A 72089-nucleotide genomic window follows, 5' to 3' on the forward strand; every position below is an offset into this window, starting at 1 on the left:
GGACTCAACAGAGGAATTATGTAACTTGCTGGGGGGTGCTATGGTGTGGTTATTGACTATTATGATGTAATGAGAGTACAGTGTTTGATGGTATGCTGAGGAATAAAGACGCCTATGACAGAGCTCTGTGTGTGGCGTATTCATTTGCATGCTCCCGGACTGGGGAGGACGCTACACATGGAACATGTAGTCTTTCTTGGCATAACGCCAGTATTTCGTGTAAAGCATCTATCAGATATGCCAGGCGGCACCTATGCTCTAAGCACACCACGCGCCTCTTCTGCTTCCGAAAGCGCGTACATTCGGGAAGTTCAGTGTCCAGCAGGACCCGCGTGGCGAGTTAAGCTCTTGCCACCAATCATGGCAACCATTGCCACCTGAACAATATATTACCGGCCTGACTGGTATTTTCATAGAAAGACATATAAAAAAACACAGGGAAACCAATGAAATGCGGTAGTTTCTCCACTTTGAAATATAAAGTGGCTTATATAAGAGGAAAACAGGCAAAAATAATGTTAAGGCTGCTTAGAATATCCCTAAATGATGTTCAAAGCACATGCAGGCAGAATGGTTGTTGTATGAGGGGTGTTACCACTCACGCTTGTTCGTGTGTACGCTTCTGGCCCCCCCATCAAACCAAAACTCGCACACACTCTGAGAAAGTGACACCCCTGTTTGCCATTTCTTGGTATTACTTTTTTCAATGTCTGCATACAACATACAAATCCAGACGATGCACTCAGATCTTAAAACTCTGCTCCTCCAAAGGCACTTCCAGGAATAAGTCAACCCATTCCGTGGCCCTCACGGCCGCCTGGCACTCGCATGAGGTCAACTTTGTAAATAACTTAAGACTCAATCCTAAACTTACTACTATTTTGGTATTCACAGATTGAATTTACTACTTTTGGCATTCACAGAAGTTAGGATTTTGTCTTGTCTGTCGTAAGTCTGTCTTAAATCTGTCTTAAATTTGTCTTAAGACAAACTTAAGACAAAATCCTAACTTCTGTGAATACCAAAAGTAGTAAGTTCATTCTGTGAATGCCAAAAGTAGTAAGTCTTAAATTCATTCTGTGAATCGGGCCCAATATTTTTACGAACCTGATTGTATATGTAACTTGTTATTTTGTAAATTTTATCACGTGTACCTTTTGTAACTTAACTGGTTCTTTTGTAAAGCGCTCTGACACCTTTGGGTAAAGTTCGCGCTATATAGAACTGCATTAAATAAATAAAAATAAATAAAATAAATTCGCACCAAGGAGAGGAAGGTCGAAAAACAGAAAATGAGCAGCTGTCTTATATTTACAATTTTTAGACCTATAAAATATACCTAACAGTCGGTGGCTGACTTCCGGCAGTCCTAAAAAGTTTCAAAACTTTCAAATTGAAAGTTCCTTTTAATTCCTGGTTAATCACAGACGGCCCTGGCCCGGCCCACCCCCACGTTTCTTCTGCCTCGGAGTCCTCGTGATGTGCAAGCATCCGCCTTTCACAATCAGACCCTTGTGCAGGGAGGGGGGGCGACGGTGCCCGGGCAGCCAATCACAGGGCGCGGCCTGGCTGCCACCCTCCCTGCCCGCCCCTCAGGGGCCTGGCGGAGGCGGGGCTCGCAGCACAACCTGGGGACGTTTAAAAGACTGCTGAGGTGGAAGTTCCGGCCTGTTTCGCCTGCAAGAGACAAGACAGCAAGATCTGACTCAACCCAAGCCCAGGAATCCGCCCCAGCCCAACCGTGAGTGTCTTTATTCATGCATTAATGGTGTATTTCACGCAGCGCTGTGCTATCGTGCATGCACTATTGAACTATACAAGTTGTGCAACTTTTATCATTGGGTATTTAAACACACAGGGTGCTTCCCAGTGGGTGAGAATGTACTAACAGAACTTTTCAAGTAGGGAGCAAAGTTCACATACGTTACCTCTGCAACTGGTCAGCCAGCTGAGCTATGCCCCTGCCCCCGGACGTGCCTCGTGCTCCCAGACCACAGAGGAGCTGAACACTTTTCTGCCTTCTTGCTGGATCTTGCTCTAGCGCGGTGCACGGAGCGCTCACTGCAGCCGCTGAACCCCCGGAGCTATCTCGCGAGGGCTGACGCCGCTGGGGCCAGGGTTTGCATGGATCTGTGCAGCGGGGACTCCATCGCCGGACAGCTGGCACACCCCAGTTTCCAGCACCTTTATAGGGGGGTGGGAATTGGTATCGGAGGAATGCACGAATGCGCCTGGAAGTTGGTTCAGTTGCGCTATGCAGAAATGAACTCCGACTAAAGATTAATCGTATGCAGATTGTGACAACAAAAAACTCTCAATTTGCCGCGTGCACAGACAATTGTGTCCATTTTCCCAGCCCAGGTGGCCGATTTTAGAACACGAGCTCCGCTTAGGAGGCAACTTGGAGCCCGGGGTCCATCTGAATAAGTGTGTCCAGTTGTGTTGAGGTGTGCCAAGGGCAGATGGGCACATGTGGGGTTATATGGGTGGGTACATGTTGGGCATTTTGTTTATTTGGGGGTAGAATATGAATTATTGCCACCAGTTTGGAAGGCCTCCTGGTGAGCGCTCCTTCCGGATTACGAGGCAACATATCAAATATGAGAATGCGTTCATTTTTCCACATCTGGAGAGAACACATGATGACTGTGCCAGAGGCCTCTTCTGGACCATTAGATCAGCGCACGTCTGAACACATCTGGAGTTTGGTGTCACTTGTAGAGACCCTCTCAGGGGTGAGTTGTACAGTTGAAGTATTGTGTTCAGTTCTGGAGGCCTGCTATGGCCAGTGTGTCCATGTCTGCCGGCCACATATGTATGGTGTCTCTCCTGGAGAATCGTACCCAGTCATTGAGGCCTCTTATATATATTGTGTCCAGTTCTGGGGGCCTCTTCTGGACCATCAGATCTGCGGTTGAGGGCACCTCTGGACACATCTGCAGTTTGGTGTACAGTTGAAGCATTGTGTCCAGTTCTGCGGGCCTCTTCTGGGGCAGTGTATACAGTTCTGCAGTTTGGAGGCCCTATCTTGAGTAGTGGGTCCTCCTTTTGCAGGCCACAGATGTATGGTGTCTCTCCTGGAGCAGCGTACCCAGTTCTTGGGGCCTCTTACATATATTGTGTCCAGTCCTGCAGGCCCTATCTTATGTACTGTGTCCAGTTCAGGGGGCCTCTGCTGGACCATTAGATCTGCTCTTGAGGGCACGTCTGGACACATCTGGAGTTTGGTGTCATTTCTAGAGGTCTCCTCTGGGTGTAATGTACAGTTGGAGTATCGTGTCCACTTCTGGATGTCACATCTGGAGTAGAGTGTCTGGTTCTGGAGGTATTGAGAGGGAATGAATAATACGTGAGGCTGGCTGGGACTTCACGAACTCTAGGCCCCCCCCATCCTCCCAGAAATCCGAAGCTACATCGCCTAGCGTTCCGGCAGGAGCGGCGTAACCTCGGTAGCGATGCTTCACCGAAAGAGCAGTATTAGGTATAGATATATGTATATTCTTCCGGGAGGCACGGACAGACAACGTATGTCTCCAAGAAGTATAACTGTATGGTACTCTACTGAGATGCTCATGAAACTGGGTTGGAGGTGCTCGGAGTTAGATTAGCCTGCGCCTCTGACGACAAGTGGGACAGCAGCACCACCGTTTATGGACCTTTTAGTATAACTCTGTGATGCTGTACTAAGAGATGCTTATGATACATGTTTGGGGTGATGGGAGTTACCTTACCAGGGCCTTTCAAAACAAGTCGGACACCAGAGCCCTAGCTTGTGCCTGTGAAGCCTAGCGTTGTGATGCTGTATCGAGAGATGCTTATAAAGCAGGTTTGGGGGTGCTGGCAGCTATTTTAGCCAAAGCCTCTGATGCCCGCAGGACAGCAGCGTTCCAGATTAAAGGGCTGTACATCCTGGGGGTGGGGTTCAGGTTGCCTTATTCAACCCGTTCATGCTTGAAATGGACGTTGGTGGTAGGAGGCAGGGCCCTAGGGACTGAGTTGCATATGTTGGGTGGGGTCTACTGGTTTGGGAATATCGGATTTGGCTTGATCAAAATAACACATGATCCGCCGAGAATGGGTGTTTATTTTGGTGTCTTAAACGGATGTAGTGAAAACGTGTAAAAATGTACATTGGCACATAAACACACATGCTTGATATGTTATATAATGACTTAACTTTGGACTAGAATGCAGAAGCTTAGCTCCACAATTACGTTGTTCATCTATTTCCTCAGACATTAATAAATGTTAATCTAATAATTACATTTTCTCATCTGCTTTCTGTTTCTCCCCCAGATAGAATTCTGGTGCTCATTGAAGCGGGGCAGAGTAGTTATAGCAAATAAACTAGAATTCTGGATATATTTTCACAGTAAACTAGACCGATGATAAACAGAAACACAGGGCCCGCATTCCGGCTTATTACGTCGAAGGATGCATAAGACTTATTGGGAGGTGTCAATAGCTGACCTGAAAATCAGCTCCACCCATTCCTTTCCATTGGTCTTTTGTTCTGTCACTCTCATTTCTTGCTTCCTAGTTGATCGTTTTATTTGTTTTAGCCCATTTATCTAGTCTGAATCTTTGTCCCTCCCCTGGATCATAGCCTGTATAGTGTATACCATCTCTCCGACTGCCTCCTAGTATCCATCAACAAGTGTCTGCTTTCTAGGAAAAAAAATATGTTTCTAATGAGTGCCTATGTTTTCCCTATTCTCAGTGTTTTCGCACTCCTTCCGGCACATTTCTTTTCATAATATTGTAAAAGTCCTACTTTCAACAGCTTTTTTCTTCAAGCCACTCAGTGCTTTTACAGTTTTATACAGATTTGCACTTTTTCTTGTTCTCACATCCCTTTCCACTAGGGTCATTTGCCTATTTTAGGTGCACATATAATTTCTTATTATTAACACTACCATAATTTCAAACCATTAAATCACACATTTCTTAAACATTCCATGAGAGTGTATGTGTTTTCAACTTTGCCCTTCGTTCCGCGCTTACGCAAGCTTCCACTTTTAACAATGTTAATAAACTTGTAGAGCGCGCATATACAAGAAGAGGCGTCTTGGCGCTGTGTCTGAATGGTATCTAACAGAAAAAAGAAATAAAAGAAAGAACCTACTAGGTGGTCGCGAGAAACAGCCAGGTCTTGAGTTGCTTTCTAAATCTAAACAGATTGGTCCGAGCGCTAAGGTGGTCACACAACGCATTCCACCTTTTACAAGCAGTGTGGGAGGAACTTCTCCCTCCCAGGGGGCCTTCTTGATCTTGGGGACCGCTATCTTGTTTGCAGTCGCAGATCGAAGATTACGAATGGGTATATACCACTTGAAAGTCATTTGGAGGGAGAGGGGGCCTATCTCGTGATGGGCCCAGCACCGGGCCTTGAATTGAATCAGCTCCCCAATGGGCAGCAGTGCAAATCGCGAATGCTCTGAGAGATGGAATTGAATTTTGAGAGATTCAACGGACTCAGGCTGCAGCATTTTGGAGAATTTGCAATTTACTGAGTATGCACGGCTGAGAGCCCACAAACAGAGAATTGCAGCAATCAAGCCGCGAAATCACCAGAGTCGAGATTACAGTTTTCTTTAGCTCAAGGGCCCTCCGAGCCGCCTTCCCATGAGCTCCAACTCCACACAGCGCTCTCTTGTTCGTTTGCTTCCTTTAACTTTGCTCTGCCTCCATTTTCTTCCCCACACACCCATACCCTCCATGTTGCTTTCCGTGCACACCCTGGGTTGCTTCCACCCACCCCCTGTGGCTTCCCTGCTCTTTGTGACTCTCACCTCTGTGTTGCTTCCCCAGTTATGCTCCTTCCCCACCCACGTCCATTAGATGTGCTTACTGATTCAACTCTGATCAACAAACGAAAAGAAAAACCATTTGCGTCATTCTGTAGGTGCTCTGCATGCTTGGTGTGTGCATCTTCAAAGTAATGGAGGCAGCTGCCTTTTTCCCCTTGTTTATTAGCCCTGTTGCGCAGCATCACGAATGCGGTGCAGTATGGCTAAAAGCATTGGCAAAGCCAAAAGATCCCTAAGGTGAGACCTATTGTATTTGCCAATTCTTCTTTTTAAGTAATGGGAATACCTGGGAGTATGGCTGTTCAAAGCCCTTGTACTCACCCATAGAGCACTGCATCATACTGATCCTAGTTACCTGGTATTTAGAATTCGATCATATCTCCCAGTTAGGAAACTACGCTTTTCAAATAGGGCGTTAGCTAAGAATCCCAAGATCGCCGCTCCTTCTTAATTGGTCCATCCTGCTTGGACAATCTCCCTCTTGACCTTTCAATCAATCAGGACTCCTATCGATCGCAGCTAATCTCCTTTGAGGGTCTTCAGGCGCTGGGGGTGGGTTCTGCAGTTCAGTCGAAGATCAGTCAGTTCAGTCGAAGAGCCAGGTATTGAGGTCCTTCCTGAATTGAGGCAGCGAGGGTGATTGCCTGAGTGTAGAGGAAGAGAGTTCCCGGTCTTTGCAGCGAGGTAGGAGAAGGATCTTCTCTGGCTGTGGTCTTGCAGATCTGTGGTATGGTGGCCAGGACCAGGTTGGCGGAGCGGAGGTGTCTGGTGGGAGTGTAGAAGTAGAGGCAGTGGTGAGGTATGCAGGTCCGATGTTGTGGAGGGCCTTCTAGGCGTGCGTGAAGAGCTTGAAGGTGATTCTTTTGTTGATCGGGACCCAGTGGAGGTTTCTCAGGTGATCGGCGATGTGGCTGCGGCGGAGGATGTCCAGGATAAGTTTGCAAGTTCTTTTGGAGCTTCTGGGTGGTGCCGGCGTAGAGTGCGTTGCTATAGTCGAGTTTGCTGCAGACGAGTGACTGAGTGACCGTTCTTCTGGACTCTGTGGCGATCCATTTAAAAATCTTTCATAGCAGGCGAGGCATGTGGAAGCAGAAGGATGAGACGTGTTGATTTGGCAGTTCATTGAGAGAGAGGAGTCAAAGATGATGCCGAGTTACGTGCCTGGTCAGGAGTTGTCCCAGGCGGATGGATTGGTTCCCAGGATTAGAGCTTCCGTTTTGTCTGAGTTGAGATTGAGGCAGCTGTCCTTCATCCAGGTGATGACTGTCTTCATACCATTGTGGAAGTTGTTCTTTGCGTCAATAGGTTTGTCTGTGAGGGAGAGAATCCGCTCGGTGTTGTCGGCGTAGGAGACGATGTTTAACCCGTGGTTTCTGACGATGGCTGCCAGCGGGCCGTGTAGGTGTCTGAGAGGGTGGGGCTCAGGGAGGAGCCATGAAGGACTCCACTGCTCATCTCCGTAGGTTCTGAGGAGCTCAGTGGGAGCTTGAGTCTCCGGGACCGCCCATGAGGAAGGAGGGGATCCACTTCAAGGCTTTGCCGCCGATGCCGGCGTCGTGCAGTCTTGCGTAGAGGGTGTGGTGGGAAACGATGTCGGTCTTTGTTGAGTCGAATCTGAATCTGCGTTCAAAACGAGTTTCTCAAAGCTGAATGCCCTTACCTGTCAGTGTAGTGCCTGGACACTCTGTTGAGTAGCTGGGCGCTTTATAAACCACATAACATCATCTGTGTTACATCAGGTACTGTGAGGCCGCAATGTTTTTATCTGTTTGCTCCTTGTTTTCCTGTTTGTTTACAGGAGCTCTGTTGTAAAGCACGGTGGCCTCTTTGGACCAAGTTCCCGATGTATAACCCCCACACACATACACAAATACAATAAATAAGGGGTTTGGCATGCTGGGAATGATGGCCGGAGGGCAGGCTGGGCTCCTTGCCTTACCACCAGGGCTGACGCATCACACCCCCAGTGCCTGCTCACGTGGAACCGGTTCTTACTGGGGTCGAAGGTCTAATGTACCAGCGGCAAACAGGACAGCAGCCCCGCGGTTTATGGCCCTGCTACGTGCCTGGCTGGACGCCACGCCTGCCCAGGATCACAGCAGCAGCAACAATGCGAGCCCCAAACTGCTGACCTGAGCGTTTCCGGCTTAATCCGGCCCGGCGGGTTTCTCTTATCTGAGGCCGAGTTCTCTGGGGGAGGGGCGGGCCTGAGCGCAGACTGACCATTGACCTCTTGTTTTTATCATTCCTCACCCCTGCTGAGGCGGGGTGGGGGTCGGAGGGAGTCCATTGGATAGCAGAGATGCGCGCTCCATTGGCCGCCCTTCCCCCACTCTCCAGCTCACCCATGCACCCTCTTAGTGTCACTCACCCGCTTTCCGTGTCTCCATCACCCCATCTCCCTTTATTTATTTATTTTTATTTTATTTAATGCGATTTTCTATAGCGCGAACATTACCCGAAGGTGTCAGAGCGCTTTACATAAGAACCAGGTGCGATACATAAGGATTTAGGATTACATAAATTACATAAAAAGATACAAACAGAAAAAATTGCAAATGTACAAAATGTAAAGTCACACAAGGATGAGAGAAACATAAAAAAATTGTAAATGTACAAGTTGTAGAGTCACAGAAGGAAGAGATACAAATTTGTTTGTTTGTCTTTGCAACCGCTCAAACCGTGTCTCTTCTTCCACCTACTTTTTGCCTCCTTTAGTTTGTGTCACCACTGCGGGCTCCCTCGCGCTCTTCTGTTGTAAAGCGCTCTTACACCTGTGCATTAAATAAAATAAAATAAAAAATGTCTCCCCTCGTCGCTTTCCATCTCCCCTTTGCGGTCTGTCCGACCACTTTACTGTGTCCTTCGTTGTCTCTCTTTCTCTCTGACACTATTCTTATCCAATCTTTCTCTCGCCGTGCCCCCTCATCTCAGCGTCTCCTTCGCCCCTACTCGCCCTGCTCTCTTCCCCCTCACCCTATCCTTAATTTTACTTTTAACTCCTCTCCACCCATCGTCTCCTCTTGCCGTGTCCCTCGTGCATGTCTCCCTCGCCGCCCGTCTCCAGGGCGCTCTTGTCTCCCTCGACTCCTCCTTTCTACCGCCCTCTCTCTTTCACTCTCTGTAACCCGTCATCTTTTCTCGCAGGCTGCATCTCTCTTAACCCCCTTGCTCTCATCTTCCCTCCTTCCCAGATGTGTCTCCCCCTCCCATGTCTCTCTTTCTGTTGCCCTCTGTCTCACTCAGCCCTTCCATCATCCTTCCTGTCGCGCGCGCCCTAATTTCGTTATGCCCCCTCTCTCTCCCTTATGCCACCTCTCATCTCCGCTATGCATGAGCCTCAGCGCGCGCCCTCGGCCTCTTTCCAGCTCAGATGCATGCACAGCGGGGATGGGTGCAGTGCAGGCGTCTCCGCTACTGGCAAACGCTGGAGGCCGCATTCCAGTCCATCGTTTTTCGTCCACTATCTCACTGGACAGACCCCAGCACGTGCACAGCAGTTTTGGAGCTTCCCAAGCAGGAACCGTCCTGCACCCGCAGGCAGGACCTCTCTGGATGGGAGACAAGCCACTGCTGACCGTTCCAGCTGACATCTGCCTGGCCAGGGGGTGGAGCTGGGGGAGTTCTGTGGCTAGAGGCCCCCTAGCCAGCCCAGAGCTCGCCACCGGTGCCATGCTCGCATGCAGGGGCGGCATGCCAGGCTCTTCCCTCTCTGAGATTTGTGCGCAATCCTTGGGTTTCCTTTTGTGATGAGTGCACACATGAGGCGCTCAAAAAATATACTACGCAGCACGCCTTCAGACTCCAGTGACCCGCAGATGGCATGCAGTGCCACCACCATTATACCCTTCGTGCATGCCAACATCCGGGAGTCTCCCATGGTTTCTACGTAACGCCCTGGGCACGCCAGTATTACAGAAGAGAAGGATTCCTGGAAGGGTGTATGAGAAGAGAGCAGTCTGAGAGAGCGTGGGTGATGGTGACGGAACGTGAAAGTACAAGTAGGGCACAATCATGGTGCAGCCACTCATACGGCAGCACTGAAGGTGCAGCCACTCACACGGCAGCGCTGAAGGTGCAGCCACTCACACGGAAGTACGAGGCACTGAAGGTGCAGCCACTCACACAGCAGCGCTGAAGGTACAGCCACTCACACGGCGGCGCTGAAGGTGCAGCCACTCACACGGCGGCGCTGAAGGTGCAGCCACTCACACGGCACCGCTGAAGGTGCAGCCACTCACACGGCACCGCTGAAGGTGCAACCACTCACACGGAAGCCCTGAAGGTGCAACCACTCACACGGAAGCCCTGAAGGTGCAGCCACTCACACAGAAGCACTGAAGGTGCAGCCACTCACACAGCAGCGCTGAAGGTGCAGCCACTCACACGGAAGCACGAGGCACTGAAGGTGCAGCCACTCACACGGCAGCGCTGAAGGTGCAGCCACTCACACAGCAGCCCTGAAGGTGCAGCCACTCACACGGCAGCCCTGAAGGTGCAGCCACTCACACGGAAGCCCTGAAGGTGCAGCCACTCACACGGAAGCCCTGAAGGTGCAGCCAATCACTCGGAAGCCCTGAAGTTGCAGCCACTCCCACAGAAGCCCTGAAGGTGCAACCACTCACACGGCAGCGCTGAAGGTGCAGCCACTCACACGGCAGCGCTGAAGGTGCAGCCACTCACACGGCAGCGCTGAAGGTGCAGCCACTCACACGGAAGCCCTGAAGGTGCAGCCACTCACACGGAAGCCCTGAAGGTGCAGCCACTCGCACAGCAGCGCTGAAGGTGCAGCCACTCACACGGAAGCATGAGGCACTGAAGGTGCAGCCACTCACACGGCAGCGCTGAAGGTGCAGCCACTCACACGGAAGCCCTGAAGGTGCAGCCACTCACACGGCAGCGCTGAAGGTGCAGCCACTCTCACGGAAGCCCTAAAGGTGCAGCCACTCACACAGAAGCACTGAAGGTACAGCCACTCACACAGCAGCGCTGAAGGTGCAGCCACTCACACAGCAGCGCTGAAGGTGCAGCCACTCACATGGAAGCACTGAAGGTGCTGCCTCTCACATGGAAGCACGGAAGGTGCAGCCACTCACACGGAAGCTCTTGAAGCACTGAAGGTGCAGCCATTCACATTGAAGCACTGAAGATGCTGCCACTCACACAGAAGCTCTTGAAGCACTGAAGGTGCAGCCACTCGCACGGAAGCTCTTGAAACACTGAAGGTGCAGCCACCCACACGGAAGCTCTTGAAGCACTGAAGGTGCAGCCACTCACACGGAAGCTCTTGAAACACTGAAGGTGCGCCACTCACACGGAAGCACTGAAGTTGCTGCCACTCACACGGAAGCTCTTGAAACACTGAAGGTGCGCCACTCACATGGAAGCACTGAAGGTGCAGCCATTTACACGGAAGCACTTGAAGCACTGAAGGTGCAGCCACTCGCACGGAAGCACAAAGCACTGAAGGTGCAGCCACTCACTCGGAAGCACTGAAGGTGCAGCCACTTACACGGAAGCACTTGAAGCACTGAAGGTGCAGCCACTCGCACAGAAGCAAGAAGCACTGAAGGTGCAGCCACTCGCACGGAAGCACAAAGCACTGAAGGTGCAGCCACTCGCTCGGAAGCACTGAAGGTGCAGCCACTTACACGGAAGCACTTGAAGCACTGAAGGTGCAGCCACTCGCACAGAAGCAAGAAGCACTGAAGGTGCAGCCACTCGCACGGAAGCACTAAAGGTGCAGCCACTCGCACGGAATCACTGAAGGTGCAGCCATTCTCACGGAAGCACTGAAGGTGCTGCCACTCACACGGAAGCACAAAGCACTGAAGGTGCTGCCACTCACACGGAAACATGAAGCACTGAAGGTGCAGCCACTCCCACGGAAGCACTGAAGGTGCGGCCACTCGCACAGAAGCACTGAAGGTGCAGCCACTCCCAGGGAAGCACTGAAGGTGCAGCCACTCCCAGGGAAGCACTGAAGGTGCAGCCACTCGCACAAGTACTGAAGGTGCAGCCACTCGCACAAGTACTGAAGGTGCAGCCACCCTCACAAAAGCACTGGAAGTGCAGCCACTCGCACAGAAGTACTGAAGGTGCAGCCACTCGCACAGAAGTACTGAAGGTGCAGCCACTCGCACAGAAGTACTGAAGGTGCAGCCACTCGCACAGAAGTACTGAAGGTGCAGCCACTCGCACAGAAGTACTGAAGGTGCAGCCACTCGCACAGAAGTACTGAAGGTGCAGCCACTCGCACAGAAGTACTGAAGGTGCAGCCACTCGCACAGAAGTACTGGAGGTGCAGCCACTCACACGGAAGCACTGAAGGTGCAACAACTGATTCAGAAAGAAGTGAAGGTGCAGCCACTCGCATAAAAAGCACTGAAGTTGCAGCTACTCACACGGATGCACTTCAAAGTGAAAGAACACAGCGAAAGCATTACAAATGCAACCACTCACAAGGAGAGCTGTAAAGGTGTCACCACTAGGAAGCATTGAATGTGCAACAACTGTTGTGGAAGCTTTCAAAGTGCAACAACTCATGGAAGAAATGAAGGTGCAATCACACTCACTGAAGCACTGAAACCACTGCTTGAGGTGAAACCACTCTCACAGGAAGCACTGCAGGTGTGAGCACTCGCATGGAAAGCAGTAAAGGTGCAACCGCTGAAACACAAAGAACTGAAGGTGAAACCTCTCACGTGGAAGCACTGAAGGTGCGAGGACTTGCACAGAAGCACTGAAGGTGCTACCTCTGATACAGGAAGAACTGAAAGTAAAACCGCTCACTGAAGGTGCAGCTTCTCACACAAATGCAATTCAAAGTGCAGGAACTCACAGCGAAAGCATTACAAATGCAACCACTCACAAGGAGAGTTGTAAAGGTGTCACTACTAGGAATCATTGAATGTGCAACCACTCTCATGGAAGCTTTGCAGGTGCAACAACTCACTGAAGGTGCAACCGCTCTCTCTCACACTGAAGGTACAAGCTCTCCCGTGGAAAGCAGAAAAGGTGTTACCACTAGGAAGCATTGAATGTGCAACTACACTCACGGAAGCACTAAAGGTGCAACCACTGATACTGTACTCCTTATTACAGGTGCCATAGGATATAATGGTCTTATAACAAAATGGATGGTATATCTTTTACATTTGATTGATTAACTTATCCGGCCATGTGTACCTCAGGCCCTTAGTATTTAAGTGCAAAATACAAGCCTTAATCTTCCGCTCCTGAGGAGTGCGGTTGAAACAGAGGCTGCTTTCTTTGTCTCGTGTTCTGCTTCCAGTTACAGTTGCAGGACTAGAAGGACTAGACTGCAGAAGTGGGTGCCATTTCTTTCTCCTTCTCTTTCATCCTGCCTTCTTTCAATTTCCATGAACCCTATTTCTCATTTCACTTTTCTTGCTACTCATATCTAGGGGTGACTCTACATGAAGATGATGCCATACTGCTGCAAATGACTTCAATAGTAGTATTACATCAGTGCCAGGAACTTACCAGAGGCAGATAGTGTTGGGCCACTGTGTGAAGGCCTGGCGTCTCTGGTTTCTGCGATCGGTGTGTGGTGGGGTAGCTGGTCTCTGGTCTCCAGGCTCAGTGGATGAGAAGTCGTCCCTCCCTTTGCTACCCAGTGTTTATTGGGTGTCCCGGAGACGGGTTCTTTGACTTGTGTGGAGCACCGGTCGGAAAGAAAAGCAGTTTGGGAATAGAAGCTCACAGGGGAAGAAGGATATGAAATTTGGGGTTCTTCTCATGCCTGAAAGATGTTATTTCTCTGAAGATTTAGGTGTGGCTAATGCAAATGAGGGGTGAAAATCCAAAATTGTTGAGGTGGTCCATCTCCCTACAGGGAATGGACTTTCGTTGGAACACAGACCTGGGGCAGGCAGACCACACCAATGCTGATGGTTCCTACAAGCTATTCTACATTGGAGATGGGATCTCCCAGGAGGTTGGGTAGCTCTCCCCACTTTTAGCTGGCGGGACACGTGTTAGACCTGTCAGCCTAAGTGTGGTCTTCCCCAACAATATTTGCCTGTTTTGCCTCACTTTTTGCTGATCTGTTTTTTTTGGCCTTAAGACTTTGGGTATGTTACCACTGTTAACCAGCACTAAAGTGCATGTGCTCTCTGCCCTAAAACATGGTAACAATGGTGTATCTACAATTGGCTGGCATATTTAATTTACTTATAAGTCCCTAGTAAAGTGTGTTATATTTGCCCAAGGCCTGTATATTAAATGCTATTAGTGGGCCTGCAGCACTGATTGTGCCACCCACTTAAGTAGCCCTTTAAACATGTTTCAGGCCTGCCACTGCAGAGCCTGTATCTGCAGTTTGACTGCCAATCAATCAATCAATCAGTGACACTTATAGAGCGCGCTACATACCCGTAGGGTCTCAAGGCGCTGGGGGGGGGGGGGGGGGGGTGCTACTGCTCGAACAGCCAGGTCTTCAGCTTCTTCCTGAAGGAGAGGTGGTCTTGGGTCAGGCGCAGGTCGGGAGGGAGGGAGTTCCAGGTCTTGGCGGCCAGGTAGGAGAAGGACCTTCCTCCTGTAGTCGCTCTTCGGATGCGGGAGACGGGGGCGAGGGCGTGGTTGGCTGATCGGAGGTGGCGTTTGGGAGCGTAGAAGTTGATCCGGCTGTTGAGGTAGCTCGGGCCTTGGTCGTGTAGGGCTTTGTGTGCGTGGGTGAGGAGGCGGAAGGTGATTCTTTTGTTGACGGGGAGCCAGTGAAGGTCTCTCAGATGTCCGGTGATGTGGCTTGTTCGTGGGATGTCGAGGATGAGTCTGGCTGAGGCGTTCTGGATCCGCTGGAGTCTCTTCTGGAGCTTGGCGGTGGTACCGGCGTAGAGGGCGTTGCCGTAGTCCAGTCGGCTGGTGACGAGGGCCTGGGTGACGGTCTTCCTGGTCTCGGTGGGGATCCACCGGAAGATCTTCCGTAGCATGCGTAGGATGTTGAAGCACGCCGAGGAGACGTTGTTGACTTGCCTGGTCATGGAGAGGGAGGAGTCCAGGATGAAGCCCAGGTTGCGTGCATGGTCTGTCGGTTTGGGTGCGGTGCCCAGGGCGGGAGGCCACCTGGAGTCGTCCCAGGCGGAGGGGGAAGAGCCCAGGATGAGGACCTCCGTCTTGTCAGAGTTCAGTTTCAGGCGGCTGGTCGTCATCCACTCGGCTACCTCTTTCATCCCTTCGTGCAGGTTGGCTCTGGCGGAGGCGGGGTCGTTGGTCAGGGAGAGGATCAGCTGGGTGTCGTCGGCGTAGGAGATTATGCTGAGGTTGTGTTTGCGTACGATGGCCGCGAGGGGGCTCATGTAGACGTTGAAGAGGGTGGGGCTCAGAGATGATCCTTGAGGGACGCCGCAGATGACTTCGGAGGCCTCTGACTTGTACGGTGGTAGGCGGACTCTCTGTGTTCTTCCGTCGAGGAAGGAGATGATCCATTCCAGCGCCTTGTCCTGGATTCCGATGTTGCTGAGGCGCTGTACTAGGGTGCGGTGGCAGACCGTGTCGAATGCCGCGGAGAGGTCTAGGAGGATGAGGGCCGCTGTTTCTCCATTGTCCATCAGGGCTCGGATGTCATCGGTGGCGGCGATGAGGGCGGTCTCGGTGCTGTGATTGGCTCGGAAGCCGGACTGTGAGGGGTCGAGGGATCCGTTCGTCTCGAGGAAGGCGGCCATCTGCTTGTTGACGGTCTTCTCGATGACTTTGGCAGGAAACGGGAGGAGCGAGATGGGGCGGTAGTTCTTGAGTTTGGTGGGGTCCGCTGTTGGTTTCTTGAGTAGGGCGCTGAGTTCGGCGTGTTTCCAGCTCTCAGGGAAGGTGGCGGTGTCGAATGATGTGTTGATGATGTCTCGCAGGTGGGGTGCGATGACAGCGTCGGCCTTGTTGAAGACGTGGTGAGGGCAGGGGTCGGTCGGTGATCCGGAGTGGATGGAGTTCATCGTGCGGATGGTGTCTTCAGTGCTGATCGGGGTCCAGGCGTGGAGGGTGGTGGTGGGGGGTGGCTGTTCGGTCATGGTGTGCGTTGGTTGGTTGTTGAAGCTGTTGTGTATGTCCGCGATCTTGTTGTGGAAGTATGAAGCGAGGGAGTTGCAGAGGTCTTGCGATGGGGTGATGTCGTTGTTTCCTGCGCTGGGGTTGGAAAGCTCTTTCACGATGTTGAAGAGTTCCTTGCAGTTGTGTGCGTTGTTGTCCAACCGTTCCTTGAATGCTGTTTTCTTGGCGGCGCGGATCAGCTGGTGGTGCTTCCGGGTGGCAAGCTTGAAGGAGGTCCTGTTGTCCGGTGTAGGTTCCCTTCTCCAGACTTTCTCGAGGGCTCGGCAGTTCTTCTTGGAGCTCTTGAGTTCGTCGGTGAACCACGGGGCTTTCTTGCTTCCGGGTCTGCTGGGCAGGGGTCCTCAGCGGGGCGAGCTCGTCCGCGCAGATGCTGATCCACTTCGTGAGGTTGTCGGCGGCCTGGCTGGGGTTCGCTGAGCTGGCAGGAGGGTGCTGGCTCAGGGAGGTGGCGAGCTGGTCTGCTGTGATCTTGTTCCAGCTTCTGCGGGCGGCCTGTTGCTGGTGGTGGTGGGTCGTCGTTCTCTTGAAGGTGAAGTGGACGCAGCTGTGGTCCGTCCATTGAAGCTCTGTGGCGTGGCTGAAGTCGATGTCTGTGCTGGAAGACTGCCATGTCGTCCTGGCATTTAAAACCCCATGTCAAGCCTTATACTCCTTTAATTACATATTAGTCACCAATAAGGTAGGCCCTAGGGCAGGGCGCTGTGTAAGTACTTTTTAATTTTACATGTCCTGGTAGTGAAAAAATCCCAAATGTGTTTTTCACTACTGTGAGGCCTACCCCTCTCATAGGTTAACATTGGGGATTCCTTAATACATTTATTAGGTGTAATTCCCGATTGAGAAGGAGTGGAACAGTCATATTTGGTACCTACGGACCAACTGAGCATTAGAACTGGAATACTGACCCCACCAAATTAGTATACTTCTGGACCTGTGGATACTCTAACAGGAAGAAGTACTGCTGTGCTGCTGAAAGACGGCTTCTCTGTGGGACTGCTGCTCTGGAAGAACTGATTTTCTACACTGCTGCCCTGCCTGCTGCCCTGTCTGCCTGGGTGAGGACTGGACCACACCACTCTAACCAAGTGTGATTCCAAGGGCTTGTCTGCTTAACTCCAATTCTGCAGTGTCAGGGACATCAAAGACTGCCTGGAGCTCTCCAACCAGCACAAGGACTCTACCATCTGTGTGTTCTAGCCTGCCAAGTGGTGTCAATCCAGTCCTGGACCCTTGGACATGGTTTTTCCTGTGCTGCAGCATCAACATCCATGCAGTCTCAACTTTGCGCCGGTCAGAACCGCCAACAAAGTGCCTTTTCGAGAACTCCACAATGTCCACAGCGTGGCTCGACGATGCTGCATTGCCTTCATCACCCGGAGCGCGAAGACGACTAAGGGACCCTACCACGACTACACGATTCAGAACAGACAAATCTACAATCCTTTGAATAAAAAAAAATGCATCACCTCCTCGGTTCCTTGCAGCTGCTCCTCGACGTCGACCCTTGTTATCCGTGAAGGTACTGTTTCAGCAGGGCTTGCGTGGCTTCTGTATCCTATCCGCGCTACAACGCAGTTGGCTTGACTTTTCAGATTTGACCCGATCCAGCGCAACCAGATAGCCTCGGTTAGTGCTTTATGACTGTAAGCACTATATTTCAAGTTATTCTTTAAACATTCATAACTCTGGTTCTAATTATTGGACCTTTGTCTTTTTGTTGTCTTGTTTTGTTCATGAAATGAAGCTAAATTTTTCAAACCTGGTGTGAATTAGTTTTGTGTGGTGTTTTTCACTGTTTTACTGTAATAAGTGTTGCATAAATACTTTACTCTTTGCCTCCTAAGTTAAGCCTGCCTGCTCAGTGCCAAGCTACCAGAGGGTGAGCCCCGGTTAATTTAGGGCATGTATATGATTTATTCATAGTAGAGTGGTGGTCTCCACATGAAGAGGGCGCATACCTTTACCAACTAGAGGCCCCATTTCTAGCACTATATTTCAGGCATGGGCATGTGGGTAACCATGATGCAAGTTAATAAGTGGTCTTTACCTTTCTTCTTAGGCTTGCCATCATGACTCACCAGTTTCCAGCCCTCACCGTGGAGAGGAAGAAGGAGCTCTCAGACAATGCTCGGCGCATCGTGGCTGCTGGGAAGGGGATCTTGGCAGCCGATGAGTCTGTAGGTGAGTAGACCACCTCTGGGTGAGAGAGTCTGTGGATGAGTCTCATAGACTGCTTGAATGGGGTCTGAGTGGGAAGAGATGGGGTCTGAGTGGGAAGAGATGGGGTCTGAGTGGGAAGAGATGGGGTCTGAGTGGGAAGAAATGGGGTCTTAGCGGGAAGAGATGGAGTCTTTGCAGAAGACATGGAGGAAACAGATGGAGTCTGTGCTGGAAGCGATGGAGTCTGTGGGGCAAGCTATGGCTATGTTTAATTAAATCTGTCTATGCAGGAAGAAATTAAGTCTGTGTGAGGTTGTGCAGGGAGCAATGGAGTCTGTGTGCATAGACATGTGTTTGTGCAAGAAGAGATAAAGCCTGCGCAGTAAAAAGTTGAGTGAGTGTGAGAGAACAGATAGCTTAGGTAAAACAGCAGATGGAAACGATGGGCGAGTCGATTGAGTCGGTGGGAGCGTAGACGGGTCTGTGGGAGAACAAAGGGAGACCAGGAGCTCCAAGTCTTTGGGATGGTACGTATAGTCTGTGAGGGAAGAAACTAAGTCTGTGAGAAGAGATGGAGACTGTGGGGAGTAGATGGCACCTGCAGGTGAGGGTCAGTCTCTGGGAGTAGATGGCTCCTGCAGGTGAAGGTCAGTCTGAGGGAGCAGATGGCACCTGTAGGTGAGGGTCAGTCTCTGGGAGTAGATGGTACCTGTAGGTGAGGGTCAGTTGTTGGGAGTGGATGGCTCATGTAGGTGAGGGTTAGTCACTGGGAGTAGATGGCTCATGTAGGTGAGGGTTAGTCACTGGGAGTAGATGGCTCCTGTAGTTGAGGGTCAGTCTCTGGGAGTAAATGGCTCCTGTAGGTGAGGGTCAGTCTCTGGGAGTAGATGGCTCCTGTAGGTGAGGGTCAGTCTCTGGGAGTAGATGGCTCCTGTAGGTGAGGGTCAGTCTCTGGGAGTAGATGCCTCCTGTAGGTGAGGGCCAGTCTCTGGGAGTAGATGGCTCCTGTAGGTGAGGGTCAGTCTCTGGGAGTAGATGGCTCCTGTAGGTGAAGGTCCGTCTCTGGGAGTAGATGGCTCCTGTAGGTGAGAGTCAGTCTCTGGGAGTAGATGGCTCCTGTAGGTGAGGGTCAGTCTCTGGGAGTAGATGGCTCATGTAGGTGAGGGCCAGTCTCTGGGAGTAGATGGCTCCTGTAGGTGAGGGTCAGTCTCTGGGAGTAGATGGCTCCTGTAGGTGAGGGCCAGTCTCTGGGAGTAGATGGCTCCTGTAGGTGACGTTCTGTCTGTGGCGGTCGGTGGAGCCTGCAAGAGAACAGTGAAGAAATGGATTGTACGAGAAACTCGATCAGTCTGTAGGTGAATAGGCAGAGTTCAGGGGTAACGAGGCAGAGTGTGTAGAGTCTGAGGTGCGGAAGGTCAGTGGGTGGATAGGGCCTTTGAGTGTGTAGAGTCTGAGGGGCGGGAGGTCAGTGGGTGGATAGGGCCTTTAAGTGTGTAGAGTCTGAGATGCAGAAGGTCAGTGGGTGGATAGGGCCTTTGAGTGTGTAGAGTCTGAGGTGCGGAAGGTCAGTAGGTGGATAGGGCCTGCGAGTGTGTAGAGTCTGAGGTGCAGGAGGTCAGTGGGTGGATAGGGCCTCTGAGTGTGTAGAGTCTGAGGTGTGGAAGGTCAGTGGGTGGATAGGGCCTGTGAGTGTGTAGAGTCTGAGGTGCTGGAGGTCAGTGGGTGGATAGGGCCTTTGAGTGTGTAGAGTCTGAGGTGCGGAAGGTGAGTGAGTGGATAGGGCCTTTGAGTGTGTAGAGTCTGAGGTGCGGAAGATCAGGGGGTGGGTAGGGCCTTTGAGTGTGTAGAGTCTGAGGTGCGGACAGTTAGTGAGTGGAAATGGCCTTTGAGTGTGTAGAGTCTGAGGTGCGGAAGGTCAGTGGGTGGGTAGGGCCTTTGAGTGTGTAGAGTCTGAGGTGCGGAAGGTCAGTGGGTGGATAGGGCCTGTGAGTGTGTAGAGTCTGAGGTGCTGGAGGTCAGTGGGTGGATAGGGCCTTTGAGTGTGTAGAGTCTGAGGTGCGGAAGTTGAGTGAGTGGATAGGGCCTTTGAGTGTGTAGAGTCTGAGGTGCGGGAGGTCAGTGGGTGGGTAGGGCCTTTGAGTGTGTAGAGTCTGAGGTGCGGAAGGTCAGTGGGTGGGTAGGGCCTTTGAGTGTGTAGAGTCTGAGGTGCGGAAGGTCAGTGGGTGGATAGGGCCTGTGAGTGTGTAGAGTCTGAGGTGCTGGAGGTCAGTGGGTGGATAGGGCCTTTGAGTGTGTAGAGTCTGAGGTGCGGAAGGTGAGTGAGTGGATAGGGCCTTTGAGTGTGTAGAGTCTGAGGTGCGGGAGGTCAGTGGGTGGGTAGGGCCTTTGAGTGTGTAGAGTCTGAGGTGCGGGAGGTCTCTGGGTGGATAGGGCCTTTGAGTGGGTAGAGTCTGAGGTGCGGACGGTTCTTGAGTGGAAATGGCCTTTGAGTGTGTAGAGTCTGAGGTGTGGAAGGTCAGTGGGTGGATAGGGCCTTTGAGTGTGTAGAGTGAGGTGTGGAAGGTCAGTGGGTGGAAAGGGCCTTTCAGTGTGTAGAGTCTGAGGTGTGGAAGGTCAGTGGGTGGATAGGGCCTTTGAGTGTGTAGAGTCTGAGGTGCTGGAGGTCAGTGGGTGGATAGGGTCTGTGAGTGTGTAGAGTCTGAGGTGCGGGAGGTCAGTGGGTGGAAAGGGCCTTTGAGTGCCCCCCACACCCTCCCACCCCCCATCTGGAATGTCTCACATTGTATGTGTCTGAATCCACAACCAAAGAAGATGCACTGAGCCTGGTGAAGGAGGGAAATCTGTGGTAAGCATGGAGCTCAGTACATACATGCAGTAATCTGCGATCTGTCTTCTAGGCACCATGGGAAGCAGACTCAAGAAGATCAATGTGGAGAACACAGAGGAGAATCGGCGCTACTTCCGAGACCTCCTTTTCTCTGTTGACCCGTCCATCAGCCAAAGCATCGGAGGGGTCATCCTCTTCCACGAGACCATGTACCAGAAATCCAGCAACGGCAAGCTGTTTCCAGAAGTCATCAAAGAGAAGGGGATCGTTGTGGGGATAAAGGTATGCTTCAGTGACCCCTCTCCAAATCAACAAGAAGGAACGTGGTTTCACCCACAAGTTCTTGCACAATGTTCCTCATGGACACTTCCATAACATTATCCATTGCAATTAGACTCTTAGCTCATGCACATAGGTCAACGTACCCTTATTTGACGAGTGTCACCCTCCTTTGAATCACATTCACCACCTAACAAGCCAAATAACTATTGTGACTTGAATATGTTCTTCCTCTTTTCATGGCTCTAACACCCTCCTAAAATGGTTAATCACCACTGACTTTAATGGGACCTTCCCATGTGAAACATCTGACTTTCCCTCCAATCAATTCATCCAAAGAGTCCTGCTTCTGCCATTAAGTGTTTGTACTTTTCATAGCCAAATGTCTGTTAGGAGAGGAGGGGAATTCTGGTCACAATTAGTTATTTCAATACACAATATTTTCACGTTTATCATCAGCGAGAAAGAAGTATGTGGAAAGTTAGTGCTCATGCCGCAGCGTGCACGACTGACACAGCGCACTGTTAGGAATCACACGAACGACGTACCGATTTTCTAACACAAGAACCACGTACACCGGGATTCGGTTTCAGATTTAAGGACAGCTTTAACTTGCAGTTTAACACTGTTGGGACTAGTTCCCTTTTTTCCTAATGGATCTACAGGACCCGTTATTTACCATGCCTTGAGGCCACAGCCCTTGGTACTCAACCAACTACGAACCTTGATACCCCCCACACACGTCCTGAAGAAGACCCACAGCTGAGGACTGCACCCACCCTTAGGCAATAGGGTCGAAACGTCGACGCACCTTTATATGCCTTCACCCTAATTCAGCCCCTTACTCCTGACCTACAAATGAAGTTACACTGTGAATTGAAACAGTTCAATTATTGTTTTTGTATGCAAATGTAGGGGTAGGCTGAGATATTACTAGGGAGACTGTCTCTAAACCAATATAGGTCCCCTTTTAGTTCCAAATATTTGAATTTCCTGAATATAATCTTCTTTCTTTTTCTTTTATTCTTTTACATGACCACTAACTTTCCACATACTTCTTTCTCGCTGATGATAACCGTGAAAATATTGTGTATTGAAATAACTAATTGTGTCCAATTGAATTATTTCTTTGTGTGACTAAACTTATGTTATCAGTCCATCTTTTTGAAGTGGCCTTCTTGTGTGTGCCTTTGATCTTCTGTGTCTTGATGACTATGAGAAAAAGTTGTTTGAAATTACAATAATCTGGGACCATTGTTTTTCTGTACCTCACGATACCCAGGTCCCCTTCACTTTATAGGGTAACCCCATTTTTGATAATGGTGTCTCTGATGACCAGACCTCCACCACTGACAGGTTGAGTGTCTTGAGCAGCCGGAGGTGCAAATGGACGACTTTCTATTTTTTGATAGATCTTCTGTTACCGCCCTCCACTAAACCATTCTCAAAGGTTTTTCAAAGTAATATGATTACTGAGGTCAGGCGGATGTTTAACCTCTCGTACTTCTTGACAGGTGGATAAAGGCACAGCAGCATTGGCCGGGACGGATGGTGAGACCACGGTGCAAGGTAAGCATTCTCTTTCATCTGTTTTCCTCAATGACACCTAGAAAACCAGAGTGTGTTAAAAATAGGAGCGTTAAGAAGTGGCATGATCATATAACTCACAATGTTAGAACAGGAATGTTCCAATAACTTAAAATCTTAAAAGGTGAATCTTCCCAAATAAGGAGCTTTAGGAATGTGGACTATTAATAGGGACTATTATCACCATAGTAGGAATTCTTAAACATTGACTATTGTTTAAGTAAGAACTCTGACAGGTTAAATATTCCTGTGATAAAAACATCTAAAGGGGGATTTCAAGTATTTGGGAATTTTCATTTAATTGGATCCAGCGGCTCGGTATGCGAGGAATCTTCTTCCTCCTCTACAGAGACTCAGGAGTGACACTGACAGTTGGAAGAAACTTCCCCTCTCGCTGTTGGGGCGCGCTGCCCTTTTTAAGATGATGTCCCTGCCTCGGTTTCATTATGCTCTCGTAAATACCCTGGATGTGGTGACGGCCAGTTATTTCCGTGAGGTGGAGGGACTACAGCGTAGCCTATTATGGGATGGTAGACTCCTTATTGCTTTAACTAAATTAACGCTCCCATGGTAGGATGGGGGTGTGGCCCTCCCCAATATCAAACGTTATTATTGGGCTTCCCAGCTGGCTGCCATAAACCAGGGTACGTACGGGTCATCTGCACAGGAAAGTATTTCCAAACCACAGAGGTAACTGTCTGGGCAAGGGGTGCCACGTAGATGTTAAAACGTGGGGCTCAAGGAGGAGCCTTGGTAAACCCCCCTTGCCCGGAGAAAGGATCTTTGATTGAAAGGTGCCGAAAGAATCCATTTGGGTCATGTCATTAGGAAAATCTTTGACCCAGTCTAGGGCTGTTCCCTGGATAATTGTAAGTCAGGGTAGGATTTAGTCCCAGCTGTGTGCACTTAGGCATAGAAGTATACATTCTGTTCATCTTTTGTAAAATTGAAATCTCAGGAGATCTGGGAAGCCACGAATTGCCGTATATAGCAGAGTGGAAGAATAAGCTTCATTGCTCAGACTGCCACGTGGCCATGACTGCGTGTCACGAGAGCAAGGAGGCGCCGTCTTAGCCCCTTCCTAGAGCCACGGACAGGTGGAAAGATGCGAGCTCAGTACCTGGCAGAGTCTGAATGCAGATATAAGAGTGGGGTTCTTCTTGGTTTCAATCAGGACTTGATACTCCATCAGTGCAATGTCTGTAACAAACCTTTATGCCAGGTGTCCAGGAGGGCAAACATGTTGCCTTCAGACACTAGTGCCGAGAAATCTGTTAAGTGCTATCGTCTCATTAACCTGTGGTGGGAAATCCACATTTTAGCCATAGCTGTGTAGTGACTCCGTTACACTGAAGATTTATAGCAATCCAAAGGGGTGAGGTGCAAGCTCAGCTGTGCTGGTCCAATGGAGAAGCAGTGCAAGCATTACGTACATAGTCCATATAAGAGAATTGCCTATTTGGCGCGCTTCCAGCATAGCGCAGCAATTCGTGCTGAATTTTTTAACACACGCACTGTTAGAAATGGGATCCCTGGCTGGCCAGGGCTTGCGCCAAAGTCAGTCAGAGACCACCACTCCCAAGTCAGGGCAAGGGAGTTACACGCCAATATAACCCCTGCTCACCCTCTAGGTAACGTGGCGCGAGCAGCAAGGCTAAACTTGGAGGCGATATGAGTCAAGTATTTTGCGCACGCACCCCAGCAACAACACCCAAGGCCCACCACAAAGGAAACTCCACACAAGGTTATATAAAAAATAGTCTTTGTATTACAATAAACATACATTAGATAAAACCCACACTTTACATTGTGCCAGGGGCACGGGCAGAATTTACAGGGGATAATGTACAGGACAGGGCCACCTGGACCACTGTCAAGGGTATGTACTTTAAGGGCCAAGTCCAACACGCACTCTATCTAAGTCTTAGAGTCCCAGAGAGCACATCTACTCACCTCATCCTTTCTGAATAAGGCCCTTTTCACTTATTGGTTTAACCAAAACATGCAAGTTTCTGTTGGATGTCTGCTTTTACTGTTATTAAATGCAGCTCTTACCATGTAGGGCTAAGTAAAAAGCATGATGGGCTGAGTTTTAAGGATCCTTAAAGGCATATTTATGGGGAAGTCACAAAGCACAGCAAGTCAACGTGTTTGGCTGCAATGCGTGGCAGGGATAGGGGAAGAATGCTAAGCAATACGACACATCCCTGCCTTTCCCCAGCACTAGTGCCCTTTTAGCTGCCTAGCGCCAACGCAGGCCCCCGTGCACCATCGTGCAAGGGTGACTGTGCTGCATGCAGGATTGTTTTTCTGCAGGAAGGGGAACCGTTCTGCACAAAACAATCCTGGGAGGCATATTCCTCCATATATGTGTGCGGCGGAATGCAGCCCACATAGAAAAGAGGAAGAAACGAGGAGAATAGAGATATTTCTCTATTTTACTCCTCCCCTGGGAAGGGTTAAGATTTTGGAGCATTCCCAGGTTTACAAGTTCTGTGTAAATTTGGGAAATGCATAAAACACCCACACAAAGTCCATGGAATGCCTTCCCAGGGCAGAGTAATGCAACACAGCTGCGCCGCATTACTCCAGAGCTTTGGAGCCAGTCAGGGCCACACAAAGTGGCATTGTGTAGCTTCAAAAATCTGTCTTTTGGGTTTGCGTCACTCTTGCACCACAATGCGTGGTGGGAGAGCGACACAAACTTCCTCATAAATCTGCCCCTTAGTGGTTGGACACTGGAGTCAACACACTTAACCACGTTGTGTTTAAAAAAAAAACGTACATCCGCCGTGTCCATACTAATGTTGACGCCATGTTTTCCCCCTTTTCCAGGACTGGATGGGCTGTCGGAACGCTGTGCCCAGTACAAGAAGGATGGGGCCGACTTCGCAAAGTGGCGTTGTGTGTTAAAGATCTCAGATTCCTGCCCCTCGCAGCTGTCCATCCAGGAGAACGCCAACGTGCTGGCGCGCTATGCCAGTATCTGCCAACAGGTAATAGAAATCTGCTACAAGGCCTGGATGGGGCACGTTGCAGGAAGATTCCATGGGGCGCGTGGCACTTTACAGGCCCACCCATTTTTTCATGAAGTGTATTGATCCCTTTCTCCTGTTCATTGGAAGACTAATATGACCCCAAATCTCAATGAAGGGGACCCAGAGAAAGCATGTCAGTACTGCCTTATTGGTGGAGGAGCAAACACGTAGAGTGAAAGAATGTTATGCTACACAGATGTGTACAGGTGTTTAACGCGGCTCTTCATGTAGTTGTGTCCGCTTTTAATCAGATATCGATCCATGGGCTGGGGCAACCACTAGCAGACACTGGTTCGCGCCCTGGGACTCCTGACTTGGCTTCACTTTGAGCATCGCTCTCATGGAAGGGTTACAAACTCCTGATGTGATGTAGATCAGACCAAGCACTTTCAATGGTGGCCAAGGTGGCCTCTTGGCTTCAGGTGCAGGAGTAACTTTGTCACTTCCTGTTCCATTTCATGAAACCTACTAGTCAGTTTCAGTGGCGCGCCAACTCTGGCATCCTCGAGGCTGGGGCAGAATGGCAACTCTTTTTTAGCCAGACCACTTTATCTCAAGTACATCTGAGGAGGCACTTTGAGGAATCTGAATTAACAGGATCCCAGGCTGGGTACAGGGTGATCAATGTAAAGTGGGCAGTGCCAGTTGAGTTATTGCCTGCTGCCAGAGGGTAGCTGCATGGATGTGTAGAAATAAATAAGCACTGACAGAAGCAAAGATGCACAAGTGGCAACATTTAATCTGGTGGAGTCGAAAGGAAACAACAACATTTAATTCCACTACAGTCTGAATTCATGAGCCGTGTTTTTGCCTCAGCTGTCGCTTCCAGACAGTATCTAGTTTCTGCTTGCAACATTCTTTTTGCGCAAGTTCCTTTCTGTTTTGCATAACCATGTTGCCACAATATTCATGCACAAGCAGCATAAATAGATATTAAACTCGTTAACGCTGTACAGACCTGTGCAGAATCGTCGAAAGAGCCTGCAATCTGCATTGATCGAAGGCCAAAGATAGGGAAACGCCTGGGAACAGATACATAAAAAACGTAAAGCCAGCAACATTGCAGCAGGTGGGTCAAAGTGCAAAAGAACGAAAAAACAGGCAGCAAGAGCAAACAGAGCTCTGGAAAAACAGGTCCGGGGAGTAAACAAGTGGAGGGAAAAGGTCACGTGAGCGGTGAGCCAACTGTGCAGGAAGAAGCGAAGCCTTGGAGAAGTGGTGGATGTGGTGTAACGCAGCCCAACCGTGAAGCAAGGGCAGCAGGTTTGGGGGGTGACGGGATAGAATAGGTCTGCGTTCCTGTTTTCAGTTTCTATTTTTGGTAAATTCTGGTGGGGTTTTTTCAGTTTTTTGAATATCTTAAAAAACAGTTGTTCTCAGTGGTTACACATTTTCGCGCCACTAAAAACAACAGAAAAAGTGTTTTTCCAGTGTTTATGGAACGTCTTGCTTTTATTATTGCTTGCTTTCTGCACTGAAAGAACATGGTATGTAGACAGTGTACTTCTAGTTTATATGAGGTCCAAATAGATTTTTGCAAATTAATCTTATTGTAGTACACCATACAATACTTCTTCAGTGAGCCTTTGGGTCATGTGCGCTCGCTCTTTCCTTCTCATGTAAACTTCTGTGAAAAGGCCCTCTCAGCATTCATAGCCCCTTGTGCTGAGAACCTTCAGCTAAGGGACACAGTTGGTATGACTCTTTCTTTGATGCCACATAAAGCACCAAATGATAAATATTTGTGTTTAAGTTCCTGTGCATAAGAAAACAGTGCACCAGAATGGACTAAAAAGGCAATAGCAACCCTCATTAACTCTGAAGATTGTAAAGATGCTTTCAGCATACCATCTAACAAGTGGCAAGGATCTCCTACAGGGAATCACTTCACGTAGCTGAATCACTGCAAATACAAACAATATCACTCCAATCTTTGTTGAACTTGGAAAGAACCTTTTTTTGCAGAGCATTACAAGTGACACTGCGTTCCATGTTTTCCAAAAGTCTGGTGTCATGTTTTCACCACTATCCCAGATGCTTGGTGATATATATATATACCTGTCACTATACCTTGCATTGAATATTTAAAGTCTGAGGTGTTGGCAATTCACCTACTATCAATACTGACCCACTAGAAACTATGGTCTGGTGTATTAAGGGTTTTTACCCATTCTCAGTGTGTAAATGTGATGACACATATTAGGAAAGATTTTTGTGAAACCAGCCATTTTACCTATCAGTGAAAGAATCAAATGCAGCCAAAATATCAAACATGAGTTTGATATGTCCTGATTCTCTATAGTTTATAAAATAATTAAACTAGACCTAAAACATGAAACTAAACCCTGCATCTTTAGACCAAAGGCCACAAAACTGAAAAAAGTGAAAGGAAGAAGAAACAATATTTTAGTGGCATCCCTAAAGAACAAAACTCAAGCAGAATAATGTTAGCCAGTCTTTCTTACTGCTAGCTTGTATAACAAAGTTACATGAATGGCATTTAGTTTGTGGTTGTCCAGGTGTTTTTTCAGTGTTTATATGTTTTAACCGGTGAGGGCTATTTTTCTTCCAGTGGGGTTTTATCAGTTATTATAGGTTTAAACCTAAAACCCCACAGCCTACACATACCTTATTCAACCACACAAGCCGCAATATGGTGTATGTTTATATGCACTTAAATAGGAACTCTTAAATTCAATTACATTTAAAACCAGCATTGGCAAAGCCAATTAGTCGGGCCTTGGCTAGTAAGAGATGTTTTTTTTAATTTTTACAAACATATGCCACATGAATTATAATGCTAAAAGTCATTAAAGTGAAAATGCTGCCACGTAAAGATGACGCGCATATTTTTTCATTAAAGTAAAATATTAACTGTTGCAAAAATAAATTAAAACATTGCATGAAATGAAAGCGGAGACGAGCTCTGACTCTCAAGTGGACTACTTCATAGGTGTATGTGCACTAGTGAAACGGCTTCACTCGTCTGGGAGCTGAAGTTGGTTGACCCGTAGTCCCCTGCTTGGTAGGTGGAACCAAATTGTGAATGCTTTGATCTCACAAGGTTTCGCTTTAGATACTTACCAATAATGCTGGGGTACCCTGAAAAATGCTTCTCTGAAGGACAAGTGTTGTCAGCAACTTTCTATGTGGGTCAGTGAGGATGGCCAGCTAAACCAGAGGGCTGAGCCGGGAAGGCTGCAGTGCTCCCGGTGGGGTGCTACACTCGCACATGAAACACCAGACCAGGAATGTGGTGTTAGATCAAACAGTGGTGAGGAAGGACATTCAGAAAATCACATTCCAATATCCACCCTCTCCAGGTTTGTGTTACTTTAATTTAGACGTTTGAAACATTTAACTTTTGAGGTTGGTGTGGTGCCACATTGTCATCACTGCCGACAATGGGTGACGAGCGACAATTCCGCGATACCCCAGCATTGGTCCCATGGATCACTGGAGAGGAGGCTGAGTCTCCTGAACAGACTCAAATCAGCTGCAGGTCGTCTTGGTGTAGTCACAGGTGACACCTTGTTGGAGAAGAGATTTTACAGAGCAGAAGACTGGCGAGCAGGAGCAGTCACCAAATTTAAAGAAAGGCCTCCCCTGCCCATGACTCCCAAATATTTTTCAACTGAGGTCTCAGAGGTAGACATTTTTTTCAGTGTTTCTATTGCAATTGATGGTCATACTACTTTCTAAGTAATTCCTATTTTGACTAATGCAGGACCTGAGGCATAGGGATATGAATGAGTTTGCTCAGATAATGGCTAATTTTAGATGTGAGAACTAGTTTTTCTGGTTTTACAAACAGCGACGTAACCCACACCAGACACCTGAGATGCACGTACACTCTTTGGATCTGCGGTGCTGCTCTAGTTTCCTCTCCTTTTTTCTGCCTTCCTCACTAGCCATCTTTTATTGTTATTGCTTTCTGTCATTACGGTTGTTGTGTACATGTGCTACACACTGAATCGCCTTTCAGCCCTTGTGTATCCACATTTCTCCTTCTTCATAGCCTGGGATCTTTCTCTTGCATTTCTTTCCTATGTTTTCACCCGTTTTCCTATCTTTCACTCACTCCTCTCACTCAGTTTCTATCCTTCCCTCTCTGTGTCTCAGTTTACTTTTCTAGTGTCTCCTTCTGAATGGGACCATGGCTGTCACTCCCTCTTCACCCAGTGACATTGTTAACCGCTCTCTGATTTCTACTGGTAGAACGGGTTGGTGCCAATCGTGGAGCCTGAGATTCTGCCCGACGGGGACCATGACCTCCAGCGATGCCAGTATGCCACAGAAAAGGTAGGTTGCTCTTCATTAAATCACTATCCTTATTGATAACCATGCCAGGTCTTCAGTGTCAACCTATATCTCTACAACCTTCTGCCCTGCCTCAGCCTAGCCTTTGTACTCCTTCTCCCAATGGTATCAACACATACACATGAACAAACAAGCAGCAGATTCAGCTGGACACCTGTGGTTTCGAGCTGAGGACATTATTTTCACTGATGGTTCAGTCCGCTGAGACCGTACCCTCGTCTTTGATGTTTGAGTTTCCTATCTCCCTCCCTGTTGGTTTCCCCCCGCCCCTGCTTTTCAGTAGCATTAGAGTCCATGAACCACCACATGATTTTTAGCCATGATTGGGTTTGTAAAGATCGCTTCATTTTTAGTAATGGTTGAGCCTTTGATACCCCCTCTACATTAGCATTCGGTGATGGTTCGGTCTGTGATCCACTCTTCACGTCACGGTTTAGTCTGCAGTATCCTCCCCCTCGCCGGTGATGTTTGCACTCTGAGCCTCTTACGCCGCTGCTTGGTTCCTGTGTCTTAGGTGTTGGCTGCGGTTTACAAAGCTCTGAACGACCACCACGTCTACCTGGAGGGGACCCTGCTGAAACCCAACATGGTAACCGCCGGCCAGGCCTGCCCTAAGAGGTACACCCCCGAAGAGGTTGCCATGGCAACAGTCACCGCCCTCAGTCGCACTGTCCCAGCGGCGGTGCCAGGTAACTAAAGTTCAAGCTTTGCAGTCTCTTGACATCAACCACAAGCCCTCCTCCCTTCCTACTGTTGCTTTCCCATCACCTGCTACTTTTCCAGCTACCACTCTTGTGTCAATCCTTTTCTTCGCAACCACTGATGGCTAAAATTTGTCACTACCCACTCCCTCCTCTTGGAACTTATAGCTCTGTATTGGTTGAACACACGGACCATCTTGTCTGGAAGATGGTCTAGTCCTAGCTGTGTTCTAGTCTTATAATTTCTGTACACTCAATTGTTGTCTTCTCTATTTATCTTGGGCCCGATTCACAGAATGAACTTAAGACTCAATCCTAAACTTACTACTATTTTGGTATTCACCGAATGCACCTACTACTTTTGGCATTCACAGAATGCACTTACTACTTTTGGCATTCACAGAATGCACTTACTACTTTTGGTATTCACAGAATGAACTTACTACTTTTGGTATTCACAGAAGTTAGGATTTTGTCTTAAGTCTGTCTTAAGTCTGTCTTAAGTCTGTCTTAAGTCTGTCTAAAGACAAACTTAAGACGAAATCCTAAGTTCTGTGAATACCAAAAGTAGTAAGTTCATTCTGTGAATGCCAAAAGTAGTAAGTGCATTCTGTGAATACCAAAATAGTAGTAAGTTTAGGATCGAGTCTTAAGTTCATTCTGTGAATCGGGCCCCTTGTTCTTTCTTTCTCCTTTTTCATTATATCCTTCACCTTTATGTTTCCTTAAACCTTTCTTTGTCCACTACCTGTTTTCTTCCTTTTCTCCCACTTTCGTTTTCTGGCATCCGTCCTTCTCTTCCTGCTTCTCTTTTCCATGCCCACCACTGGGCACCACATGCAATCACTACTGACCTCTGTTTTTTCAATTTTCAGGGATCACTTTCCTGTCCGGAGGTCAGAGTGAAGAGGAAGCCTCCCTGAACCTAAACGCTATCAATCGCGCCCCTCTCCCCAAGCCCTGGAAGCTGTCCTTCTCCTTCGGACGGGCCCTACAGGCGTCTGCGCTTGCTGCCTGGTCGGGGAAACCCGAGAACCTCAAGGCTTCCCAGGAGGCCTTCGTCAAGAGGGCAAAGGTACAAACGACCCCCGGAAATCACTTCTTACCCTCTTACCACCAGCTACTGTGGCACCAGACCATAGTTCTATGAATGTTCAGGGCTTTTTACACTGAAAAATATATAATTATTGTGAAATTTAGAACAATATTGTACCATGATAGTGCCAAGCCTGAATTTCAAGATATCCATATAATGTACAATTGCATGGATCTACATCTAAATGGCAATCATAGGCAGTGATGACCTTGAGAACCTGACACAAATTTGGGCTTCTTGGGCCCTCTTTTGACACCCTTGATTAACATCTACACCTGACAGACCTTCAAAGATATTCACCTTCCATGGAGAACCCAGGGATGTTTTTCAATGCGCATCTCCACTTTAGGAAAAGTAGAGCATATGCCAGTTTCTTTTTTTAAATTATTTGTAACATAAACTTAACCAAGAATGTAGCTTCACAGTGCAACAAATCTCTAAAAAAAACAGCACTTTATAATGATGGAATAGACATGCTATAAAATAGCTGCAACAGCCTTATTGAGATTTCGGTGGACGGGTTACTTCGTTACTACGGTGACCGCTATCCCGTCTGCTTAAATATATATCCCATAGGATAATATGGGATTTATAATTTGGCAGACGGGATACCTGTCACCATTGTGACGATGTAACCCGTCAGCCGAAATCTTAATCAGGCCCGGAGTGTGGTCTCAAGAAAATTCCTAACTACAACAACATCAGATATCTAAAACACGAGTGAGACAGACTTCAGTATCTGTTCATAAAACAAGTGTGTTTGCAGTCACTTTTGAAAGGTGAACACATTTATTTTAGGGGGTAGTCTAGAGCATGACCTCCCTTACGTCCAGCACCCTAGTGCCTCATCTTGCTCATAAGTATATAGCATCTTTAATCTTTGGACCACCACCAAATCAAGAGACTCTGTTTGAAGCCTTTGGTCTAGAACCAACTTCATAGCAAACAAGCGGAGTTGGAGCCTGAACCATGAGGGCTGTAATTCTGGCCTGAATTTGATCATTAATGGTAAAACATCCAAGATGACTACAAAACAGTGTTATGGAAGCCTCTTCCTTCTCCCCAGAGAGGTTGCGTTTTTTTCAATATTGTACATGTGGCAAACCTTAAATATACAGGGCAGTGTTCACACAATACAAAACAATATCACATAAACATTTAAGCATTCTAGCTCTGAAGATATATGAACTTTTATTAAGATTTATCAACTGAATTTGTATGTCTTAATTAGCTGTGGTTTTGTGTTGTCACTCAGTTAAGGGGGTGGGTTTAGAGAATATTTCTGAAAAACAGGAGGTGGTACGGCAATACTAGTGTGGAATTGAGAAGAGAGTTGCATTGCGGGTTGGAGAAGGAAAAATGCCCATTCAGGGCGATATAGAATCCATATTGGGTAAGACTGATAAATTATGGGATATTCACTCTTGCCCATCGGTGGGCGGAATAAGGAGTCCTAGAGAGTGAGAATGGACTGGGAGATACGGATAACGTTGTAATGAATTTCGCACCGTTTTCTCTCTTTTATATCTCTGTGGTTTTGTGGTTTCTAAAACTCAGTTGGAAAACTCTGTATGAAACTTTATGAATTAATGGTTATAGAATGATGCCATTTTAATGAATACGATATTCTAAAGTTCGCACATTCCAAGATGTCAGCCAAAAAATTGCAGTATTGTCCCTTTTCAATGTTTATGGATGTAAATGACATAAAAAATGGCCGTTTCGGTTGCGCCACATCCTCATCAAAAAAGGCGTCTGCCGAAACGCGTCTGGACACCGTGAGTGCTGAAATAAAATCTTTGGGACCTGCCACCACGAGTGCTTTTCTTTGTGAATAAGGGCCACAAAGTCAGGAGCAGATATATATATATATATATATATATATGTATATATATATATATATATATATATATATATATATATATATATATATATATATATATAGCACTCAATGTCCAACCCACCATCGTGGACTCAGCGAAATCCCTAGGCATCACACTGGACGCCAAGCTCAACATGCAGCAACACATCAGCAAAGCCACAAAAGCAGCTAATTTCCAAATAAACACACTGAGGAAAATCAAACCCTTCCTTCCGACTGAAGACTTCCGAACTGCTGTACAAGCGTTAGTCATCCCTCGAATCGACTACGGAATTGTGACCCTCAGCGGACTCCCGCTATCCACAACAGCACCCTTAAGAGCCTCTCTGAACGCTGCCGCAAGACTCATTACTGGCTCAAGAAAACATTCGCATATTTCCCCAGATTTAAAGTCCCTAAAATGGCTGCCGTTTGAAGCCAGAATACAACGAAAAATTGCAGTTATGACACACGCGGCCGTGCACCACAATGCACCCAACTACCTCGCTCAAAAATTGTCCATATCAGGAGGTTCGAGGTCCAATAGAAGCTCAAAAAATCTACTCCTGAAACCCCGTAGATTCAGGAAAGAGAAAACCTACAAGGGCTCCTTCTCAGGAATGGCACCCAGGATCTGGAATGCGCTCCCGCCTGAAACTAGGCGTATCTCCTCCGCTGCACTCTTCAAGAAAGAGATGAAAACCATCCTTCTGGCCAAGATCTCCTGAACCTTATAGGTAGTGGATCAGAGACTCTACATTGCCTTGTATCAATGCTCACCTTGTCCTTTGGCATTATACCTCTACCTGATGGTGACACTACTACGCCTCTTTCGTCCTACCGACCAATATATGAGACACATTGGGTCACTGATTCACCCTCCCGATGCCCTCACTCAGTGCGCTCTCTATACTAAAACACTGGTATAAGCCTGCCACACACCCAAGGTGTACCTGAACACCTATGTAATGGGATCCATGACTTGTGCCGTTTTATTACCTGTTCACCTGACTGTATATTGATATGTTTTATGTATTTTATTTTATTATTATCCTTTCATGTTAGTGACTACTACATTGCTCCCATTACCTCTGTTCTTTCCTACTGCCCCTACCCTGCCATTGTGAAGCGCTCTGATATCTGTAAGGATCTTGTTCGCGCTATATAAAACTTTGAATAAATAAATAAATATATATATATATATATATATATATATATATATCACTGCTCCAAAACACCAAAAAGCGAATCACTCTAAGGGCAGGTGCTGCAGCGCGGTGGTGTACCGCAATATTTATGTATGCTCCACTATCTTTTCAAATCCTCCAAAAAGAAAAAGCAGCACTCCCGGGATATCCGCAAATGCGAGTTTTTATTTCCAAGACAGACGCGTTTCGGGAAAGCTCCCTTCCTCGGTGTCAAACAGTAACGCGCTGCGCCATTTTTAAACCAGGCACAGGTGGTCAACACAAACGAGGGATACTCGCGCAGATCACACAATGGTAAGCACCATTTGTAAATGGGATATTTACATCAAAGTAGGCATTTATAAGCAATAGTGCATTTCATTAGCTATCTGTAGTCAAACATATGCACAACTAGACGAAATCGCCATTGTTTACTATCTTGCCGTGGATCGGCTATGGCAACCCAGCCGGGTTGCTGCATCCCTCATACAAACAATTACATCAATCGATGCATCAGTTGGTTGTGACCTTCCACCAAATGTTACACAGCTTTCTCAAAAACTGGTTAAAGACTGGTCAAAAACGGGGCATCTAACTTATCCAATCTCTGTTAAACATTTCATCACAGTACTCCCCAGCTCTCCCCCCTCCTACCCTCCATTCCCCGGTAATAGAAATAGAAAAGATACATGATTTATATAACACAAAGGCTTATCCTAAAGTATTAAAGAATAAAAATTCGAGTAAATTCAGCTAATTGAAAGATTTGGAAAGACATAGAAAGTAAATTCATGAACAATTCCACATGAGAAATAGATTGCATGGTGTACATTTTTACGTGTTTCATTTTTAATCTATGATTCCTGTAACCCAAATGTACTGCCATCTCCTCCCCACTGTTCAGGCCTCCAGGGACCTTAGTTAGCAAATCCACTATGTACCGCGATTCCAGTCTCCTAAGTTTCTGTACCCTATCCCCTCCCCCCAGATTTTCAGGTACATGGTCTAAACAGAAATACTGAAGGAGGTTTCTATCGCTCTTGTGCTTAATCGATAAATGGCGAGCAACCGGATAGGAAAAATCCTTTTTTGTGATTTGCTCGCATGTGCTCAAGAATTCTTAGTTTCACCGGATTAATAGTACTCCCTATGTAGTTAAGATTGCAGGGCAACGCGGACAATATATGGCATGGCTAGGATGGCAGGACATAAATTTGTTGATGTTTCTGCCTCCCTTGCATCCCTTTACCTCATAAGACAGCATGCTTCTGCTGAAGGAGCAAGCTTTGCACCTTCCACAGGGGAAGAATCCATTAGCCTCTTTTAACGACCCAGTTTTCCTTACAACTGGGTCTAGATGACTGTGTACAAGCTGGTCTCGAAGAGACCTAGCTTTCCTAAAAGTAATTATAGGAGCAGAAGGTACATCCGGGCCAATGATATTATCAGTCTTTAAGACATGCCAATGTTTTTTCATTACAGATCTAAGCCTATTAGAATCACGAGAGTATGTGGTTATAAGCCTAAATCTCCCATCATCCTGATTAGATCTTTCTTTCTTTTTAAACAATGACTCCCTGGATAATTGATTCACCCGATGGAGTGCATTTTTAAGGAGATTGGCCTTATAGCCTCTCGCCAGAAATCTGTCCGTGCTGTCTTTAGCTGCCTCCTCAAAGTCATGGTCCATCGAGCAGTTGCGTCTAAGTCTAAGAAATTCCCCATAGGGGATACTGTTAATTAGACTACGGAGATGACTACTGGACGCATGCAACGTGCTGTTTCCCGCAGTGGGTTTTCTATAAAGTGCTGTCTTGATTTTCCCATTGCAAATCTCCACCCTAAGATCCAGGTAGTTAGCTGCCACCAAACTCGCCTGGCCCTGAATCTTAGGTTACAGCCGATATCATTCAACAATCTCACATAGCTTTCAGCCTCCTCTATGGAACCCTTCAAGACCAGAAACAGGTTGTCTATGTATCTATACCAAGATACAATTTTATTCGACCACTCCTCATTCCCCGGGGCCCAGGTTACCTGCTCCTCCCACCAGCCCACGAATAAATTTGCGTAGCTGAGGGCGAAGCAGGAGCCCATCGCCGTGCCAGAGACTTGTCTGAAAATATTGTCCTGGAAAAGAAAAATATTATTCCTAAGACAAAATTCAATAAGTTCCAGTAGCATCTCATTATGCATGGCCAGCTTTAATGGTCGTTTCTTGAGAAAATAATTGACCGCATGTAGGCCCTAGGTATGGTCAATGCATGTGTAGAGACTGGTTATGTCAAGTGTGATTAAGCAATATGAAGGTTGCCAGTCCAGCTTCTCAATCCGCTCGATGAAGTCTGTAGTGTCTCTTATGTAGGATTTCAGCGAGAGGACTGACTCAAACAAGAAATGATCTAGGAATCTTGAATGGTTCTCTGTCAATCCACCGATCGAGGAAATGATAGGCCGCCCGGTGGTTTAACAATGCTCTTATGTACCTTTGGAAGGTAATAAAAGGTCGGAAGAATCGGATTAGTTGTTTTCAAGAAGAGATACTCATGCCATTTTTTCAGCAGCCTATAGGACTTCTCTATGCTTTCATGGTACACAATCCTTGAAGATGGTTCGTAACATTCCTTATCTCCAAGTTGCCTTATGGCTTCCTCCACATATTGCTCTCGCAAAAGAACCACCACATTGCCTCCCTTATCCGAAGGTTTACAGATAATGGAGGTGTCCTCCGTCAGATTCTTCACCGCCAATCGTTGAGCTTTGGTTACATTGTCTGTCCTTTTCCTGGGCAACTTCTCCACCCTAAAGGCCATCAGCTCCCTGATGATCAAATCCGAGAAGATGTCTATGGCATCCGGAGGCAACTGTGGTTGAAATTTAGAAGTTGGTTTCAAACCACTGCTCGGCGCCTGTCGCTCAATCTCAACTCTGGACAGTCTCTGAGTCAATGAGGTGGATGTTGCGACACTTTCAGTGGAACTTTCTTATCGTAGATTTTCTAATAGTTCCAATGCTGTTAAGTCATTTACATTTAAGAGATCCATCTCTTTGGCTGATTTTTAGGAGTTTTATTTCCTTTAGAGTTGGTTTGATCTTATGGTATTTGTGTAATTTCATTTTGCGAATGAATTTGAATAAGTCTATTCTTGTTTGGGTATACTCCATGCAATCATTCGGGCAGAAAGTGAGTCCTAGTTTGAGTACAGACTCTTCACAGGGTGTTAGGACTTTATGCGAGAGATTCACTATAGTCAGATGGTCTTGTTCTTCTACCATCTGGCTCCTCTTTTGCTCCTTGTTACTCTCGTTGTTGTACTTGGGTTTGCTCTTTCCCTTCCAACCGCCCCTTCTGGTTTGCCTCCTTCTTCTGGGGGTTTGTTCTTTCCGCCCCTCAGCCAATTCTGTCTGATGATATTGAATTCCTGTTGAAAAGGGGTCTTCATTGATGTTCCAGAGGGGCCTGCTAATTCTTCACTTGATAGCTCTCCTTCAGTTATTTCAGATTCTGAAGTTTCCACCCTTGATTGTACCGATGTTTTTTGAGTCTGACTTTTATTAGCGAACTCCTTTCGAGTCTGGTCATATCTCTTTGCAAAAGTCAGAACCCTGCCCATTGCATAGTCTTGTTCGTCACGTTTGTTTTCGAATTTTAATTTTAATTTCATATTTTTCTAACCCTTTCTTCATTGGTGCTCTAAGTTGATCTTGTTGTTCCTTGTCTGTATTCTTTAATAGCTCCTCTTCAAAAGCCGCGATTTATTTCAAGGCTTTATCCCGATCGCTCCAGGCGAATTGTATCAATCTCCAACATTCCCCTTGCAAGATAGGGCTATATGTACTGCCCAAGCCTCCAGCAACAGGGGGGTCCGGGTTTTCATACGCCGGGACAGTGAAAATACGTAGGCCTCTTGGGACTCGTTGTACCTCTATGTAACTTTGGAGTGAGGTACCCTCCCACCATTTTCGTATTTCCCTTTCGTAGAACTTTTCAAGTTTCATGTATTGGTGGCCAAGGTACTTCTAACCTCTACCGCGGTTTCTGGGGAGGTTGCGTGATGTCTGGGTTTTTGTTTTTCAACATCCCCGCTGCCGCTTACCTGCGTTCCCTGACATTAAACATCCTTGGATAGAGGTAGGTAACGTGGTGCTCCGGTCCCGGACCACCACTTGCAAAATTGCTTTTCAATCTCTCGCCTTGCCGCCCACTACTGGTTCATTTGAGTGTAAAAAGAATTTTTAAAGCTTACCGCACTTCTTCGCGGTTCAGTCTAACACTCGTCGTTGATATGCTTATCTTCGTGAAGCGGAGTTCCCAATCTCCGATTCGATGTATTAGTGGCAGCGGTGTACTCGCATTAAATTTATCACTGCTCCAAAAAGCGAGTCCCTCTAAGGGCGGATGCAGCAGCGTGGTGGTGTACCGCGATATTTATGTATGCTCCACTATCTTTTCAAATCCTCCGAAAAGAAAAAGCAGCACTCCCGGGATATCAGCAAATGCGAGTTTTTATTTCCAAGACAGACGCGTTTCGGGAAAGCTCCCTTCCTCGGTGTCAAACAGTAACACGCTGCGCAGCGCCATTTTTAAACCAGGCACAGGTGGTCAACACAAACGAGGGATACTCGCGCAGATCACACAATGGTAAGCGCCATTTGTAAGTAGGATATTTACATCAAAGTAGGCATTTATTAACAGCAGTGCATTTCATTAGCTATCTGTAGTCAAACATATGCTCACCTAGACGAAATCGTCATTGTTTACTATCTTCTGTTCTGTTCGCGGGGGTATTCCCGCCCATAATATGCTGCTACACAGTTCCTAGGGTATACCGCACACTGAAGAACAGCAGCACACTCGGGTAGAGTCCTAAAGTTGTTTATTCTGTACTCAGACTCTGGACACGCAGACGCATTTCGGCGCTAAGCCTTCATCAATGTATGTACAGAAAGCCAGCGCGGCCTTTGCTTATATAGATTGGTTTTTTTTGCAGAGTTTTATATAGTGCGAACTAGACCCGAACCGAATCGGGTATCAGAGCGCTTTACATAGCACCAGTTATGTTATGGTGGGATTTGTACCGCGCACAACTACTCCTGAGTATCCTGGTGTGTCCTTAGTTACGTTACATGAGGACACGCATTCATTTTAGTCATGGGGAGATTATGTGATTTTCCCAGAATCACAGGAGGTTTTGGCGTTGTTACCTAGACTCTAACCCAGATCCCCAGGTCCGAGGTCGAGCGCCCTAGCCGTACGGCTAGGGCGCATGGTCTTTACACAGCCAATCAGAATACACATGATGATCATGGTAAACGAAGCCGCCATCTTATAATATATAAGATTACCAAACACACAATATTGTATGAATGCAGGCTAACACGAAAACATTCTTTAAAACATAATAATAATGTCACTCGTGTACAATGATCACACAAAATCATGTGATTACGTCTCTAGCGAAAAAATGAGGCAGCTACTGATGTGCTAGATCACGAACACTGCTCCTCACTCCTCCTGTAGTCCTGGATATCATAGGACTTACGTAGAATACATTTTAACTCTCACAGGTGGGCTACCCAGATGTCAGTATTCGGTATGCCTGTAAAAAAGTGTTTTCGCCTTGTATGGGCTTGTTAACACCAATGTCCCGAAAACAGCTGTTATAAACATACACATAAATGGAGATTACTGCGTTAAAAGACTTCTGCAAATTCATCAAAATGTTAACAAAGTACATTAATTCAGCACAATATCTAATCAAGGAAAATATGAAGATCAAAAGTTCTCTCACTAAGAGAACTTTTTCACACGCATACAGAATACTGACATCTGGCAAGGCATTTTCGTAAGGTACACAATTGTAATAGAGATCTTCTTTCATACTTTTGCCTTGACCATATCCTAGTGAATCCAAGGGGAGGGAACAGGATACAAAGGTTGAGACGCCTCGAATCGAGGTATATCATTGACTTAAGAAGTAAGGCTCCGTTAGGCCTTAACAGCAGTGAAGAACTTGCTGTACATTTAGGATGAAATTAAAGTTTATTAATTGTACTTCCTGGATCTTAGTGAGAGTAATTTTGATCTTCATATTTTCCTTGATTAGATATTGTGCTGAATTAATGTACTTTTTGACATTATTATTATTATGTTTTAAAGAATGTTTCTGGTTAGCCTGCATTCATACAATATTGTGTGATGATCATCATGTGTATTCTGATTGGCCTTGTAAAGACCATGTGCCCAGAAACGCTGAATGCTATGTAACATCTATATAAGCAATGGGCGCGCTGGCGTTCTGTGCATACATTGAGGAAGGCTTAGCGCCAAAACGCGTCTGCGTGTCCGGAGTCCGAGTACGGAATAAAACACTTTAGGACTCTACCCAAGGGTGCTGTTGTTCTTCACTGGGCGGCATACCCTAGGAACTGTGTAGCGGCATATATATATATATATGTTCTGCTCTAGTGGTCCCCTTATCAATTGACTCTCTGTTTGAGCAGGTTCTCTTAGGTATGTAAACTTTTTCAATGCCCAATGTGTGGTCTCACTGGATTGTTAAACACCTTGTTAATACATCATTGTAAGGCGTCAAAAGACTTCTCACAATCGCCAATTTCAATATTAGTAACTAATATTCTTTTGCTTAAATTGCTGTTGAATTAAACACAAGGTTAACTGTTGTAGTTCTTTGTAAATTAGGACCCTTCTTTAATTAGGATTAAAGGAGTTGCTCTCATGGTGTTGGATAAATGTGGCAGACTTGAGCAGAGCCTGGAGGCGAGGCCATCTCAATGTAATGGTCCTGCTCTCCTGATCAGAGGAAGGGCGCCCTTCCCAATATGTGTGTAATCACCCATTCTTTCCTACCACCCTTCCCATGGCATGCTAGAACCCATAAACAAGGCCTATGCAGTAGGGGTACCCAACGTTTTTACGTGGCCCATTTCACAGATTGTATAGTAGTAAGAGGGGTATGATAAATGTTCCTTCTAGAAATCTGCCCTCTTATAATTTTCATTTTTTTACTCTCACAGATTAACAGCCTGGCCTCCAAAGGTGAATATGTCGCCTCCGGAACAACGAATGCCGCTGAAGCCCAGTCTCTCTTCACAGCCAGCTACACCTACTAACGGACTTGTCTTGGAACTCCTCTCCTGCAACTTCTGACTCTTTCCAATGCCCCCACCCACCATTTTTTCCCTAGATATCTCTCTTCTCTCATAGTGTGACCACCACTTTTGTGAAAAAGATCACACACTTCGAAAAGTCATTCCGTTCCTTCTCCTTGCTCCCCATTTGACGAGTTTTATCGCCTCTTCAGTTCTTTGCCCGGATCTCCCCTACCCTCGGATGTGAAAATGAAGGACCCGTCGGGCGCTGAAAGGCCACAACTGATTTTATGCAAATGTAAATGTGAAACCGTAACTGGAAATACAAAAGCCTTGAAAACTAACAATTGAGTGTACAGTCTGTTCTTTGAGTGTACAGTCTGTTCTTTGAATTCTATCTCTAAAAAGCATTTGTCACCAGAGTTTTGTAAAACTTCTTATATCTGATTTTGGTATACTGTCCCAAGATGATAGGTGGCATAGCTCCTTCTTCAGCCCACACTTCTTACTGGTGCCCTGGGTGGTACTGTGATGTTAATGCTTGTGGTGCAGTTTGTAGTGCTAAGGCATGATTCTGGGGTTCAACGCAGATCACTGAAGTGGAATTAGTCACCAGAGATACCAGACACGGATAATGACCCAGCCCGCAGATTGGAGTCCAGCAAAGTCTACAAATGCAAAATAAAGTTTACCAACAGCTAAGCAAAATATCAAAAACATTACACAACATAGATGATGTACTCACAGGAATTCCAATGTGTCGGGCACTAAAGAAACAATACTACACTGGACGGTGTCTGTAAAGGACAGAAAGGCTCTCATTGCTTCTCTATATGACAGAAGCTGGTCTTTCTGATTAATGTCACCTGAACCATTGCTTCATGGTTTATCAGCAGGCCAGCATCGGTCTTAAAGCATGGAACGACCTGCGGCTACACATTAAGAGCCTCCTCCTCTCTTGCAATCAGCTGAAGACCTGGCTTTTTTTAGTAGCCTCTCCTGGCCCTAAGTTTGGCTGGACTCAGACCTGCTTAGTGCCAGGATACCCCCCTGGGTGATTGTGCGCTGTAGAAATATGCATAACATGATATTAGGCACTCCCGCCAGCTCGACATCCTTGAACCTTGGCATGTCCACTAGATGTTGTTACATGAATGTATAGCATGACACGGGCTGTTCTTTGTGCACACAGACAGCTTTATAAATATAGCCTTGTGATATAGCCCCAACCATGTGAAACTTCCTAATGGGATACCCTTGGAGGTGACATGCCAAACGGCTTCTGGTCTCTCGTAAAATCAATCTAGAACGAAATTCAGAAGAAATGGTCTGCCGCATAAACAGTTGATGAAGCAGGTTGTTTTACCAGTTCCATTAGTCCAACATACAAAGCTCTGAAAAGATTTAACTTGGCCCAACTGATAGCAAGAGGGCAGCCATTTTATGTTGCTTGGAATGTGTTTATGGGTATTAGATAGAAAGAAGATTGATATTATTGTTAATTTGTTGTCTTTGGTCAGAGCGGTATCTAGTATAATCGCAAATAGGTTAAGCTATTCTAATAAACCATGAATATGTTACAAATGGGTTTTTTTGATAATCAATTTTATTGGGTTTTTCAAAACACAAGACATTCATTGGCAGCAGGTTAATCACGATTGAAAGGAACATAGCGTTAATCACAGTCAACAGGACATTGGTTACCCGGTCGAATCGGGTACAGAAGAATGAGTGTGCAATACAGGTAGAAAAAATTAGACAGATCATCACTATGGCAACAAATTAAACCATTTATCCCACACTTTTCCAAATAACTCCGGACAGCCCAGGGCCTCAAAGAGAGACTCCTCCTGCATCCCACACCAGTCCACTCCCCTCCTCCACTTCTGCACCGTCGGCGCCTTAGCTTGAGACCAAAGCGCCGCAATGTCCCTTTTTGCCACTGCCACAGCCGCCCCTAGGAAGCGCTTGTCCGCCCTGGAGCCATCTAGGCCATCGAACACCCCCAGGAGCATACGTCTTGGGTCATGGGGAACCTCCCATCCCAGGGCCTGCGTAAGTTTGCGTTCAACCCCTCTCCAGAACGGTGCCAAAGCCGGGCATTGCCATACCATGTGGCAGAAGTCCGCTGGCGCGGTGTCGCAGCTCGTGCAGGCTGGGGATGGACTCATACGGGCTGAAAAAGGAGCAGTGGAGTGAGGTAGGCTGCGTGCAAATAATATAGTTGTACCAGGCGTAACTTGAAGGACGTGGTCCGGGTTTTGGGCGCCATAAGGGCGTCTCGCCAATCCGCCTCTTCTAGGGGGCCCACCCATCCCTCCCATCGTGCTTTGAGCTGGTCTAGAGATGTGGGCCATTATTAAATAGTGACCGGTATATGCGGGACACCCCTCCCCAGATTCCCCATCATCACCTGGGCCTTAAGTGGACTGAACTCTGGAAGAGAGGCAGGGGAAGGGATGTGCGCGTGAAGGGCGTGCCTGAGTTGTAAATATTTATAGAATTGGGAGTGGTGGAATGCATGTCGTTGCTGCAAATCGGCAAAGGGACAAATTTGATCCCCCACCCATACGTCTCCAAGCAACGAGATTTCGACGAGATCCCGTCGATGGAACCCCTGTAGGAACGAGACCTCATCTAGCCAGCCTCCGCTCCAGAGCGGTGTTTAGCGAATGAGCGTACGGTTCCACCGCACATGGCGCAAAGCTGTGCGCCAAGCGATGAGTACCGTTCTCGTGACTGGAGGTAAAGGCCTGTGGCACCGGGCTACCGTACAGAAAGGACTGAATCTGCGCAAAATCTGTCAAATCAAGTTCAACTCGGTATGCCGGGTCAGACCAGCCGCCCGCAAACCAATCGTGGATCACGATAAGCCTCGTGGCCAAGTAGTAGAGGTGGAGATTAGTCACTCCCATGCCTCCATCAAAGGGGAGGATACGACAGTGCGCTAGGGATAGACACGGCCTCCCTCCTCCCCAGAGAAATCGGGTAAGGACGCCGTCCAGTTCCCGGAACCAACTCCCCGGGAGGTGGATGGTGATGTTCTGCAAAATGTAAAGAAAGCTGGGGAAAATCATCATTTTAAAGAGCGGACTCCTGCCCAGGGGATTAAGGGGAAGGGCCTGCCACCTCTTGAGGTCAGACTTCATCCAGGTGACCAAAGGAGCGACATTTAAAGCCCACTCGAGCTCTGGCAAAAGGGTGATCCAGACGGCCATATACTTGAACAATTGCCTCCGTTGGGGAATATTCGTCTGCCAGTCAAAGCAGGCCCGGGAGGGATGTAAAGGAACCAGTGTTTTGCCGGGTTTAACCAGAGCCCAAAGACCCGTTCAAAAGCGGAGAGGACCTCCAAGCATCTGGGCCCAGAAATGTCTGGATCTGCCAAATAAAGCAGAACATCGTCCGCATAGAGGGCTATCTTGTCATCCTGACTCGAGTCCCAGGCCCAACCTCTGATGAGTGGGTTGTGACGGATGATCGCCACCAGGGGTTCAATTACCAGTGTGAACAACAGGGGTGAGAGTAGGCACCCCTGTCGGGTACCTCTCCGGATTGGGAAGGTCTCTGAAAGCTCACCATTGATGAGAACACGGGCCCAAGGGTTGGTGTAGAGGACCCTGACCAGGTGGAGGAAGGGAAGGCCGAAGCCTATCCTCTCCAGCACATCCTCAAGATATGTCCAATCCACCATATCGAAGGCCTTCTCAAAATCGATGAAAAGCAATGCCAGATACGGGGTTAGGCGATCACGGTGGGCTATAGTCAAGTGGAGGCGGCGGATGGAGTGAAGAGTGCCCCTGGCAGGCATGAACCCGCATTGGTCAGGATGGACAAACTCCTGTAGGAGGAGTCTGAGTCTCTGGGCTATCACAGTAGCAAAGATCTTGAGCTCCGTGTTAATCAGAGAGATCGGATGATAGTCCGCACAATCTAGGGAGGGCGGCTGCGTTTTTGGGATGACCACTATGGTGGCTATGTCAGATTATTGTGGGAAGGACCCCGTCTCCGTCACGTGGCTGAATAGTTCCACTAAATGGGGGACAAGGATCTCGCGAAAGGTCACGTAGTACTCCTGGGGATAACTGTCCAGACCGGGTGTCTTACCGGGGTGCAAAAGTGATATTGCCTACTGAATTTCCTCTGGGGTGAAGGGGTGGTCCAGTGCCTCCGCAGAATACCGGGGAAGACACGGCAGCCGGGCCCCGGTCCCCTCCAGCCATTTCGCCAGCGGAACGCCGGGAGGGCGAGCAGCGTATAAGTTCGCGTAGTAGTCAGAAAAAGTTTGTTTTATGGCCGAGGACGTCACTTGGTGGGCCCCGGTAGCCGAGCGGATCTCAGGGATTACGCGATTGATCTTGGGGTAAGACACGAGATTGTGTAGGAGCTTGCCATTTTTGTCGCCCCACCCGTAGATCCGTGCCACAGATGAACGCCAGAGCATTTATGCGGATTCCAATGAGATCCGGCGAATCTCCTCGTGGACCACTGTCTATTGCCGAGAGGAGTCCCCACGATCATTCGCCAGCTGGAGTCTTTCCAGCTGTGCTGCCTGGGCTTCCAGCCGCACAAGCTGGGCTGTCTGTTCCACCCGTTTCGCGTGGACCATACCTCTTGCCACCCCCGGACAACAGCCTTGCCGGCCTCCCACAGCGTCCCCGGTGAGGGAACCGAGCCTGTATTAGTGGAATAATAGTGTCGAAGTTCCTGCTCAATTTAGTCAACGAGCTTGGAGTCTTGCAAAAACCAGGTGTTCAATTGCCAAGTCGCTCGCGGACCCGCAGAGGAGGGCCCATTCGGAAGGGATACGGCTGAGTGATCCGAGATCCCCCTGGGCAGGATCGTGGCCCCAGAGACCAGTTGTCAGTCCGTGGCAGGCAGCAGGAGGTGATCTATGTGGGAGTGGGTATGGTGGGCCGCCGATGTATGAATGTACTGTTCCCTACGAGGGTTCCAGACCCTCCATATATCACAAAGTCCCAGGGCCAATGACCAACTCGAGAGGATCTTCGCAGAGGTCAGGGGTTGCAGGACGGCATTAAAATCCCCCCTCCGACCACCGTGAGACCCTGCGGAAAGGAGGAGAAGACAATCGTAAGGTGCCGAAGGGTGGAGGTCAGTAGCGCAGGCGGGATATAAGTACATAGGAGGTTCGCGGGCGCCCTTCAATCGTTCCGGAGACGGCCACATAGCGGCTCTTAGCATCAGCCTCGGATTTTACAAATGTTAATCAATAACATGCTTAGCTTTTGTAGCTCTAAACGAGTTGGGCATGCAGGTCTAAGGGCAAATGCACAATGTAATTATTGATGGCAATATTGTAAACAATAAGGTAAAGAAGCGCATGACTTTAACAAATCGTCTAATCACGCGTCAGAAACGTGATATTTAGCACATGTGCTAACTACAGTATGTCTGTAGTTCATGTGTGTTATTTAACACATCTGCTACTACCAAGTCTGAAATCACACTGCATGTGGTGAATAACACCCAATTACAAGTAGGAAAGGTCCAGTTATTCTTTATTTGGTCATTTAGCCATAAAAGAAGCAAAATATTAAACCTCTCATAAAATCACAATATGTAATATCAATTCATCATTAAAAAGATACTCGTGACATATTACAAACCTTAGAAATTCTCAACGTTCTCCTCTACAGTGACATGCAAACAGCTCAATTGTAAAGTACAAGTTAATGTGCAGAACAATGCAGTTGCTGGCGGTACATAAAGATCTCTTTAGATCCAATCAAAATGTCTCTCCCTTTAATTGACTGCTGAATGCATTTAACCAGAGACAAACCGATTAGGATGTATGAGTGATTGAATCAATCAATCAGGAATTATAAAGCGTGGCTAATCACCCAATAGGGTGTCCAGGCGCTTGTAGGAGACTTTTTTTCGAACAGCCAGTTCTTGAGTGCCATTCGGAATTCCGGAAGTGAGGTGATGGTCCGGAGGTGCGCCAGGAGGCTGTTCCAGGTCTTTAGTATGATGTGGAAGAAGGAGCGTCCTCTACTTCTGCTACGGTAGATGATGGGAGTATGGGCAAGTGCAAGAGAGGCGGAACGTAGTCTTTTCGACGATTGGAAGTTCAGGTGGTGGTTAATGTAGGCAGGTCTTTGGTTGTATAGACCCATGTGTGCTTGGGTCAGCAGCTGGAATTTACATCTCTTCTGTACAAGGAACCAGAAGAGTTGCCTGAGGTGAAGTGTGATGTGGGTTCATCCTGAAAGGCAGATGATGGGTCTGGCTGCAGTGTTGTGTATGGTCTGAAGTCTCTGCAGAAGGTGTGCAGTGATTACTACATAGGGGACGATGCTGTAGTCCAGTCGGCTGGTGATGAGGGCCTGTGTCTCGTGTATAGGGGCAACCACTTAAAGATCTTACATAGCATGCACATAGTGAAAAAGCAGGTAAGGAAACAGCGTTGATCTGTGATTTCATGATGAGCTTGTTGTCCGTGATGAATCCGAGGTTGCTGGCGAGGTCGGAGGGAGTGGTTGCGAGCCCCAAGGTGAATGGCCACCATGAGTCGTTCCATGTGTTTCTGCTGATGCCAAATATCAGTACCTCAGTCTTGTCTTGTCTGTGTTCAGCTGCAGGCAATTGTTCTTCACCCAACTGGAGATGTTTGTCATGCATCTGTGAAAGTTGGTTCTGGTGGTGGTTGGGACGATGTGGGTAACAGGATAATATATGCGTTGAGCGTGGGACTGAGGGATGAGCCCTGGGGGACAACGTAGGTGATCTCCTTGGGTTCAGAGGTGAAAGATGGGAGGTGGTTCCTCTAGGCTCTTCTGGTGAGGAAGAAGGTGAGCCATTTGATCGCACCATGTTGGATTCCAACGTGGTGGAGTCTTTTGATCTGCGTGTGGTGGGATACAGTGTCGAAGGATGCCAAGAGATTGAGGAGGATCAAAGATGCTGTTTCTCCTCAGTCAAGGAGGGTTCAGATGTCGTTGAGGGCTGCGATCAGGGTGGTTTTGGTGCTGTGATTGCTGCATTAGCAAGATTGGGAGGCGATGAGTAGCTGGTTCTGCTCTAGGTGTGTCATGAGTTGATTGTTGATTATCTTTTCCAGTACTTTTGCTGTGAATGGAAGCAGGGAGATTGCCCAGAGGGTATTGAGTTTGTGGGGTGGGCAGAGGGTTTTTTGAGTAGTGGTCTGACTTTAGCGTGTTTCCAGACATTGGCAAATGTTGCAGCAGTGACAGAGGTGTTGAGTAGGGTGGTTATTTTGACGTATTCTTCAAATAAAGTTGCTTCTTCACTCCATGAGTAATATTTATAGCTTCTTTGAAGAAGAAGCTGAGCACACAAAAGGGACAACCTGGGCCAACTGCCTTGTCTGGAATCTTGACATGTCTTTCCTTCACCGGTTCCGATCTGAACCCCATGTCAAGATTGCACACATTACCTCAAGGATATTACACATTCCCTTCCGTAAAACAAGCAAACGTTTGAATTTAAATAACCATTTGTACAATCATTTTTCCAAACAATGCTTTAAGCATCTTCAAAACCTATATACAATAATTTTTCTCCTTAGCATTTTGCCACTAGTGACAACTGATAAGGGTTATGCATACTTTTCTTCTCAACTCAATACATAATCCTAACTCCAAATAGAAGATCGTGGCAATCTTTTGTTTCTTTGATCCACACTCCTATCTGATCTTATTCCCACTAGTTGATGTAGCATTGCTTATCGCACCCTCTTTGGGCCATATACAGTTATTTAATATGGACACTTTGCTCATACTCCATTCATTTCCATCAGATAATTCCACCACATTATTTCTACTCTAACACCTTTCATACGTTCAGAGAACTTGGATTCCCCTGCTCTTACGTACATCCCTTTTTTCACACAAACCCAATCCCCAACCTTAAGAGCCACATCTCGACTCTGATTTCAAGGATTGGAGGCTACTTCATCACGCTATCAGTCACTGATGTTGAACTTATCTTCCCTCTTAAACTTCTCAAACACATCCATCATCTACAACTGTTTCATATTACGACCAACAGACATTTTTCACATCTTTTCAAATAGTCTTCTCCCTCACAACCTAAGGGATATTACAATAACTCCAAAGTAATTCTCTAAGAGTCAATCGTTTCCACCCACCACAGCCACTTGCAATCCTTCCTTTAATACCTTTATCCACCTCTCCACAATGCCATTACTTTGTGGATAATATACTGATGTGCAAATGTGTTCAATCCCATGACCTGATAAAAATGATTTTATCTCCTGAGATGCTAATTGGATGCCATTATCTGTCACTAAACTCTTAGGAAAACCTTCTCTTTCACCTATTAATAGGTGCAAGTGGAGGCGGGTATCAAGGAAGGAAAAAAAGGTGCATAAAGCAGTACAAAATCTTGCTAGACATAATGCGCTGGTGGATATATGGCTGGAAATTAATCCCCTAGGTGTAGGTAGCACTTTCTATTCAGCACCACATCAAACAGTAGCCCGACTGGACTATTTCTTTATTTCTAGTTCATTAGTCAGTAGGGCTAAAATAGAATGTCTCCCCAGAATAATGTCGGACCATAATCCGCTGGTGTTAAGCCTAGCAGTATCACAAAAAGCAGAAAGAATAAACTCGACATGGACGTTTGAGAGAGGATTACTGAAGGAGGAGGAGTACATTATAAGGATGCAAGAATGGATAACCCAATTTTGGGATATAAATAGATACTCAGCCTCAGCAGATATGGTGTGGGACAGCTTTAAAGCAGGAGTAAGGGGAGAGACACTAAGCTACACCCTGGTAAGAAGTAAAAAGGAAAAGGTAGAAGAGGAGATCAGAAATCTGATGGGTTTGGAAAAAATGCTAGTAGATGCAATAGAAAGACAAGACCCTATTGAACAGATCTTAGTGGCTATAGAGGTGCAGAAGTCAGAAACAGGGATCACTTTGGCACAGAGAACAGCAAGAAAATTCTTAGCAAATAAAGAGAAATGCTATGAATGCAACGAGAGGGTGGGACATTTGCTCGCAGTTAGAACTAGGCAAATGCTAGCAGCAGGTGAGGTTAAAGAAATTAAGGACTGTAATGGGGCAATTGTCAATAAAGTGGAGGAGGTGCAGGAGGTGTTCAGAAGATTCTATGAGAGGCTATATGAGCAAGATAAAAATGATGAAGAGATAGAGGCAAAAAGTCTGGAATACTTAAGGCAAGGCCTACAGGAGGGGTTGAGTATAGAAGAGAGGGATAAACTAGATATGCAACTAACGGTCCAGGAGATTAGAGATGCGATATTCAGCTTACCATCTGGCAAAGCAACTGGACAAGACCAGATCCCGGTAGAATTCTACAAAACTTTTTGGGATCTACTAGCCAAAGATATTTGGATAATCTGCTGTTTGGCACAGGGGGGCAGAATAGTTCCTCAATCTTGGGCGGGTGCCGATATAATAGTGATCCTGAAAAAAGATAAACCTCCCACCGAGCCGGACTCCTATAGACCGATCACGTTGCTTAATGCCGATGCAAAGATATTCTCCAAGGCACTGGCCAATAGACTGAGTAAGGTGATAGAAAGGGTGGTCTCCCCTACACAACATGGATTTATACCAGGCAAAGGAACTACTGAACACACTAGACAGCTGATTACTATATTGGACGCTGCAGGAGCCTCAGGTGATCCTGTCGCGGCTATCTTTTTGGATGCCGAGAAGGCTTTCGACAGGGTCTCTTGGGCGTACTTATGGAAGGCTATGGAGTGGGCTGGTATAGGTCGAGGATATATAACTGCAGTCCAGGCACTATACAAACATCCTAGTGCTAGGATACGTATTAACAGATCATATTCCAACGCAGTACAGATCAGACGGGGGACCAGGCAGGGATGCCCAGCTTCACCTCTACTATTTGCAATATATCTAGATCCCTACCTGAGAAGGCTTACAAAAAATAGGGGGATTACTTCAGTTATACTACATGGGAAAGAGTATAAACTATTTGCCTATGCAGATGATGTGGCTGTTATAACGCCGACACCAGAGGAGTCACTGGTTGAAATAGAACAGGAGGCAAGGAAATTCGGGGAGGTGTCCGGATATTTAATAAATAGAGGGAAAATACAGGTAGTTCAGAATAGACACACTACATTTGCAGACGCAAGAGTTGTCTCAGACACAAAGTATTTGGGTGTTAGGGTGACTGCAGATTTAGAAAAGTTAGTAGAGATAAATCTGGAACCATTGCTAGCCAAGGTCAAAAGTAACCTGGAGAGGGTCAATAACTTACACTTGACTCTTATGGGCAGAATTAACTTTATTAAAATGGTTACTTTCCCGAAGTTCTTATACTTGTTTAGGGCAATCCCACTCTTTATTGAAGGTATATGGTTTAACAAAATAGAATCAGCAGTAAATAAATTAATTTGGGCACAGGGGAAGACACGTAGAGCGTACCGGTTTTTAACATTACCACGAGAGAGGGGAGGTTGGGGAGCACCTGATTTTAGATTCTACTATTGGGCAACAGCTCTACAATACTCCAAAGGATTATTAGGTGGAAGTGCTCAGGAGGAAGAGGGGAGAAAAAGTCCGGCGAACGTATATGAAGCACTTTTAGGTAAGGCGGCAGAAAACGCCTTAGTAACAACTGTGGACTTTGCATACTTTAAACATACAAGATTTAAGACTCTGAGTGCAATATATAAAGTCTGGAAAGCAATAAAGAAAAAATTGGGACTGGGAAGGTATAATAGGTATTTAAGGCTCTATATGAATAATGATCTTCCTATGGAATTTTTTTGGGACGCAGTTATGAAAGAATGGGATGAAAAAGGGATCAAGACATTGGGGGACCTAATGGACGAAGGAGGAGCATTCTTAATGTTCCAAAACATACAGCATAGGTACAAAATAGCTGGGAATAGTTTCTTTAAATATCTACAAGTGAGGAGCTACTTCCATACGAAAGTGGGGGGTGCAGGAGGGATGGCAAGTTGTAGGATAATGGACTACCTGGGAAGCAGTCTTTTATGTTCAATAAGACAGCTGTATGCAGAGCTACAAGTTTATAAAACAGATGACAGAGAGAAATATAGTAATAAATGGAGAGAACAGGTAAAGGCACGACCGGAAGACCTACAAATTTCCTTAGATTTTGGTCGAACTATTTTATGCTCAGCTACACTTCAAACCCAACACTACAAAACAGTTTATTCACTATACTACACACCAGCTAGAATTGCCAAATGGGGAGGCTCCACTGGAATAATTTGCCCAAGGTGCAACTCCACACATGCTAATATCACACATATGTTCGCACAATGTCCGCAATTATACACCTTAAAATTGGCAATAGAAGAGTTTCTAGGAAAATCACTGGGAATAAAAACTAAACTAACTGAGGAGTTGATAATTCTGGGGGTAAGCTTAGAAGAAAATACAACCTATCCAGAATTCCTATTCATGGTTACAGCAGTATACAGGATAGTTGTTGCAAAAGCATGGAAGGAGAAATTAGCACCGTTGTTTCAGATCTGGATAGCAAGATTACTATCTACATATAATTTAGAGAGGGCCATATATGACAGAAAAGGAAGAAAGGCAAAAGCTCTGGGGGGCAAGATATGGTTTCCCATTGAGCAATGGAAAAGTAGGAAAACTATTTGTGGTAGCAGTTGAGAAATTTGTTTGGACTATAAGATTAATAGATATGATGTATGATATACCATATTTATGTTTATGTTTAGTGTTATAATCTGCATATAATTATTTAGAAACACAAATCTGTATTTGGTGTAAAAGATTATGTAATGATAAAAATATATTGGCTGTAACAGAAAAAAGGGGGGGGGGAAACTTTTGAATAAAAAAAAAAAAAAGGAAAACCTTCTCTTTCAAGTACATCCTTTAAAAATAGAATTACATTTCTAGATGTAACCTGATTAACAAATCTCACTTCAGGCCACTGGGACAACTGATCGATCAAAACTATACGAAACACCTGACTCCTGACTAAACACTTGGGTTCTGCAATATCCAAGGATACTCTATGGGAAACTCTGCTTGCCCTTGACATATGTCATTTAACATGCTTGACCACTTTCTGGAATGTATCACTTGTGGCACATTCTATACACAACCTCACTTTCTCTTCAATCTCTCTGTCCACACTGTGCCACCCGAAATCACATCTTACACTCCTATTCATGCTACTCGTACCTGGGTGTCCCTCATGAGTCATTTCTAAAATGTTTTGTCTTTAACTGCTTGGCACAAGTTGTTCACCCCGTAACAAAATAACAATACATTTTCATCTAGCACATACTTCCTTGGCCAACTAGATGTAATGTACTTCAAAACTAACTGTATCTCTGTATCATTATCACTAACTCCCCTCCATTGATTTTCTGCTAAACATCCTTCAGAAATTTCACATATCAATATCACTTTATCCATATCGGTCAACAAACTGTGACTCATCACCATCAGATGTTGGTAGCCTTGATAAACAATCAGCTAGAACATTACTATCACTAGGAATATATTTCACATGAAAATGAAAATCCTACAACCTACACTGCCATTTTGCCACTCAGGCTGTAGCCTTCCGACAACCACTTGTAGTAAATAAGTCAGTCAAAGGACGATGATCTGTTCTTATCTCAAATTTTGTTCCATAAACATATTTCCTACCAGCATACTAGGGTTTCTTTTTCCAGTGTTCAATACTTACTTTCTGCCTCCATCAAAGGCCGTGAAGCAAAGGCAATGTTTACCACACTTCCATCTTGTTCCTGCTTTAATACAACACCTAGACCCACATTGCTGGCAACCACTGTTATTACAGACTTGGATTTGGTGTCAAATAGTCCCAGTGCAGGTACACAAGCAATATATTTTTCACATTGTTGAATTCACACCTGCAATTGTCATTCCAATCAAACTTCTGATTCAATTTTAACAATGTTCTTTTTATGTGCTATCTTATTTAAAAATCTTGGGGTGAATTTAGCCTAGTATTCTGCTAAACCTATAAATTATCTCAACTGATCCTTGTCTTTGGGTTCCGATGCATCTTCAATGGATCTTACTAAACTTTTCTTGGGGTGCAATGCCTTACCTAGCAAAATGATGACCTAGATAGTCAACAGAATCTCTTTCGAAATTACTATTCTCTTTGGTTTTTCAGAATGGTCAAAACATTTACCAATGTCTCAGCATGCTCTCGTTTTGATTTCCCCCACACCAAAATATCGTCATGAAAATACATTACTTTGTTAACATCTTTAAATAATTTGTGCATCACACTTTTGAAATACCTCTGATGCTGAAATTAAACCAAACAGCATCCTCTTCTAGCAATACGCTGGAGTAATTAACAATGTATATGGTTTACTGTCCTCTTGTAACGCAGATTGCTGATATGCATTTTATAGATCTCGTGTCAGAAACGCTGTGGCCCCTTTCAATTTGGCAAACATTTCTCCAATATTAGGCAAAAGCACACATAATCTTATTTTCCCACTAGATTTGTGCACAGCGACAACTGGAGACAACATGTCTGACGATTCAATTTCTTCAATAATACCCAATTTACATAACCTCTTCAAGTCTTCCTTCACCGTCTTACTCATTTATATGGGCACACTTACAAACAGTTTCTGCACCCCCCTTTCAGAATACTGTTGTGTACAAAATACTTTATCTGAAATCAGATGAAAACACCTTAGAAAACATAATGTTGGACCAACCAGCTGCTTTCGAAATGGTCTCGCATGACATTCTCCTAGACCGCCTCGAATCCTACAGTATTTCTTACCTTGCCCTGGCTTGGTTAAAATAGTTCTTTGAAAACCAAAGGCAAGTCACCACCCCTAGACAATACCAGTCAACAGAAAAGCCTCTGCACTCAGAGTCCCGCAAGGGTCCATCCTTAGTCCAGTGTTTTTCAATGTCTATGTGGCCCCACTGATTAGCTTGGTATCGTCCTTTAACATTGAGACAGTCTCATATGCGGACAACAAGCAGTTAATCCTGGTCCTAGATACAAACACCACATTAGCTGAGAAAAACCTTTGTCAATGTATCACAGCAATTTTTCACTGAATGAAAGCCAATCACCTGAGGTGTAATTCAGAAAAAAAGGAAATTATGCCACTGGGGAAAGGGAACACTGTTTGTCCCAGTCTATGGTGGCCGGCCGACCCCCATCCTCTCTCAAATACAGTAACGGCAGCCAGAAACTTGGGGGTAACATCTGATGCTCTCTGTCCTTCCACCAGCAACCGCTAGCAGTGGCTGGCACCTGCTTCCACCTGATCAAATCTCTAAAAAAGTTCTTTGACTTACACCCCATCATGGCGAGGCAGACTGTTGCAGTGGCCTTAATTACATCTACAATCGACTACCACAACATCCTCTATGCAGGAGCTAACAAATCGGTCCTACACAAACTTCAGATGGTACAACACATGGCACCCTGATTAGTACTAAAATGGCCTAGAAAATAATCAGCATCAGCTGGTCTGGAAACACTCCATTGGTTACCGATCCAAAAATACAATCCTGTTCAAAAACATGAGAATTGCCTATAGAAGCTTTCACTCCTCAGGCCCCCCCGTACCTTCGGTCCAGGTTTGCACGCTATTTACCATGCTGCACCTTCAGATCCTCCAACGCAAATTGATTAAAACCCCCAGCTTTCAGATGTGTCTCAAAAGGGGGGAAATCAATTCCAGTGATAGTTTTCAAAGCCTGGAACCAACTCCCAAATAACCTTTGTTTCACCCAATCAGAAACTCTCTTCAGGAAGACCCTAAAGACCTGGATTTTCAGGGCCCCAGATGCACTATTTAAAGCACTCATCTAAACCATCCTTTTCCAGCCTCAATCACCCTGTCCGCCAAACAATCCGTTACAGCGCCATGATTCTCCCCGGAGTGACAGCTGCGCTTTATAAATACCTTTTTAACATAGCATAACATTAAGCTGGATCCTAACCAACCTGAGCAAGTATTAGGGTATGACGATTGATTGCTCAGGTGAGGGAAAATAGTTCCAGAGACTGGGAAGGAAAATGCTACTTACCAGTATGCATCTGTTCTTGGCATGTAGGGCTGCAGAGCACACACTATTGCATTAGATCACCATCTGATGGTGGGCCCGGGTGATTACACTTCGTTGTTGTCTTGGAAGAGTCTTTGTCTGTTGGATGACTCCTCCCTTAGATCGTAGTGCGCATGGGCATCGACTCCATCTTCAGATTGTTTTTTCCGCCATCAGGCTCGGATGTGTTCATCGTTCGGTCCCGTTACCGATCTCTTTTCGAATCCATAAACCAATCATAATACCATTGGCATCGTCTTCGACAGTGATTCCGGTTACCAGCGTTGAAGAGAGGCTTCACTTCTTGATTCCAGCGTTCGTCGGGGCCGTCGGGCCCAACTGCGCCATTGGGCCTTTGGCTCATGGCAAGAACGCCCTTCAAGAAGTGACCTTGGTATGGACACAAATTCCCTCACACCGATCTTCATGAGGTTTGCAATCTCTGCTTATCTCCAGAGCACGAGAGTCGAGACTGCGAGGCCTGCGCTTTGTTTCCGTCCAAGAAAACAATCAGGGACCGTTGACCGTCGAGCTCGAAGAGTGATGGCGCAGACGAGGCTCCAATTGAAGTAGACACCGAAGAACAACAGCACGAAGACATCGCTTCCGAAGCAGAGGATTCAGCTTCTGGAGTCGAGGATCAATCCGAAGATGAAGATCTTCCAGCTGGTCAACAGGTCGTGAGTACAGACGTCGACCCTGTTCACCCCACCATTCCGGGACAGGCTTCGGTTCCCCCTCCAACTTCAGGTCCAGGTGCACACCGACCAAAACCTTCTGAGCCTTCTGGCTCGGCAGCGAAGAATACAAAAAAGCCTCCAGTCGACTCGGGCTCGAGTCAGTCTGTCGGTCCGGAAAAGCAGAAAGTCTTTAAGACAAAATTAACACCGGCACTAAAGCACCCTTCGGTACCGAAACTGGTCGAACTGAAAACAAGTTCGGCACCGAAAGAGGTTCCCAAAGCTACTGAACCAGAGACCACCCCGGTTCCGAAAAAAGTGGACCCAAAGAAGGTTCCGGTACGAAACCTACTTCGGCTCCGAAGGTAGATGAGTCAAACGTACTCCGGGAACAAAAACTCTGGATCCAAAGACCACGGATCCTAGGAAAAAGTCTTCGGAACCGAAACCAAAACCTGCTCCAAAGACAATTGACACTGTAAAACCTAAGCATTTCGACCCCATATCATATAAATTGGCGCCGAAAAAATATTTGCCAGTAGAAGAGCTTTTTAAACCTGATCTAAAGCAAAAAACTCTTCATATTAATCCAAAGACTGGACATATCACTTCAGTGCCTGAAAAGAAGAAAATGGACTATCCTAAAACACCACTAGTTCCTCTAAAAAAGAAAGCTCAAACTTCACCAATGAGGATCCCTTCACCAGAAAGAGAAGTACCAGTAGATATTTCTCCTGCACATTCACCATCTAGTAGACATAGTCTTATACCACAAGATGAGGATGATGGGGATAGTTACTCACAAGACATAGAGAGTGAACATCACATGGATGACATTAATGACCCAGATGATATTCCTGGGCCATCAGGTGACCCATGGGAAGATTATAATGCACCAGATGCACCAGATCTGCCACAAGATGATGTATACCCGTCTAGACCATCTCCCCCAGATGACACTATTGGGTTTACGCAGCTCATTCATAGAGCAGCCACTTTCCATGGGGTGGATTTACACACAAATACAATGGAAGAAGATTTTCTAATGGACACTTTAATGTCATCACATAAGACCATAACCCGACTTCCAATACTTAGTGGAGTTGTAAGACACGCACCCGAAATATTTAAAGACCCAGTCAGAGCAAGGGTAATTAATCCCAGACTAGAAAAGAAGTACAAAGAGGCTCCAACTGATCCAACATACATTAAAGGACAGTTGTCATTGGACTCACTAGTAGTGTCAAATGCGAGAAAAAGAGCTAATTTGCAGACAACAGGGGATGCTCCACCCCCTGACAAAGAGTCTAAGCTTTTAGATGCTTCAGGAAAATGCACCATTTTACAAGCTGCCAATGTCTGGAGGATTGCTAACTCTCAAGCTTTGTTAGCAAGATATGATAGAGCTCATTATGATAAGTCAGAGTCACTCATGCAACATTTGCCAGAGCAATACAAAACTAGGGCTACTGACCTAATACAGGAAGGAAAAATTATTACAAATACCTCCATAAGATGTGCACTAGACACAGCAGATACAGCTTCTAGAGCAATAAACACAGGGGTGTTGTTGCGTAGGCATGCATGGTTACGTATCTCTGGGTTTAAACCAGAAGTACAAGCCAGTATCTTAAACCAGCCATTTGACCAAGAACATCTTTTCGGTCCATCAGTTGATAGTGCACTAGAAAAGATGAAAAAAGATACAGACACGGCAAAATCCATGGGAGCTTTACAAACACAATCCCATAGACCTTCCTTTTGTCGCTCCTCAAATAAGGGCGCCTCTAAAGGTTTCCAAACTGACAATACCCCCTCTTCTTTTAAAGCGCCCAACCAAACCTCGCCTAATAAAGGATATCATAGAGGAGGTTATAGAGGAAACAACAATAAGGGTAGAGGTAGAGGAAACTACAATCGCAACACCTCTACTCCCAAACAGTGCCTTCCCTTCCATTCCCCCAGACCATTCCACTCCTGTCGGGGGGGAGGTTACAACAGTTCCTACCTGTCTGGAACTCCATCACCACAGACAGATGAAGAAGACAAATAATTCAGTCAGGTTATTGTCTAGAGCTCACTTCCACACCTCCAACAATACCACCCAGACAACGTTCCATGTCACAGGAACACCTCATGCTGCTAAGACAAGGGGTACAATCTCTACTGCAAAAGAATGCCATAGAACCAGTCCCAAAATAACATCAAAACACAGGAGTTTATTCTCTATACTTTATCATACCCAAAAAGGACGGGTCCCTCGGACCTATTTTAGATCTAAAGCCCCTAAACCTGTACATACAATCAGACCACTTTCATATGGTCACACTACAACAGGTTCTACCGTTGCTAAAGAAGGGAGACTTCCTTGCCACATTAGATCTCAAGGACGCCTACTTCCACATTCCCATACATCAATCGCACAGAAAGTACCTAAGGTTCATTCCAGAAGGTCAACACTACTAATTCAAGGTACTCCCTTTCAGAGTAACTACAGCACCTCGAATGTTCACAAAGTGTCTAGCAGTAGTAGCAGCACACTTAAGGAGGGACAACATTCATGTCTTCCCATATCTGGACGATTGGTTTATAAAATCCAAGTCATACAACCAATGTGTGCAGCACATGCATCAAACAATATGTCTGCTACACGAACTGGGATTTACAGTACATCAAAAGAAATACAATCTCCAACCATCCCTGTCTCAGCAGTATCTGGGTGCTACAATAGCTATCTCCAAGGCAATAGCGTACCCCAACCCAACAAGAATACAAACTATGCAGGATCTTATCAAAAGATTCAAGCCACGACACTCACTACCAGCTTGAGTGTTCATGCAACTAATAGGAATGATGGCATCTTGCATTTTCATAGTACCATATGCAAGATTACAAATGTGCCCCATACAAAAGTGCTTGGCAAGTCAGTGGAATCAGGCTCAGCAACAAATAACAGATCTGGTGGCGGTAGACGACCGGGCATATCGCTCTCTGCAATGGTGGAACACCAAAAACCTTTCCAAGGGCCGTCCGTTTATAGAACCTGTTCCACAAATAACACTAACCACAGATGCATCTCTCACAGGATGGGGAGCGCATTTACAAAATCACACAGTACAGGGTATATAGAAAATGCAACAAAAACTACTCCACATAAACCATCTGTAGTTAATAGCGATTTTTCTAGCTCTAAAATCATTTCAGCATTACCTATCAAACAAAGCTGTACTAGTCCGGACGGACAATATGACAGCAATGTATTACATAAAAAAAAAGGAGGAACACACTCCCTACAGCTCTCCCAGCTGGCGCAGAGCATATGGAGGTGGGCCATTCCTCAGAACATTTTTCTATTAGCAGAACATCTACCAGGAGTTCACAATCAAGTTGCAGATCTGTTAAGTCGTCAAAGACAACAGATACACGAATGGGAACTTCATCATCAAGTTCTTCAGCCATTTTTTCAAAAGTAGGGTCAACCAGAGATAGATCTGTTTGCTACAAACCACAACTCCAAATGCCCAAGTTTCGCCACCAGATACCCACACCCATTATTCAAAGGAATGCGGTTTGGATGAACTGGTCAAACAAGTTTGCGTACGCTTTTCCACCTCTCCCAATAATTCCATTAGTGGTACGCAAACTACAGCAACATTCTCTCACATTGATTCTCACAGCACCAACGTGGGCAAGACAACCATGGTACACCACGCTACTAGAGCGATCAGTAGTACCACATCACAAACTAAAACTCTCTCCACATCTACTGACACAGAACAATGGAGAGATTATGCATCCAGACCTAATGCGGCTCTATCTAGCGATTTGGCTCCTGAAGTCTTAGAATTTGGATATCTAAATTTACCACCTGATTGCATGTATGTCATAAAAGAAGCAAGACGCCCTACCTCTAGAGTATGTTATGCAGCAAAGTGGAAAAGATTTGTTGTATATTGTATAAATGACAACATCAATCCCTTAGATGTTTCCATACAAAACATCATATGCTTTCTATTATATCTGCAAAGATCTAACTTAGCGTATTCCTCAATCAGGTTACATCTTGCTGCTATAGCAGCATATCTTCAAAACAGACGACATTTGTCATTGTTTAGAGTACATGCAGTTAAAGCGTTTATGGAAGAACTCAAAAGAATATTTCCTCCCAGAATACCACCCTCTCCAGTGTGGAATTTAAATGTTGTTCTCACAAGACTTATGGGTCCTCCTTTCGAACCTTTACATAAGTGTGAATTACAGTTCCTTACATGGAAAGTTGCTTTTTTAGTAGCTGTTACTTCTCTTAGAAGAGTAAGTGAGATCCAAGCATTAACAATTCAAGAACCATTTATACAACTTTATCACAATAAAGTGGTTCTTAAAACAAATCCAAAGTTTCTGTCAAAGGTAATTTCACCTTTTCACCTCAATAAATCTATTGAGTTGCCAGTATTTTTTCCTAAACCACAAACAGTAGCAGAAGGAGCAATACATACATTAGATGTAAAAAGAGCGCTTCTATACTACATTGATAGGACGAAACCTTTTCGTAAAACTAAACAACTGTTTGTGTCGTTTTCCCTTCCACATAAGGGAAATCCCATTTCAAAATCAGGAAATTCCAAGATGGATTGTTGAGTGCATTCAAATTTGTTATCAAAAAGCAAAACGCACTCTATCCATTCCCCCTAGGGCTCATTCTACCCGTAAATTAGGGGCATCTTTGGCATTCCTAGGAAACATACCATTAGATGACATCTGTAAAGCAGCTACATGGTCTACTCTTCACACATTTACAAAACACTACTGTGTAGAAGTACAGGCAAAACAACAAGGAAGTGTGGGCCAGGCTGTACTCAAAACATTATTTCAAACTACTGCAACAGACGCGGGTGGTCGCCCCTAAGGGAGAAACTGCTGTTCAATCTATGCAATAGTGTGTGGTCTGCAGCCCATATGCCTTGAACGGAAAATGCTACTTACAGTATGCATCTGTTCTTGGCATGTAGGGCTGCAGAGCCACACGCGCTCACCCGCCTCCCCGGCTACCTGTGTCTGTTCCAGTATTATTTTATTTAGATACACAACACATGGTCATCCCTATATGTACTCCTACAACTCCATCATTTGCCCAATGGCGAAAACAATCTGAAGATGGAGTCGATGCCCATGCGCACTACGATCTAAGGGAGGAGTCATCCAACAGCCAAAGACTCTTCCAAGACAACAACAAAGTGTAATCATCCGGGCCCAACACCAGATGGTGATCTAATGCAATAGTGTGTGGTTCTGCAGCCCTACATGCCAAGAACAGATGCATACTGGTAAATAGCATTTTCCTTCCCAGTCTCTGGAACTATCTTCCCTCACCTGAGCAATCAATCCTCATACCTTAATACTTGCTCAGGATGGTTAGGATCCAGCTTAATGTTATGCTATGTTAAAAAGGTGTTTATAAAGCGCAGCTGTCACTCCGGGGAGAATCATGGCGCTGTAACGCATTGTTTGGCGGACAGGGTGATTGAGGCTGGAAAAGGATGGTTTAGATGAGTGCTCTACATAGTGCATCAGGGGCCCTGATAAACCAGGTTTTCAGGGTCTTCCTGAAGAGAGTTTCTGATTGGGTGAAACAAAGGTTATTTGGGAGTTGGTTCCAGGCTTTAAAACCTATCACTGCAATTGATTTCCCCCCTTTTGAGACACATCTGAAAGCTGGGGGTTTTAATCAATTTGCGTTGGAGGATCTGAAGGTGTAGCATGGTAAATAGCGTGCAAACTTGGACCGAAGGTACGGGGGGACTGAGGAGTGAAAGCTTCTATAGGCAATTGTCATGATTTTGAACAGGATTGTATTTTTGGACCGGTAACCAATGGAGTGCTTCCAGACCAGCCAATGCTGATGATTTTCTAGGCCACTTTAGTATTAATTGGGGTGCCATGTGTTGTACCATCTGTAGTTTGTGTAGGACCGATTTGTTAGCTCCTGCATAGAGGCTGTTGTGGTAGTCGTTTCTAGATTTAATTAAGGCCACTGCAACAGTCTGCCTCGCCGTGATGGGGTGTAAGTCAAAGAACCTTTTTAGAGATTTGATCAGGTGGAAGCAGGTGCCAGCCACTGCTAGCGGTTGCTGGTGGAAGGACAGAGCTGCATCAAATGTTACCCCCAGGTTTCTGGCTGCCATTACTGTTTTTGAGGGAGGTTGGGGGTAGGCCGGCCACCATAGACTGGGGCAAAAAAGTGTTCCTTTTCCCCAGTGGCATAATTTCCGTTTTTTCTGAATTACACCTCAGGTGATTGCCTTTCATCCAGTGAAAAATTGCTGTGATACATTGACAAAGGTTTTTCTCAGCCAATGTGGTGTTTTTATCTAGGACCAGGATTAGTTGCCTGTTGTCCGCATATGAGACTGTCTCGATGTTAAAGGACGATATCAAGCTAATCAGTAGGGCCACATAGACATTGAAAAACACTGGACTAAGGATGGACCCTTGCGGGACTCTGAGTGCAGAGGCTTTTCTGTTGACTGGTATTGTCTAGGGGTGGTGACTTGCCTTCGGTTTTCAAAAAACGATTTTAACCAAGCCAGGGCAAGGTAAGAAATACTGTAGGATTTAGGAGAATGTCATGCGAGACAATTTCGAAAGCAGCTGATTGGTCCAATAGGACCAACACAGCGTTCATTCTCTGGTCAAGGGCGGCTTTAAGGGATTCAGCCGTGTACAAGATGGGCTGATGCTGTAGAGTGCTGTGGCTCCTTCCAGGTTAGTCATAAGTTGTGAGTTAACTAGTTTTTTCTTATACAGGGCAGTAGAAAGATGGGGCGAGGTTAGTGAGGGTGGTGGGGTCGGCAAGCTGTTTCTTTTGAAGACGTTTGACTGCCGCGAGTTTCCACTCATTGGGAACTTCAGCAAGAGACAGGGAAGCATTGATTATATTGTTGATGACTGGATTGACAATGTCTGTCAGAGCATGTAAAATTAAGGGGGGGGGGGGGCCAGGGGTCAAAAGGTGACCCTGATTTAACAGCCAGAGGAGCCTGACAGGTTTGGTCTAGACTGACATTATGGAAAACTCAAAAGGAAGGTCTGTTTATTTCAGAAACGTTCTTGATACTTGTAGGAGGGACAGAGGGTACAGGGAAGTCTTTTTGTAACGACTGGACCTTCTGTTCAAAAAAGTCCGCTATGCTGATTGAGGCTGGAAAAGGATGGTTTAGATGAGTGCTCTACATAGTGCATCAGGGGCCCTGAAAATCCAGGTTTTCAGGGTCTTCCTGAAGAGAGTTTCTGATTGGGTGAAACAAAGGTTATTTGGGAGTTGGTTCCAGGCTTTGAAACCTATCACTGTAATTGATTTCCCCCCTGTGTTCAGTGAAACTGGATTTCTTAGCAGTTTTTATGTTTTGATGGTAGTTTTTAAGCGCGGCCTTGAACTCGGTTCGTTCTGTCATGTTATATTTTAGTCGCCATCTACGTTCCAATTTCCTGCAGTGGCTGTGCAATTCTTTCGAATTTTGGGTGTACCATGGGGCAGAGGGCTTCTTAAATGGGTGCTTCTTTTGAGGACCAGGGGATGCAAAGCGATCCCTCAGGTTGAATATCCACAGCGTGTAACGTTTGTTGGCTTCAACTAGGTCTTCCGACAGACTAGGTTTGCATGCTGAGGTTTCCAGATTGAGGTCAGGATGGGCTGCCATATCATTCCACTTGGGCTTTGACCTTTGGATGGTGGGTATGTGGCCTTGGTGCTTTTTTATGTGCTCGTACCTTATTTCTAGAGGTATAAGCTTTTGATCAGACCATGTAAGGCTAACTGGGTCCTTAACTGTGAGGGTCGTGAGGTCTGAGCAGATACCATCCAGAGTGTGACCGGCGTTATGGGTGGGAGTAAATGTACTGTTCTAGGCCAAGAGTGCCCATGGTTTCTCGGAAATATGTTGCACCAGGATCACTTTGGACATCTAAGTGAATATTGAAGTCTCCTACTAGGGTGAAATTGGCGAATCTGAGAGCGAGTGAGCTCACAATGTCCCCAATGCTGTCCAAGTAGATCTTATTTGGGCCTGGTGGGCAGTAGACCAAGGCTCCCGAGAAGGCAAAATAGTCCTCTAGTTGGAAGCAGAACCCGATACTCTCTGCCCCTATAAGGTCAGATATTTCGGATACTGTGCATTTCAGCGTGCTGCAGTAAATAATCGCCAGACCTCCTCCCCACTGTGTTCTGGTCTGTCCTGTCTATGAATAAGATAGTTAGGGGGGAGGGCACAAACAATATCTGGATTGCACCAGGATTTAAGGCAGGTTTTGTTTATAAAGAGGCAGTCTAAATTGTCACTTAGAAAAAAGTCATAGATATATTGAGCATGTTTGCATAGTGATGGGATGTTAATGAGACCTCCTCGTAAGTAGGTCGGTTTGTGACTGTTTCTCGTCAGTGTGTCTTTTGTGGGCTTAAGGACTTTTTTGCAGTTTCTACAGCAGATTGGGCCCCTCCATTTAGCAACATTGAGGGGATTTTTACAATTGTGAGATCTGTTTTTAAGGGCCATAAGAGATTCTCTAGTGAAACATGTACCTTGTAAAAATTGGGCAGCATTTCGGGTACTGGATGCGTTCTGGGTACGGGTGGGCGCAGATGGGATTGCCTTAGGCATGCTGGCGGCGCACCCGCTGCATGTCTGCCCTATCACCTGGTTAAGTACAAAAATAAAAGAAGTACACTAATAAAACCGGCAAAGGTTTCTTAAAAACACAATTGTCAAGAATTTAGTAATCAGTGCAAGGTTTAGTTTAAAATAGGCCGGCCTCCAAAAAGTACCTGTCTGCAGCTTACCTGCTTTGTTGTGGCCACCCCAATAAACATGACCCTTCTTTGGCAACATATATCTTGGTGTCTATTGTTTTTCCTTTGTAAGTCAGAGAAGACGAAAAATATCCAGTCACATCTATGGGTTTGGTCCCATATCCCACCAATTTAATGTTTGGTGGAGACATCCATACATTAGAAAAACAGTACAACAAATCATCCCCGATTAAAGTATGTTTTGCCCCAGAATCCACCATAACCTATACTTTCATCTCTCCAACTTCTACCACACAAATCAACTCTTACACACCAAGTACCTACTCTTCTAGCATTGTTTCTCCTTCTTGTTAAACCGCTCTAATTTGGCCTTGTTTGCTAACCTCATCATTGACAGAATGATTCCTATTTTTGTAAACTCTGTCAAAATGACCTTAAACTTTACAGTTTGTGTAAATCTGCCCAACAGCCAGACATGTCCGGTCATTAGTATAATGACCAGTATGACCACATTTGAAATACATAATTTCCATTCTCTCCTTAGTTGCATTGTTTGTACCGTTATCTTGGGTTTGTTTTCCCTACTTTTGCTAGATTTGCTATCTGGTTCACTTTTTACTACATGTGCATCTTTTATGGCTTTGTGTGCTAACTGTTTCATTCCTAATTTCATCTTCTCAAATTGATATGTTATGTCTATTGCTTTACTCAACGTCAAATCTTACACCAATAATAGTTTCTCTTATAGCTCAATATCAGCTACCTTGTAAACTAACTGATCCAGTGTCATTTGATCCCTAGAGGAATCATAATTACACTTTGTGGTTAGTACCCTCCGATCACTAACAAATGGATCAATAGATTCGTTGGGCAATGGCTTCTTCCCATCAATCTGTGTCTGGCTACAACATTAGTATTTTTTTTAAATACTGTAGCTCCAATTACTGAATAGCTGCCTCATACACATCAGTTTCATCCTCCTCTTCTTCATCTAGTACCACTTTTGGTAAATGCAGCAAAACCCTTCTATCTTCAGACCTTAAACAATGTTTTGAAATTGCTAATTTCCATTTATATGTACATTTGTCACTTTCAATGGCTTCCAAGTAAACTTCATATTATTCCTTCCATTGTTCCCACTCAAGCGTTGGCTACACAGGACTGGAAAAATTGCAAAACTGAAGAAGAAAACAAAACGTAAAAAAATAAATAACCGAGCAAAACAAAGAAACAAGTAAAACAGAAGTATATAATTATATGCCAACTTCTTAAAGTGTGTGAATCACTGTTTTTGCACTAATACATAGTATGCAAATCACTGACACCTCTTGTATGTATGTATATATATATATATATCACAGCTCCAAAATCCACGGACAATGTATCCAAAGGAAAGTAGCACACGCAGGGGGTAGTTCCACAGCAAGTTTATTTTCAGGGAACTAAACAGCAACGACGCGTTTCGCCATAGGGCTTTGTCAAATTTGTAACGGGCACCCCCCCGTTCTGTGTGCACCCGCTCATGAGTGCATCTGGCTGGTGGTTGGTAGCTGTGGATATATATATATATATATATATATATATATATATATATATATATATATATATATATATATATATATATATACAAGCTCCTTATACCCCGATGACACAAGTCACTCACAAGCGGGTGCTGTTGCGCGGCGGTGCCCCGCGTCACAAATACTTGCTCCAATTCCTCTAGGATACCCAGCCGGGTCAGAAGAAAATACAGCACTCACGGGGTTATCAGCAAAGGATTTATTCACAGAACAAACACACTAACGCGTTTCGGGAATGAATCCCTTCGTCAGTGTTCACATCTGAACTCGCTGCGCGGCACCATTATCTGTATTCGCTGGGGTCATTGAAACAAACAACGGACATCGGCAAACATTTGCGTTTGCGCTCCATCTTTTTTTTTTTTTTTTTTAAATTTTTAAAACCTTTATTGTGAGAAAGCACACAGCTATTCAGCCTAACATCCCGGAGGCAAGGCAGCAAAGTCTCAGAACGGTCATAGTGCCAAGCGATTCATGTCAGAACAATGCAGGTTGTTTTTTATTTTTTACACACAGAAACATAAACGAAAGCGCCCGAGGGCGCGGAAAAGGCAATGGAAGAAAAAAGACCATGAGTCGGTAGGAGGCGGCAGAGGCTAGAGAAGTTGTAGAAAGAACTGATGCAGAATGTAACAAGAAGCGGGGGGGGGGAAGGAAGAACAGGAGAATCAGAACAAGAGTAACATAGCTGTTGTCAACGTCTATGGCGACAAGCGTTCATCCTGTGGCAACGGTGCAGGTGGTAGGCACAAATCCCCTCTGTAGGCGTTCCAGACTCCCCATACCTTGTTCCATGTCTGAGGCCGCCCCCTGGCAGTATACACAGTCTTTTCACGCAACATACACCAGTCCATGTTGGCCTTCCATTGTACCACCAGGGGGGCCACGTTAGAACCCCATCTCTGTGCTATGTCCCGCTTAGCGACCATATTGCCCAGTGTAGCCCATCGGGTCTGCGCCGTATCATAGTCATTAGGCTCCCAAATATTTAGGAGGCACTTACGCGCCTCCGCAGCTAACTCCACTCCAGTCACCTCCCGCATCACTCTATGGACCCTCTCCCAGTAAGGGGCAATAACGGGACACTCCCACACTATATGCAGAAAGGTGGCAAGGGCTCCGCAGCCACGACGACAAAGGCCATCCGGCGAGAAGCCCATATGCACAAGCCTGGGGCCGGTGACATACACTCGGTGAAGAATTTTAAACTGGACCAGCCTCAGACGTGAGGAAATGGCGACCTCCTTGGGGGAGGACACAGCACTCTGCCAGTCCTCATCGTCCAGTTCCAACCCATCGGCCACCCACTGCTCCCGCAAGCGCTGGAGGAGGTCCACCTGAACGTTTATTAGCTTCTTGTAGGACAGAGAGATGGCGCTATCCGGCATATGCCCGTCCAGCACCCTGTCCTCCAAAGGCGAGCTCTCGGGGATGTCACCCTCCTCCGGTCTGGCGGCGGTTATTGCGTGTTGCAGCTGGGCGTAGCGGAAGAACTCCGTTCCACTCAATTTATACTCCGCCTGCAGCTGTGGGAAAGTCTTGACCACCCCCCTGGAAAGCATGTCCTCAACCCTCGAGATGCCTATGAGGTCCCACTTCTCAAAGCCCTTGGTGTGCCAAAGCTTGCCCAAAATGTCGGAATCAAAGAGAGGGGTAAATCTCGTCAGTCTGCCCTGCCAGCCCTGTATCCTAGTGACCGTTCGCCACGTATGGACCGCCGCCTTGGTCGGGCCCGTGAGGTTCCGATCAAAGGATCTAGAATAAAGGGCGCGATAGTAATTGCCTCCGTGTAAAAGCCAGCGGTCCATGGCATAGCCGGGGCTGTCCAAGGGACCGTAAAAACCATGATTAATAGCGGTAAGTTGAGAGGCCCAGTAGTATCTCCGCACGTCTGGTAACGCAATGCCCCCATCATACCATGGCATGGTAAGCTTCCGGACAGCGACACGAGGTCGTCCATCCCAAAGAAGGGTACGCTGCAGGCTCTCAACCTCCCTGAAGTAGCGGGCCGGGACAAGGTCCTGAGTATTCTGCAAGGCATACAGGAACCTGGGCAGGGACATCATTTTAAATAATGCCGCCCGACCCAGCAACGAGAGAGGGAGCTTACGCCAACTCTCCACATCCCGCCGCAGTCGATGGAGCGGGGGGAGCAAGTTGTGGTCGTACCTCGCCTTAGGGTTGTGTGAAATGTAAATCCCCAAGTACTTAAAGCCTTGTCCCGCCAGTTGTATGTTGCAACCTCTGGGGAGGCGCGGCGTGTCACCCTTGAGGATGTAAAGGGAGGATTTGGCCCAGTTAATAATCAGGCCGGAGTAGCGCCCAAACAGCCGGAGCACATCACACGCCACAATAAGCGACTTGCAAGGGGAGGTGAGGTAGAGCAGGATGTCGTCTGCGTACAGGGAGACCCTGTCCTCAAAGCCCGGGGACCAGGAGATCCCGTGCATGTCAGGGTGCGAGCTCAGCATCGCCGCGAGGGGCTCTAGAGCCAGCGCAAACAGGAGCGGAGACAAGGGACAGCCCTGTCTGGTGCCGCGTTGAAGCGCGAAGGGAGCAGACATGCGACCGTTAACCGTAACAGCAGCCAGGGAGCTGGCATAAAGGAGTTGCACCCAGCCCAGGAAACCCGGTCCAAATCCAAGTTTCGTCAACACTGCCCACAAATAATTCCATTCCAAGGAATCAAAGGCCATTGTGGCATCAAGGGAGGCCAGCACCGCCGGTTCCGTAATGGTGTGAACTCTGGCCATAACCCCGTGCAAGCGTCTCAGGTTAAGGGCAGTATTGCGGCGGGGTATAAAACCGGACTGGTCCGGGTGCACCAGGTCACTAATAACCCCGATCAATCGATTAGCCAACAGTTTGGCCAGGATCTTGGGTTCAGCATTGAGGAGAGAAATAGGGCGGTAGGACCTACAAATATCCAGCGGCTTGCCATCCTTGTGAATAACCACTATAGTGGCCAGTCGCTGGTCCAGGGGGAAGACACCATCCTCACGGGCACGGAGGAACATATCCTTCAGGTGAGGGGAGATCACGTCCGGCCGGATCTTGTATAGTTCAACCGGTATGCCATTGGGTCCAGTTGCTTTGCCCGCACGCAGTGCGCGGATCGCCAGGGCGATCTCGTCCGCAGTGATGTCCCGGTCAATGTCTACCCTGTCCTCCTCAGAGAGGCAAGGAAGGTCTATCGCCGAGAGGAATTCAGCAGAGTCAGCCTCGGAGCGATCCGAACCGGAGGTATAAACCCCCCGAAAATAGTCAGCAAAAGACTCGGCGATGGCACTCGGGTCAGTAACCACCACTCCGTCCTCACACAGGATCTCCAGGACCACCCGGCTTGCCATTTCCCGCCTGTCCAGCCAGGCCAGCAATTTGCCAGCCTTGTCCCCGACATCATAGATGCGGCCTTGCTGCTCCTTCGCTAAGATCAGGGCTGCGTTCGTGGCGAGATCGTGGTACTCCGATTGTTTCAGAGAGAGTTCATGCAGGAGAGAGGGTTCGGGCTCGGGCCCCAGACGGGACTCGAGATCCAAGACCTCCTCCTCAACTTGCATGAGATCCGCATCACGAGTTCGTTTAGCCGCCGCGATGAGAGCCAGGGCTTCACCCCGCAACACCGTTTTGAAGGCCTCCCAAAGAGTGACCGCAGAGCCCACTGAGCCAGTATTTTCTGTAAAATATAGGTCGATGGCCTTGGCCAAAAGTGCTCGCGTGTTATGGTTGCGGAAATACCAGGGATTTATCGCTGCCGGGCGGCTGGACAAAAGGACACCGAAGTCAAATGAGACCCACAGCGGCGAGTGATCGGAAACGCCCCTCGCCAAAAAACGCGCCTCAGAGACGGCAGGCGATTGCGCCGCCAGGGTGAGGACATAATCCAGACGGGACAG

At 46.5% G+C, this 72089-nt stretch overlaps 1 protein-coding gene across 1 annotated transcript; it reads left to right on the forward strand.

Moving 5' to 3' along the window:
- The first annotated feature begins 1609 nt into the window (after positions 1-1609).
- On the forward strand, positions 1610-42391 carry ALDOB (aldolase, fructose-bisphosphate B). Its single transcript, XM_086953222.1, has 9 exons — positions 1610-1741; positions 17935-18056; positions 20933-21144; positions 22656-22710; positions 25564-25724; positions 29985-30068; positions 30601-30775; positions 31663-31862; positions 41970-42391. The coding sequence occupies exons 2-9, from the start codon at positions 17945-17947 to the stop codon at positions 42063-42065; spliced, it is 1095 nt and encodes a 364-aa protein (XP_086809348.1). The 5' UTR covers positions 1610-1741; positions 17935-17944; the 3' UTR covers positions 42066-42391.
- Positions 42392-72089: the final 29698 nt, after the last annotated feature.

This window comes from Lissotriton vulgaris, chromosome 1_2, assembly GCF_964263255.1.
Source record: "Lissotriton vulgaris chromosome 1_2, aLisVul1.2, whole genome shotgun sequence".
Classification (NCBI taxonomy): Eukaryota; Metazoa; Chordata; class Amphibia; order Caudata; family Salamandridae; genus Lissotriton; species Lissotriton vulgaris.

What these genes read in the sequence shown, in the direction of transcription:
- ALDOB (XM_086953222.1), top strand. Translation starts at nt 17,945, where the DNA reads ATGACTCACCAGTTTCCAGCCCTCACCGTGGAGAGGAAGAAGGAGCTC. An exon ending in GGCAGCCGATGAGTCTGTAG is followed by an intron (nt 18,057 to 20,932) that starts GTGAGTAGACCA and finishes TCTGTCTTCTAG; the next exon opens with GCACCATGGGAAGCAGACTC. An exon ending in ATGCCAGTATCTGCCAACAG is followed by an intron (nt 25,725 to 29,984) that starts GTAATAGAAATC and finishes TTCTACTGGTAG; the next exon opens with AACGGGTTGGTGCCAATCGT.